Source organism: Myzus persicae, unplaced genomic scaffold (assembly GCF_001856785.1).
Source record: "Myzus persicae strain clone G006 unplaced genomic scaffold, MPER_G0061.0, whole genome shotgun sequence".
Classification (NCBI taxonomy): Eukaryota; Metazoa; Arthropoda; class Insecta; order Hemiptera; family Aphididae; genus Myzus; species Myzus persicae.
In genome coordinates, this window is record NW_019103557.1 from 36,807 (window position 1) to 103,234 (window position 66,428).

General features: G+C 29.1%; 2 protein-coding genes across 5 annotated transcripts; one reads left to right on the forward strand and one right to left on the reverse strand.

Moving 5' to 3' along the window:
* Nucleotides 1-3,778: 3,778 nt before the first annotated feature.
* Nucleotides 3,779-14,556, forward strand: LOC111034771 (alanine--glyoxylate aminotransferase 2, mitochondrial). Of its 2 annotated transcripts, none has more exons than XM_022316132.1 (8): nucleotides 3,779-3,915; nucleotides 7,473-7,549; nucleotides 8,650-8,831; nucleotides 8,928-9,051; nucleotides 10,657-11,046; nucleotides 11,960-12,274; nucleotides 13,300-13,566; nucleotides 14,356-14,556. In XM_022316132.1, the coding sequence occupies exons 1-8, from the start codon at nucleotides 3,888-3,890 to the stop codon at nucleotides 14,470-14,472; spliced, it is 1,500 nt and encodes a 499-aa protein (XP_022171824.1). In that variant the 5' UTR covers nucleotides 3,779-3,887; the 3' UTR covers nucleotides 14,473-14,556. The 2 variants fall into 2 exon arrangements, with proteins under 2 accessions (XP_022171824.1, XP_022171825.1); XM_022316133.1 differs by lacking the exon at nucleotides 3,779-3,915 and adding an exon at nucleotides 6,961-7,058.
* A 600-nt stretch (nucleotides 14,557-15,156) lies between these two features.
* LOC111034762 (chitooligosaccharidolytic beta-N-acetylglucosaminidase-like) lies at nucleotides 15,157-53,670 on the reverse strand. 3 transcript variants are annotated; one of them, XM_022316118.1, is made up of 9 exons: nucleotides 53,450-53,670; nucleotides 23,075-23,199; nucleotides 18,576-18,734; nucleotides 18,250-18,494; nucleotides 17,858-18,182; nucleotides 16,796-17,123; nucleotides 16,319-16,741; nucleotides 16,126-16,250; nucleotides 15,158-15,508 (listed from the first exon to the last, which is right to left on the reverse strand). In XM_022316118.1, exons 2-9 carry the CDS (start codon nucleotides 23,185-23,187, stop codon nucleotides 15,406-15,408), a joined length of 1,821 nt encoding a protein of 606 aa, XP_022171810.1. In that variant the 5' UTR covers nucleotides 23,188-23,199; nucleotides 53,450-53,670; the 3' UTR covers nucleotides 15,158-15,405. The 3 variants fall into 3 exon arrangements, with proteins under 3 accessions (XP_022171808.1, XP_022171810.1, XP_022171809.1); XM_022316117.1 differs by lacking the exon at nucleotides 53,450-53,670 and adding an exon at nucleotides 26,704-26,817; XM_022316116.1 differs by lacking the exon at nucleotides 53,450-53,670 and having other exon boundaries at nucleotides 15,157-15,508; nucleotides 23,075-23,919.
* Between the last annotated feature and the right edge of the window lie 12,758 nt (nucleotides 53,671-66,428).

Sequence of the window (66,428 nt, forward strand, 5' to 3'; positions counted from 1 at the left end):
AAATGTTTACAATTTTCTTACAAAATCCTTTGAATCGTATGATAAAATTTGTTTTTCTTAATCATGTAAAAACACAAAATCTAACATGTACTATAGACACGAATCAATGGGAGGAATCCTGACCACAGTTTTTTCAAAAAGTATTTAAAACAGTATTTGAATACCTACTTGGCTACTTCACAACTTTACAAGACTAATTGTAAGTATACGATGTATAATTTATCATTGAATAATGAATTTAAATTTAACACATGCATTACTGCGACTTATCTTATCAACGATGCCTCTAACGAGTTACATTAGAAACCTATTATGCAGTAGATTTCAGAGCAAATTCATTTCTTTTTTTTGTACATATTATATTATATTTTTGAATACAAAGGAAGTGGCAAAATAAAATCACCATCGTGCTTATGGATGAAAATATTATAAATGTACAACTATAATAATTATAATATCGTTTATTACTGAAATTTAAGTTATAGGTAATTTATTTTTTATATTATATATTTATATTCATAATACATCTAAATATGTGAGTTTAATTTATTCGGTGCGCCGTAACTCCGCACGGATCGTCGCCATTTTATAATATATCACCTTAACTCCGCATACAAGGTTTTTTTTCGACACCTTAACTCCGCATACGAAGTTTTTTTTAAACACCCTAACTCCGCATAAAAGATTTTTTTTGACACTGTAACTCCGCACATATTTTTTTTAATGTTTAAAATATACAAAATACAATACATATTATTAAAGTTAAATAAAAATAATATTAGACTGCAGGTAATACTAGGTAATTATAAAATATAAAATTAATAATAATTAATGCATACAAAAAAAATCGTCATTGTCGGTATAAAATGTATCTAACAAAAATTATAATAATTAATGCATACAACGAAAAATCGTTAAAATTATAATGTAAGTTAAAATAAGTAAAAATAAAATATTATTAAACGAAGCCAAACTTTTTACAAAACTATATCTATCTATTTGGTTGTTATTATATAATTCGATTTTTTTTATTTATAAATTGTATATTATTGTTTGTAGTTCTCTCCAACGTCGCTTCTTTTTTGGCCCAAATACTGGGTGGAAATGTTGCATCGTTTGTTATGTATGTTTTTTCTAAGTATGTAATAATTTTTTTAATTCGTGCATCTTTGGGTTAAAATATTTTTAGAATGCGGAGTTACGGTGCGTTTGTATTTTCGACCGTGCGGAGATACGGTGCATGCGGAGTTACGGATTCACAAAATATTTTTATTCATGCGGAGCTATGGTGCGTCCAATTTATTAAATGGTGAACGAATATAGGTTTCTATTTATTATATTAATTTAGGGGTATAATCACACTAATTTCTAATTTAATTTTCACAAAAACATGAAAATATTAAATTATTATTAAAATGTGGTGCTCATCGCCAATATTAAAATTGTTACAACAGTCAGCTGTGAAATTGGTGTACTTGACTATACCTACTTGTACAACTGTACAAGTGTTCAAGTATTATAGTGTTCTTTTCAAGTACCCCAGTAGTGAGAACTAACTTATTGTGCACTGGTTGAATATTCGATACATAATAAATATTATGTCAAATTATTTGCGTATTTGGCAAGTATAGGTCCAGTTATAACCAGTCTTCGGAATGCGGATTTATACAATGGCTTATATACCTTTATAAATTATAATTTATAGTAATTACTTTATCTTAGTATGTATACGTAGCATATACAAATAGTGTTATTAAAAAAAGAATTAAGAGTTTATATTTAGTTGAAAGAATCTCTGCAAGTAGATAAAGTTGATTATTAATAGTTGGGCACCTTTATATTATGCGAGGGTCATAAAACTTCATTTTTTAATGGCAGTACACTTTTCTTTTAAAAGTTTACTAAATTTGTATGGAAGTCGTCAAAATTGTACTGCCATTTTTATTTAGTAAATATTTTGATAGAGGATATTGCGTTTGTATAACATAATATGAACATTATATGAATAGTTATCATCGCGGAGGGTGTATTTGATTGATTAGAAATCAACACATTATTATTGATGCCGAGACTAAAGTTTACACAACACTTTTAAGGACACATGTAATAATATATATAGATAAAATAATGGGGCCATAGTTCAATCAATAGTCTATATTTGTTTTATTGTGGCATGGGAGTATTGGAAAAAAAAATCAAATTAAATTGAATACAGTTCATGCAGATATATTTGTATAATAAGTTTTGATAAGTAGATATGAGGTTATTGTAATCAGCTACTTCTTTACTTCAAACAAAAATTGATCAATATAAACTTAAACTAGGCAATCAATAATTAGGAGGAGACAGGGCCAAATTCGCTAATTTAAGGGCCCGGTGTAAAGAAGATTTTGCCCCTGGGTGCAGGGTGGTCCATAGCAAAAATTGTACACTTACCGTGTATAAAATATATTTTTAGTTTCAATTATAAATAAATGTTTGTATTTTATAATTGTATGAATTCAAAGTGCATACAGTATAGTATCGCCTATAAATTTAGTTATATGTATAGTTATACAGAATAATGTTAGGCTAAAAAGTGTTTGATTAAAAACAAATATAAATATATTGAAACAACACTTACAAATTGGATACATTTCTTGATTTATTTCTCGGCAATGTCATATATTTATAATAATTTATTGACAAATTGTCCAATATAATACCTAATGCTCATAAGTCGTAACTGATAAAAAATGTAAACAATCATTATGCATTGTAGTTCTCAGTCTATTATTTTTATAATTTAGAATGGAAATGTGCGTTTAACTTAACGTCTCTGAGATAATAATATATTAATATATACAATTTGAATTTCTTAAAATAAATATAAATAAATAAATATAATTCTTATAAATATTTCCTAAATATTTTTAAAACCTATATTTTTTTCTCCATATAGAGGAACCCATATTAAATTTTTATATTTTGGCCAATATAAATATACCTGGTATAGGGGCACTCAAAAAATTTGGTGCCCTGAGATTTGGGAATATGCGTTTAAGAGTGAATGTTTGAGAGTTTTTAACGATTTATATATTAGGTGAAAATTGATTCTATAGTACTATTACTTATGATTACAAATATCAGTGTGAAATATATTTTGCATCTAGAAGTCTATATCCATGAGCTCTTGATTAACCTGGTTAAAAGTTAATTTAACTATTCAGCCTTTTTTTGTTATTTACAACAAATAGTTGCAATATACATATAAAATAGTACGGATAGTATAATATTCAAATAAATGTTTAATCTTTAAGATTACAGGAATGATAATGGGGAAAGCACTTTGCAGTTGTGCGTCTAGATTCAACTGTTCAGTCTATAATATTTTAATGTTAAAATTATTTTTTGAATTTTTGTGCTACAGTGGCTATAATAGTACAATTGCCTGCGTGAGATAGAATTTGAAAATGAAGGTTCATTGGTATTCATGTAAATGATACACAATTAATAATAAAGAATACTTGTTGCGTTTTCATTAAACGTCTTTAATATATTTTATTATTGACGAGTGATGTCTGGTCGAATTAATTGTAATGAGTAATGACTAATGATGTAGTGTCATTATGAATATGTATTGTTTATTCATTAGCATACTAGGTATAAGTGCTAAATGCTAATAATAACATTTTTGTTAGATTATGTAAAATATGCAGCCCTCCGGTATCCCGCCTGTCCAGTCTGACCCTGCAGTACATAAATTATAAATGTATAAAGTGTATTGGTATATCTATGATGGATTCACTGTAACTGTTGTTGCGCTCGTTCGCTTATGAGTTATATTGTTTTCGAGTTCTGTTGTAGTCTTATTCTGAACGACTAACGATAAACCTACAACCGTTATAATGAAAAACATCCGGAATAAATTTAAAGGTAAAAATTATGAAAATAATAATAATAATAATAATAATAATTAATAACAATAACATATAAAAGGTATCAGGTGGGTACCTATATTATAAATATAAGCATGTGTGAGAATTTTTAACAGGCTTTTTTTACAGTTAACCTTTACAACAATTATTGTAGTCATTTTATTACAGAAAATTTTCGTGACTCAAATAAATAAAATTATATTAAATGTTTCTCCTTTAAAATAATAGTCCAATAAGCCATAAACCTAGGTAGCTGTCAAGGCTTATAATATAAGTATATATAGGTATAGAGAGAGAATAATAATAATGAAAAAACCAAGAAACTGACACGGCTATATAAATTAGTTATAGGTTTCAACTGTATTTTTTCATTGAGCAGGACTGTATAATAATCATGTGTAATGTGATGAATAGTAATTCAATGATAAATCATTGTCTCAATGCGAAAAAAACGATTTTGAGTGAAAAAAACCACCAGTTAATTTTTGTTTTTAAGGATCGTCATGCTATATTATATTTATATTATTATTTAGGTTTTTATTATTAGTAAGTTGATTATGTAGATGGAAATAATTTCAGCAAAAAATTTCACCAATTCATTGTAAATTAATACCAACGAATCTACCTCAAAATGTGTATTTGTCATTTGTGTGCAGGTTTATGAGATAAATAATAACTTAAAATATGAGGCAAAATATTTTGAAAATCTCATTGGGACATGTATGAGTAGAAAATGATATTCATATTATAATTTATAAGTTATAACTAGATTTAAAAGTAACAGTCAAGTGTTTCAAGTTTCTATGATTCATATTTTTAATTACAGTATAAGGAACTAAAATCGTTTTGGGTAAAATTGTTATTTTAAGTTTAAATATACAATTTCATAAACATTTAAATTTATACAAGGGCGGAGTGGCCCGCCGGGCAACCGGGACAATGCCCGGTGGTTTGGCTTGCTTATATAAGAAGTGGCCTGGTCCTGGTGTGATGAAAATAATTAATATTTAAAATATTTAGCTATTTTTGATGACTGTAAAAACAACGAAAACAAATTAATAATGTGAAATGTGAACAACCAATAAATTTATGTGGCCTGAAAATATCTGTTTGCCCGGTAAGAATTGTTGAGCCACTCCGCCCCTGAATTTATATAATTATAAAAAATAACTGTGAGCGTATTTTTGATTTTTCAAACAGCTGTTGAACAGCAAAAGTAACTTATGACTCATAAGTACACAAATCGTTTCAATGCAGATATTTTGACATCACACACTTTACAAAATAAAACTTTACCTTCTATAGAAAATTTGTTTTTCAAATCGTTGCCGAATTCACTGTCATAACTATCTAAGCGGGTACTTACGCACGATTTTGCTTTCGGAATTTTAAAAGTTATCGGTGTAAATGAATGCTGAATAATAAATTACTGTTATTAGTTTTTTTTACAATTTATTATAATACGTTGATTAATTCATCTATGTCATATAAATCTTGTTAATCGGATTTATTCCATACAATTGAATATTGATGATGTTAGGCTCGATAAGCGTGTATATGATCGGCATATGTGTATAAATATAGGTACCTATACTAATAACTAGAGATAGAATGTCAATTATTAGTAATACAACTAATTACATTTGTATAATAAATTATAATTTATAACACGTTTACGGTAAACCTGTATCGGTATGGAATAAAATATTTAGTTACAACAAAAACCCACCTATAATAATATAAAATTAATTTTTGAACAAATTTCGTTAGTGATTTTTGTTGGAAAATTCGAAAGAAATGCCCCACTTTATACAAAAACTACAAAAAATGACGTATTAAAATATGAAAAATGACCTGAAAACATAAAAACTATCATTAATTTATAACTATAAAATGCCTAAAAGTTCAAAATAAAATTAGAATATTCTGAATCAAGGGAGTATAAAACTAATTTTTAGATAAGAAGGCATTTTATAGGATCAAAGGAAAAAAATGTAAAAGTCATCAACATATCCTATCTCTACTTATGAAGAACCTTGTATTCAATTTTAGTTAGAAATAAAATTTTCATCCACATAAATCGAAAAAACTTAAGTACAGTAGAATATTTCAAATGTTTGCAAACAGCTAAAAACATGCAAAAATATTTTGTTGATTATACAGGTATAATATTTAGAAAATGTTAATAAATATTTGTTGAACATTTCAAGTCTCCTATTTACAAACAATATTTTTTGAATTAAATTCAGTCTCAAAAGAGGGTTGGTTAAACATGTAACAGTGTTTTTCAAAAATGTCAAATATCTACTGAATTTTTGTATTCGTAAAACCTTTTTTGGTTTTTCGACATTCGACGGGAGTTGCGAGCCTCTTGCAGGGAACCAACGAACAATAGATGTTTTCCGTTTGGGTTGCACTGGGGGTATTTGGGTAAGAAGTCCACAGAAAATCTTAATATCATATTTATTTGTATATATTATTTGCTGCAGATTGTATACAAAAACATACACATTAATTTTGTATTCCACACTTCCTACCTATATAAAAAAAAAACTTTTGACTCCCATGATTTGTGAACACAGGTCAATATATATGCCCTCACTACCTATAGAGGTATCTATGGGTCTTAATACATTATAAAACTGTGTCATTTATTTGTAACGACTAACGAGTAACGACTAACAAACAACACTATAAATTCAGTTTAATTTTAAAAAGAAAAATGTAAAATTATTCAAACACCACTGTAACAATAATAATTAAAAAAATTATCATATTATGTACATTGTACATAACACATATACATAGTACGTTTGTATAGCCATATTCTACATGTCAAATTGTCGATATTATACAATATTTTGACTTACTGCTTAATGTTGTATTTTATATTTTATTATATTTTTATAATTTATAACTTATAAGGGTATTGAAGTATATTTATTATTTTGTGAATTATAATACTTATCAAATCTATAAGCATTAGGAGTACCGACATAGTGCCCGCATAATAGTATTTTGTTTCTATCCCACTAACGTATAATATACCAAAATTTACTTTCAGCAGTTCCAATTTTGTGTTTTTAGATTAAAATATATTGGAGCGAATTTACTGAATTTTGTCAAACTTAAAGCCTAAAGGTAATAAATAATAATATTATCTGTGTTCTTTCGTTATTTTTTACGACATTTAAATTTTTTACAGACTTATTTAGAGTATTAATAGCTATTTAAAAATGCCAATAACTCGCTTAAAAATTAAAATATTGCATAAAATCAATGAGCAGTTAGAGAACATAGATAATGTTCTTACCTATGATTGTGATAATAGGTAAATTCACTCTAATATTTAATCTCTTCTGCTGAACGCTAATGTGCTATTTCGTCCGTTAGTGAGACGGAGACTGCAGCACATGCGCGTTAACGCCACGTCATCATCTTAATTAACTAATATTTTTGTATCCAGAAATATAGTAAATGCTTATTGCTTATTCATGTTACAACATTTAAAATAAAATTGTGTAACCAATCATTTAATTTGTGTTTGTTTTGTAGGCCTCAATAAACATTATACAACCTCGAGGCTGTCTCCCGAATTACCTCCGATTGATTTCAAACCTTTACCGTACAAAGTAAAGTATCTTTATTTTTGAAAATATTTACGTACATATTGAAAGTTATATAAAATGCTTTATGCATGCACCTAAATTGAATTTAATACATTGACTCAAAAAATATATTAAATATATTTGTTAACCGTAATACCATAATGTCTGTAAGCCAGCGTTTCCCAAAGTGTGTTCCGCGGAACCTTAGGGTTCCGTGGGACAATGTCAAGGGTTCCGTTAGATGTATGAGTTTATTGAGAAAATTATGTTTATTTAATGTTTGTTGTTTAAAAAATGTTTGATTGAAAATTTTGTTGAAACTAAGTTTAATAATGAAAAGTCATCAACAGTATCATTAAAATATTATTTAGACTTGAGAGTTTAAGGAATTGATTTTCCTTTTTTAATTCACAAAAATTGTAGTTGAGTTGGATTAGACATTAGGGTTCCGTGAAACACAAACAATTTTTTAAGGGTGCCGTGGTCGTAAAAATTTGGGAACCGCTGCTGTAAGCAACTATATTGTCTTTTATCTCGATAGGGTGAATCATTTTTAATTCATTCAAATTGATGTTTTTGAGTTAATTAATTATTTTTAAAGTGTTCAAAGACCACGAAATTCATGAATGCATTAGCTTTTAGCTTGTAGTTATATTACCGAATCCATACACAGTATGTTTTTAATTTCTGTTTGACGTAACTATATTAAATAGAACGACTAATGAAAACGGTTAAAAGGCTTCCCGATAAGGACTGTTATTAAAAAGTCAGGACATAAGGAAATTGATAAAATTACGTACTTTGAGTCAAACATGTAAACTTTGAAAATGAAATATATTATTTTTTTAAATAAAAAATTGTTCATTAGTCAAAAGTAATAAACTTATAATCTATTTACTAATACACCTAGGCATAATAGGTATATACAATTAAAAATATTTTTAGTAAAATATATTTAATGTATACATATAATATGTATTAAATAGATAACTTTCTTCTTTTAAATTTTGAAGGAAAGTTTTTAATTTTAAGTGTACAAGTGACTGCAAGCGTTTAGAATGGTGTTTGCAACAATACGTTTATTACATATAATACGCTTGTGTATGATACATTTTTATTTTCAGGGCCTTTCTTACGAAAAAGCACAGTCTATGCAATTGGACAATGTGTTTCCTCAAGTACAGATGTACGAAGAACCTCTACTTTTACATGAAGGTAAAATGCAATGGCTATTCGATCACAAGGGCCAGCGGTACTTAGACATGTTTGGAGGCATAGCTACCGTTAGCGTAGGTCACTGTCATCCGTCAGTATAGAGTATATAATATAGGCATATAGCTGTCCAAACAAAGAATTGAACGTAAAAGTCAAACATTAAAAAAATTTATAAAATAAATTCCAGACGAATTACTGAAGCAATCGCCGAGCAGTCAAGTATATTGGGTCACGTGTCTGGAGCGTACGAGCATCCGAAAATGTATGAGTACGTAGAAGCGCTTGTGTCAAAAATGCCGGGAGACCTAAAGGTGGGTTACGTAAAGTAAATTGATAATATATGACTCCTGTTCAATGATGATGGGTTGTGAGATATTTAACAGTCCACAAAGCTCATCACAAGGGCCAAGGTTCCATCATTATCTCGATGCACTTTTTGACCAATTATATCATTTCAAGCCATCGAATCTCGCACGAACGGAGAAAAGTTTATGTATTTCAAAATTCAAAACACTTCAAAATTGAACTGTATGGTACCAACTACCCGGTTTTATATGCTGTATTGCTGAATTGACTTTGACTGTTTTTTTTTTTACTGCGGAGTTTTGCCAGACTCAGTAGATGATTGGTACAGTATGTGAATGGTAATTGAGGATAAATAAATACTTATGGAATATAATATGTATAATACATTCTAATAACCTGACAGCCCTATATCGGTTTACTTGGTTATAGTATACTATACATAATATTAAAAATAAACTACATATTATTCGTTGTCAATGTGTATCTTCAAAATATTGTATGTTTTTCATATTCATGCATCAGTTGACATAAATTGGTCGATACAAAAAAAAAATTGATGACTATTTTTTTCGAGACCTGTGCGCGTTGCGGATTATATAATATATAATAATATAATATATAATATAATATAATATAATATATAATTTATATAATAATATTATTATGGTATGTATATATCTTTTTTATTGCCTATACTATGTTGGACGAAACTGAAGTCAGCACAGTGCAGGTCATGCTCACATAATATTAATTATGTACATTATTATATTAACATACAGTTTATTTAATAAATAATCTTTATTACTTAAAAGCTCCATTTACAAATAATAATATTTAGGCATATATAGTTACCTACAATAACAATATAAAATATAAAATATTTTTTACATAAGATACAGCATATATCACATTAGGTTCTATTACGGCCTCCCTCCTCAGTCCTCATATCATTCACAATAATTATACATAAATTATCATATTTTCTTATTATGTCATTTTAACACAGATTGTAAATATTCTTAATAAATAAAAAAACTTAAAGATTGCAACAAATTAAAAATAATGTTTTGAATTATTAATTTTTCATATTAAGATGACATCATTTGAATTTATCAATATTATTATAACTGAAAAAATCAATATTTTCCTTATTACCTGCCGCCAATAGTACGTTTAAAAAAGAAGATTCCACTATTCTTTATTCATATTATTTTTTGTGTAAGATAAATCTTTTATTGGTGTATCGACTATAGGCACTTTAAAATTTAAATAGTCAACGATCAATAAGAAATGTAGAATCTGTGTTACATTTAATGCATTTGAATAAAAATGCTAAATATTGGTCATACCTTCCATATTGTTGAGTATCTGAGTGACTGCAGAGTATCAATATTGGAAAAATCTGAGAGTCTACTTTAACCCAAATGAACATTTATTAACGGTATATTTATTCAGAAAGGGCGTTTTTTAGAGAAAATAATAGGATTAAACATTTGCAATTATATTGAGAGTCATTCCGTTTTTCTAAATGTATATTTAAGTAAAATTTACATAATATATTAAAAATTCTTGTTATTAAATCTATATAATATATCGTTCGAATGTTACAGACCGTGTACCTGGTAAACAGCGGGTCCGAAGCCAATGAACTGGCAATGCAGCTGGTTCGCCTGCACAGCGGCAATCATGATGTGATATCCATTCAGAACTGCTACCACGGCGTGTCCGGAAATCTACATGGACTGACGGCATTGGCGTCGGCCAAGTTCACCAACACGTCTGCCGGTAACTTCATTCACCACGCGATGTGCCCTGACGTGTTCAAAGGTATCTGGGGTGGGAAGAAGTGCAGGGACTCTCCTGTGCAGACCCAGCGATCTTGCGAATGTGACCGGGTTCATTGCCGAGCAGCCGACAAGTACTACGAACAGCTGGAAGACATTTTCTCGTATTCGATACCTCGTGGAAAGGTGGCCGGGTTTTTTGCCGAGTCCATTCAGGTTTGACCTGTGATATATTATAATCGCAAACTATATTTGACATCGATAGCGATCGGTCTCAAATTGAAAACGATAAAAGCACGATCATCTCGCTCCGGGCTGTGTCGTTACATTATTGAATTTAGTCTACCGACAACTACGACCGATGCGTTGTCAATCGCCAAATTCCAGAAGTGCGACAAATGTGACCAAAATATAAAATAAATAAAACATAAAATAAAAAGGCAAAAAACCACCAGGTTTTAGTGTTTCAAAAAAAATTAAAAATAATTGTATTCAAATTTCCGTACGTTTGATTAAAATTTATTCAACAACCACCGTACGGCCCGAACACTATTATTACTGAAACTCTGATTTTAAATTCGCCTAATAAATTACTTAGTTTTCAAAAGTTTCAATTCCCCCCACCTTACAACCCTGCACAAACATGACTAAGTTACGCAGCTTGCATGCGTATAATATTGCTATAGCCTATAAGTCGTATACTCTTATCTATGATTTATAGCGAGGAGAGTGGTTCAATGCAGCCCACGAGCCTGTTTTTTGATCCTCCTTAGAAAACATATATTTAATAATTTTAGTGTTTGAACTTTTGAAGTGTGATAAATTTTAAAAAAAAACTAAGGCTGCGGCCTGCGGGAGATGGCGCTGTGGTAATACCAATCTATACGTATTCTATAATAATATGATAACTTATTTGTGTATTATATTATATTATTATAATTATATGTTTGTCATAAAATACGAATAAAAATATTCTTTCTTTTGTTGGCTCGACCAGTGTTTATAAATGTGTGAATTGGCCCGCCATTTACAAATTTACAAATCTACTTGGACTTATATAGTTACAAGTTATAAGTCTATAACAATTATAGTAGTTTGACCAGTTGGCTTAAAATGTTGTATTCCACAGGGCGTCGGTGGGATCGTTCAATTCCCGAGGGGTTATTTAAAAAGAGTCTACGAGCTGATCAGGAGCAACGGTGGCCTGTGCGTGGCCGATGAAGTGCAAACTGGCTTCGGTAGAACTGGCGAACATTTTTGGAACTTCCAATCGCACGGTGTCACACCAGACATTGTGACAATGGCCAAAGGCATCGGGAACGGTTTTCCAATGGCCGCTGTAGTCACGACGCCCGAGATTGCACGGTCGTTGAATTCGGCTTTTCATTTCAACACTTTCGGTGGCAATCCTGTTTCGTGTGCCGTAGGTGTTTCGGTGTTAAAGGTTAGCAAACCATCTATGCATCAATATATTTTGACTGGAGAGCGTTCAATTACCAAATAAAGTATGAACTTACGGGACGGTATGAATGTATAATCTCACATCGCCTGATCACCATATATATGACGTGTGGTATGCTCCATGCCAAATATGATCGCTATAATTTATTTACAACTATACAGTTACTTAACGTATACACCAAAATGTAGATAACTGATTGAATGGTTTCAATAATAACCAATTTTTTTTTTTAAGAAAACATTCATTTTCGACGTTTTACTCGTTTGGGGATTTAACTTTTTTAATTACCAATTTTTCCAAAATTCGTATTTTGATTTTGATTACTAGCAAACAGCAGCAAAAATAATGTGAATGTTATTAGAAATATTTCGAGATATGAATTTTAGTACTGCTTCTTGTAATTCCACGATTTAATGATGTGATCACAGAAATTAATTTTTTTTTTAAATATCAGTAAGTAGGTATGATTTATATGCAAATACGTATCGTCAGGGACGCAAGCAAAACTTATTTTGTAACAAACTATTTTTGTACAGTAATAATTGTATTGATTGAAACGTATAAAAATAAAATACATCAATCGGCAATCACATATAAAATATAATAATATAATAATAAAATAAAAAAAACAATGGTATAATATTTATGTTCACTGTTCAGTATTTAATAATTAGTATGCACGCGTGTAATATGTCTCGTGTTTGTAAGATAGACAAATTACTTTTAAATTTTTGATAAAACAACTGAATCAATAAAAATTTAAAGTGTTTTACAAGAGTTAAATGTTCATTCACAAATATTATTTTTCATTAGTTTCTATGTAAATCAATCAGAAGTTAATTATTATAATACGGCACACCACATAACATTATTTATTATACATACGTATAATATGTAATATGTATATTACGCATTTATACGAGGGTTCAATAGAAGGTATTGATTTTGGTAGGGTATAGTAGTGTCGTACAAAATAATATGTATATTGCAATAAATTGGTGTTCCAGGTGATTGACGAAGAAGGTTTGCAGAAAAACTGTTTGGAAGTGGGTACATATTTCCTAGAAAAGTTGTGTGGCATGAGACGCGAATGGAAAATAATCGGTGACGTGCGAGGCAAAGGACTGATGATTGGCGTGGAGTTAATAGACGGCGATCAAGACGATAGCGATAAGGGCATAATTAATCCACTTAACTGCAGAGCCATTTCCCGTATTAAAAACGATTGCTTAAAAATGGGACTTTTGTTTGGGGTCGGAGGAGTTCGATCAAATGTAAGTACCTATATAATATTAATTATTATGTTATACAAGCATAGTAATTAATAAAAACTGCCTAAAATACATTTTAAAAGTAATTAATTATTTTCTCTTTCTTTGTCATTACTCATTTACAACCATATACTTATAGAAATAGACGGAACATTATAATACCTATTTCAATACCTATATTATAAGTATATTGATGATGGAGCTTGTTACGAGGTTCCTAATATCTAATCAATGTGTCAATCACTCTAATTGGCTGTCCTCAAAACAGTACTCATCTAATTTTCTCTTACTCTTATAATACAACTCAACTACTCAAGCCATCTCTCTTAATCTATTTCACACGACCACCCTTATTCCTGGAGCCTCGGGGCAAATGTTCTGTCGATTGCTATATACTATGTCTATGATGGATTTAACATTTAAGACAAGAAATTAGTTGTGCACGAATTAGCACGATACAGTATAAACTATAAACTATTAAAAATGTCAATAGGTTGTTATCATTTACATATTTCATTTATTTATATAATTTTCATGTTTTAATGTTTCAAAAGCTAGGATATGGTTATATCATGTTAAATAAAGTCAAAATACACTGTAGTTTTCAAAAAGAAAACTTAAAATAATAATTTTCAATTATTCATGTATCATTATATGATATATATGTACAAAAATAATTAATAAATTAAAAGATAACAATTTATAACCTGTATATTAATTATAATTAAATACGTTACAAATGTTTCAGTCTTCTAATCACTTTATAATATTATTATGACAACGTTCTTGCAGGTACTGCGCTTTATGCCTCCCATGTGTGTAACGAAAGATGACGTGGATTTCACAATTGCAGTTTTGAGACGAGCTATGCAAAATTATTACGAAGCTAAATACCGTAATAATTTTTAAGAATATTTTGATTTATATAAAACTGAAATGCATTTGAATACATTGCGCTTAAAATGTTTTTCTTTAATATATATTATAGAGTAACTTATTGCTTTTTAATATGTTGACAACAATTGATTAGGTACCTATTTATTAAAATATATTGCTTTATAATAACAATTGTAATGATTTATAAATATATTATACTTGGTGACAATCATGAACCTCATTTTATTTTAAAAACAATTAACGTTGTAGAAAATATGTATTTCTTTTACATAATTTTAAGTCATTAAAAAAAACAACATTTTTAATTAAATATATTTTTACTATATATTTATATTATATTAAATAATTTTTTAAAGTCTTAAAATTTTTAATGACTAAGTACTTGCATTTTTAATGGATTATTCTAGAATATTTTTCATAGAAAATACTTCAATGAATATAAATCAAAATTTAACGATTAGTTTATAAGTAATGGATATTATAACTTTAAAGTTTAGATAAGTGTTGTGGAGTGTCATAGGGACATCCTGCAAAATAATGGTTATTCCGCTAGTAAATACTAATAATTACCTACTCATAATAAATTTGGTTTTTACATATTGAAATATTCCTAATATTATTCTGCTTCAGAATATGAAAATAAAAATGTATGTTATCGTACAAAAAAATAAAAACTTAAAACATATAACGATACAAATAGTAAAAAATATAATTTTTAGTTTTTTAATATTTGTAATAATACAAGAAAAATGTTCAAAATCATTAATAATTAATGAAATAATGAGTGATTCAAGATAAATATATCATCTTTTGGCCTTTACATAAAGGTAATTAAATAATTGTTGTATGTACATTGATAAAGAACAATAAAATATTCATATTACAATATGGCATAATTTAAACCAATTCAAAATTTAAATTTATAAAAGAACCATAAATGTATTATTAATCTATAATACACTTCCCTTCATGGAGGTAACACCATTCTGGCGTCACTGTATCTGCTTTAATACCAAGTGTTACCAGTCTTTCCCGATGTTGTAAAAATCTACAAACATGTAAATAAAATAAATATTAATTAAATACATATTAACTTTATAAGATTGGTGGAACTTTCATAGCATAAAACAATGTGTTAAAATAAAAATCTAATTGTTGAGTTTATGAGAAAGACACCCAAGATTAATAAATGCAGAATGTATTTTGTAGGTTATTAGGTATAAGTTTTTTTCTCTTCAATTTTCAAACTATTTATAGTTCTAAGTAATTTACAAATGTTTTTTAATATACGATAATTTGTTACGTGGATTTCAAAAATTTGAAAAATAATTCCGTGTTGAATCTAGGAGGTTAGGTTAATCAAAGTTAGGTTACTCATGAAACATATGTTCAGCTTCACACAGAAGTGTACCGTCAAGAATCAAGATGTACGTATCACGACACGATTGAATTTAACATTAAGAGATTTGTACCAATCGTACCTATACGAATATGACAAATCGTACCTATACCTAACCTAACCTAACCTAACCGAAGATGGTGCGTTTCGTTGGCAGTATTGACACGTATGGACTTGAGCAGTTTAAAAAAAAATGCATTGCTAGAGGAATGTGTCTATGTGAGGAGAGTAAATTTTACAGAATTTAATAATTGTCTTATGTGTACCTGTATTCAGCAGACAGAGAATTTGTAGTTGGGTTTGACCACAGACGTTCAGCTAAAGCTGCAGCTCTTGGCCATACTTTGGAATCAACAGCCTTATCATCGACATATTCAGACCACATGCATGTCTAAATAAATTTTAAAATTTTAAATTCAAATGATGCATTCTAAATATGACATTCATAAAGTCTTATACTTCTGCGCCTAATACAAGATTTGGATTGTCAACTTTCGGCATTTTGTTGTTGTAAATCTGTTTCCAATTATGATAGATAGTCGAAGACCAAAAACCGTGATCCAGATAATAAACATCCTTTAAGGCAATTATAACTTTATAGCCTAATTTAACAAGTTCAACTGGAATATTTGATCCTTCCCAAGCTTCAACTGTATATCTTTTTTTGTCAAGATACTTCTCTATGATTTCGGGTTCAGTCAGACCACTAGACCAAACTATCATATCGGAATTAACATCACCAGCTTCTTTATCGTATTCGCTTAACGAATTAGAGTGGAATTGAGACCACAAGTCCAAGTAACCTTCTTCGTCTAAGCTTCGATTGTTGGATTTCATCCAATTAGTGATCTCAGTGGTAGTATTCCAGCAGTTTAGAGCGACCTATATACAGCAAATGATATTAAAATATTTAAGAACAGTTTATGTACAACTAACCTCATCACCACCCATGTGGAATGCTTCTCCTTTTGGTAGTACATTGATCAAGTCCTTATAAATTTTTCCCAACCATTTATACGTATTAGTATTGATTGGATTGAGCTGTCCACATGGCGGCTGTACACAGTATTTTCTCCAAGGTCCTTTGTCCACACAAACTGCCATGTCACCATAACCTGATGCTTTACCCCATTGCCAACCGTTACCCGCATGTGCAGGAGAATCGATCTCAATAATAATTCTTACTCCTCTGACTAATGCATATCTGAGAAGATCCTTAATTTCCTTGAATGAATAGATTTCGTCAGGGCTATAGGCACCATATCTAAAAATTAAAGACAAAACAGAGGGTAAGTGGGTGACACTCTGCAGTACAGTATGTTATAAGTGGGCCACTGTAATGGATGGTGTTGAAATTGAATTAAATAATATAATATCATTGTATACTAAAACGATTCTGAGCGAAGAATCCTGCTGTCAGCCTAGCATATTTTATATTATATTTATATTGTTATTATTAATACGGTATTACGGTTAGGTTAAGTTGAAGTAATATTATTTGCATATTATTCTATTTGTATATAATAATATACTATAGAAGTTTCATGTACCCACGAACAATATTTTTAAATTACACCAAAAACCAATTTTACTTAAAAATTTCGGTTTTTCCTCAATTTTTTTGTTTTTGAATACTACTAGGAATCTTTGACCTTCGAGTGCACCAACTAGATTCACTTTTCCCTCGGAAAAGATACTGAAGTTGAATATCAAAGCTTTATTTCAACAACTTATCGAGTACACACACAAAAAAAAAAAACATTATTGTAGAATCAATACATTCATCGCTCGACTTTGAATCTAAAATATGAAACACGAAATAACTTGTGTGATATATAAATAATACAATTATTTATGATAAATATGAACAATACACTAATAGCGTAGGTACGTAAAATATTTTACTAATGTGTATATACAGTTATATATGTTATTTTACTTATTGATATAATATCATTGCTCATTAGATCGTTCTTGTTAAATGTTAAGTAAACTTACTTCGACATTAATGGTGCGCTAGGTAAATCCAAAGGGAAACTGTGAGAATCGGTGGCGTGCCAATGAAATACATTTAATTTGGAATGAGCCATAGCGTCAATATGTCTCTTAATAGTTTCCATTGGGAAATAATGTCTAGCGGTATCCAGCATGAAACCACGATAAGCATACATAGGTTGATCACTTATTTGAACATCGCCGGCCATTACCAATTTTTTTCCAGACACACTTGAACCGTAAGTAGCAACAAGTTGTCGTAAGGTTTCTAATCCATTTCTCGCCCCATAAACGGTCTTTGCTTCAATATTAATTACTATCCGATCTCCTAAAAATTAAACGCCGGTATAAAGTTTCAATCAGCTTCAATATATCTGAAGTAAATAATTAAATACCTTCGGTGTTTGTTTTCAAACTATAACTTTCGTTGGTTGTCAATTTGATATAATCAAATGCAGTACTTGTAGTTATAGATATAATTGGAGTAATTGCGTAGTAAACACAATTTGGGACGCAAAGTTTTTTTAAGGACGATACAAAAACTTGAGTCACTTCAGACATGTATTCTTTGCTCATTTGGTCAGCGATCAACGATGTATCAAATTTAATATTATCGAGACCAAATTCAATCACAGATTTCCTATTATATTATAATAACAAATCAAACAATTACATACATGATTAGTTTGAATCTAAAAAATATTGTGAAGTTTATGTTTACCCTATAGTTGTATTGACTGTTGGCTTTGGCCAAAGTGATCCATAGCGTCCACAAGTTAAACGACAAACGTCTATAGACCCATCAAGTCCAATGTTTTCTTTTTCCACTGATGGTAGTTTGCTGACAATACATGTATTGTTGATACATTTATATGACTTGCTACAAACAATTTAATAAGTAACTTTATTAAAATATTATTGTTGTAGTCAGTATAGAGTACGCTGGATTTTAGTTCATTTAGGAATTTTCCTAAGATTAATCATAAACCTATGAAGGGGGGGATTTTATCCCTATACCCATGTAGAGGCTTATAAAAATAGAATTGTAAACAATATTATCACAAAATAATAAACTAAACATATATTGTAGTTATCGGTTAACTATTTTCACTTGTCAACTTAAACAAAAACATTATCTGTGTACGTAAGTTGGTTTTTACGATATTTAAATTTGTATACAAGCGGTGAGTATCGATCTAAAATATTACAATTTAAAAATAATCATTAAATTATACAGGTATATATTGGTACTTATTGGCATTGGCCAACTCGTAAAGGTTTTTATTCCTCTCATATGGCCGTTTTTTTAGTATTGGAAGTTGTTAATGATAAAAAGGTTCACCTAGGTAATCAAATTATAAGAACTTTAAGTACATCATAAATATTTAGATGTTGACATATTATTTTAAATTAAAATTTTAGTAATTTTTATACTTAGGCTCTTAGCTACTAAATAACAACATATTTTCAAAACATAATATAAAGATAATTTCAGTTATTAAACTGAATCGTGAAATATAATACATACAGTACTATATTATAATTTATAGTGATAATAATAATGATGTGTTACTTAAACTAAATTTGTAATTTTTTTACAATACTGCTGCCCGTGACTGTATCCACAGTATCTACACATTTTACTGTTTAAAAAAAAATGATCTACAGCTCAAACATTAAAATGTATTTATAATTATAATGTAATTTCTAACGATTATATAAGTAACGGTATAAAATAATTAAGAATTTAGGAGTTTTCACATGAATTATCAAATTAGTAAAGATTTGAGTAGTGTTTTAAATTTATTAGATTTAAAAAAAAACCAATAATTTATCAAGCATAATTTATAAATTTTTTTTTTTTCTAAGTTTCATAGTAAAACTAACACCTGTTTAGTAGGGACATTATTTCAATGCGATAAAACAAAGTAGAGGAGACCAGGGCTAGTGGTAACAATGTTACCTAATATAACTCTGAAACTATATGGTATTTATGTTCGCTATATGAACATTAATTATCACAATAAAAAAATAACTTTTTATGTCAGCTATGAGCTGATTGTAGTCGTATGACAAATTTCAAAACAAAAAATGTGACCATTAAGACATTAAGTCCGTGAGTAATTTTTTTCTCCTTAAATACGTTTGATATTTGGTATTTATATATAGGCACTATAATAACTGTGTATTAATACTATTAAATATTAATATATATTTTGTTGTGTAATTTTCGTCTGTATTGAAAAGTGATAATATCACTTATAAAGTTGATTTTGTTATCAAATAGTTTCATTGGGGGTTGTTGTCACTAATTACTAGAGGCTGGTTTCACTGTGTTTAAAAGGGCCAAACTAAATATGTATAAATTTAAATTCTTAGATGGATAATTGATTAATAATTCTTAGTGGTCACCCATCCTGGAACTAATGGACTGGCCGGTGCTGGCAGTCAGAGCACATTTGTGACCGAAGCCAGACTCCTCGCCACAGCGCGTTACATATAATATATTATATAAAATTATATAGGTAGTTACCTAACTTATAAATTATAACAGTTGAAGACGTTCAAGTAATTTTATATTGTTAATGCACGCCATGCATCTTATGTCAATAATAATAATAAATTGTTATACTTATTACTTATTAGCTTATATTTGAAACATACTTTATTTTTATGTACGAGGACTGTGTTTTAATGTAGAACAAAATGTACGTAATTAGTCAATTAGATTAAATTACGCATAGTATCTACTACGACATAGACTAGTGACCACACGTTTGGCGAACATAATGTAAACAAATTATGGCTAAAATTATATTTTTGCTCATTTAGTTATTTAAGTTGTTTTGTATATTGTGTGTATATGTTTACATAACATTAAAAATATAAAACAAAAAATTATCAAATTGTGAACGGAAATCGGATATCTATTTAACCCAGGAAGGAATATCTATAACACTATAATAGTACTCGACACTCGTATGCAGTTATCGGCCATCGAAATATTAGTATGTATTGAAATGGAACTAGGTTGTGACCTTCAGAAGTCGAAAATGACGTTCGTATATAATTTAAATACTTATGTCTTAATGAGTGTGGAAGACACTGAAATCAGTCTTGAAAAAATACTTATGATATTGTAATCAAAAACTGATTCAATTATACAAATACATCCATTCAAAAAGTATTGAAAAACAAATACCAATACTATTTGTAATTTTTCTTCTTTAATTTTGTAATGAGTAATTACTAATTTGAAATTATAATGTCTCATTTAATTGTAATTATAATTTAGAACTTTGACTACCAGACTTCCTACTTGGCTACCTAATTTTATAATTTATACTGAACAATTTAATGATATATTACTTCAACTCTGAAATACTTTAATAAATTAAAAAATAAACGGTTGTAAATGAAATGTAAAATAAATAAATGTTTGATAATTTGATTTTGATTACAAAAAAACAATGAACCTTATGAAGATTATCAAAAATAATAATTTGAAATGTGATAAATAATAATAATAATAGTAATTCTTTTGAATTTTGAAAAGTACCTACTTGATTTTCAAATACAAATATGTCCATGTATTAAAAATGTATTCATAATAGTTACCTATTGCTTAACACAAAATTCCAACCATTTAAAACTATTATTAACTTATATACAAATACAATGAACATCTACTTAAATAATCATCCTGTAGTCTGTACAATTTCGAATCGGAAACTAAAATATTGCAAAATCAGATACCATGACAACGAAAGAGCTATGAACGAACACTTAGAATAATAACAAATGCTTCAAGCACAAGGTTTTCAGAAAAAAAATCGAACTTTTAAAGCTTTATTTCATCAGTATGTGAATTTTAAATTTCTAGTGGATATTTACATGATATTTTTTTGTTAGAAATATATTAGTTTTTATGCGGAGGTATAATAAAAAACATTTAACATGTAAATATTAGAGATAAATTAATGAACTTAAAATACATAAAAATAAGAAATACAGTCCAAGTCACTTTTTACAAAATGTATAATGTCTATGTTGGATGTACTTCATTGTTAAACAATCTAAATCGTTTAACTATAACATTTAACGTTATATTTATACGAATTATACTTCATTTATTTTAACATTACTTAGGTAGGTTTAGGGTTATCCTAACCAAACGTATAGGTGTATTATTTTTATCATTATTTTGGTACGTAGGTAGTATTTACCTATAATAGGTACCTATTATTCTATATTGTACATTCCTACATACCAATTAGATTAGTATAAAAAAATACATCGGTACTAGGTATTCAACAAAATATTTGGTGATATATTTTATTTTATTTTATCACACACTTCGACGATATTGTTAGAATATATTTTTAAGAATATAGTGGGTGGGAAAATTTAATGTTCTGAGGGTAATGTTGTCCTAGATTCATTGTCCACGGAAAAAGGAAAAATATATTATCTAATGGTATCTCTTTGGATTTTGGCGCCAAGTAGGTATGGGACGAAGGAAGTGCTTCGACTTATTACAATGTGTTATAATATTATTATAATTAAAGGGACAAATAACAGGGCATGGACTGCGACAGCGGAGATGTCGGCACGTCGCGTCAACTAAGTCGGCGGCGGCTGCTCGCAGCGGCCAGCGGATAAACAGTGTGGCCAACCCGAGTCGCGGCTGCAGTCCGGAAGGGGACGACTGTGTTATCATTTATCACTTTATCAGTACCCGAGTCTCGGTCATAAATGGACATTGGACAACGATTCGCGATCAGCCGGGACGTTATAGTCGGACTCGGACAGTAAGTTGGACTGTTAGACAGCAGTGAGCAGGCTGATAAGGTCGTAGTCCGCTACTCGGTATAGTGTAAAACCAAATATTGTGAAATAACGGTTTACTGTATTTGTCCGAACCGTCAAGAGTGCATGAGATCTGAAGCCATCTGCAGTAGCAATAGTGCGCCGGATAGGGTATATGATTATTTATTATTATTAAGGGGGAATGAGAAGGTCTGGCGGTAAAATTTGTATCGCGCGTGCGCGCATCTACTATCACGAGATCTGCGACCTACGCATTTCCCGCTGATATTCTAATTCTATCCCGAGACGCGAGATGATTGACGTAAATACACAATCAACAACAACAAAATATGTCGTCGACGGCAAATTATTGCAGTAGTAACTTTTAACGATAACACCATTAATACTCACACGAAGTACGGCATCTGTTCGGCGGTTCTGTAATCATCGCTGGCGGCGTTTCGTCGCACGACCACGGTCAGGTACAGCAGCATCACGCCAGCCATCAGCGTGCATCCCGCCATCGTTTTGCGTCTCTTGAACACAAAATAGACATAATGATACAACGAATAGACCTTCATTGCATGGGTATTATTTTAGTACAGCTGCGTTGAAATTACGTTATTGTGTGCTGCACGTAGACCACCACCACACTGCGTTCGTGCGGCGCTTCGTAGGCGGGCGGCGCGGTGGTCGGCGGCGTCAGCATCGCGACGTCCGGGCCGCCCGGCAACGATAACGAATACAAAACAAACAGTACTGCAGTGAATAAAAACTAAATAATCCAACTTGTGCCTTGTGGTATTTCTCATGACATGAGCCATGGACGGCTGTCGAGTATTTGCACTCCATAATCGTAACGCATTGGTTAAAGTGCCGACTCCGAGGGACTGGGGTATCAAGGTTTTCTGAATCGCCTGAGAATTGAATTTGTCGAAAACTGGTTTTGTTCAAGATAACTATTTTATTTTTTTCCCCTTAATTTTAGGTTCTGAGCGGGGTGATAACATGTACCTATTGTTTTTATTTCATTGTCTTTCATCGTCTTATGAAGCTGTTAAAATACTTAGAATTTCAACTTTGGTCTTTGAGTGTTGTTTCTGGTAGCAATAGTTGCATTTAGTTAGTATTTTGAGAAAAGTATAAAACCCTAGTAGGTACTTTTCTCATATTTGGGAATAACAACAAACAAATCAGCAGTGCACCCATTTGAGGAGGGAGGAAGTGCCCCGCTTCCGTCATAGCTACCAATTATATTAAACTTAAATTGTGGTGAAAATTAAAAAAAAATCCTTGGTTGCCCCCCCCCCCCCCAAGAGAGGAGGCCCTCTGATGAAATTTCTAGTTATGCTATACCCATTTGGTCTCTTTTTTAGGTACTAGTACATTTTTTGAGCTAAGTCTGTAAATGGTCACTTGTTTGGTAGTCTCTTTACTCTACAGTATCTTTTTCAAGTATTATTACAGTTAATACCTACTTATAAAAAAGGAGTGTTTTTTCGTTTAACCTGGTGAAAGACGTGTTTATATGAATTACAAAATTTCTCTGATGTTGGTCAAAAGCTCGGGAAAACCATAAACCAGAAAATAGTATTATATTAATAGGTCTATAGTGAACATTTTTTTTTCAGAAATACGAAATATATAACCGGCAAAAATCATGCCAAGACACGTTATATTTCACATATTATCAATAACCTAACATTGTTACATTACAAGTTACTACCAAAGCCACCAAATCGTGTTCGGAGTCTGTTGTTTAATAAAATGTTTATAAATGTAACCCCATTACGCTCATATTAATAGGCCTATTCTGATTGTCAAAATAACATATAAAGTATGATATAATTTTGGGGAAAAATCTGGACATTTACAATTTTTTTCTTATACTCTTCAGAAGTGACAATTTATTTCTTCAATCATCAATTTTCTTAATTATAATCAGGTATAAAGCACAAGATATATGTGACATAATGTATTATAATCTGTGAAACTAGGTTAATGATTCCTAATATTTTGTTAAATTTGGTTAACTTATAATTTTTTTTTTTCATGGTTTAAAAAATTAAAAAATGTTAATTGCGAAAAGTTGTATGTATAATTATTTGTTTTACTGTTAATTGTCATAAGTTCAGTGCAACTATTTTATCTTTATAATATACATAATTGTTCTGTACGTGTGTACCTATTTGAACTCCTCCTAAACGGCCCGGCCGTTTTAAAGCATTTTCATGCTGAGAGCACTGAATTAGGGGAAAATGGGAATTCTCTACCCAAAACAATAGTATAGGTAAATACAAAAATGTTGATTGTTATTTTGCATTATAATTTAAAAACGAATAACCGTATAAATACTTGATATTTTTACCAAATGTTTTTATAATCTATATGTATAATATATATTAGTATATGACCTATGCATTGTATATTTGTATATTTTTAGAAATATTTTGAATGTTTTTGAGTTATTTATAGAATTTATTAATTTTTTTTGAATTTTTTTCTAGAGGTTGATGAAAACAATTTTGTTTTGTCATATAGCGATATAAGTTCTTTTAACGATTTAAAAATATTTAAAATACATATGCAAATGCCACCTGTCCAAACAAACAATAACATGTAACAACAAGTAATGACTAAAAATTAATAAAAATTCGTAATTATAATATACCCTTCTTATTCATTTTTTATACTCGTACCCATCATGGACACGACATTAAAAATATTTCATGTACCTTCGTATTTTACACGTTAAGAAAGTATACATCGCTTTTTTAAATATAAAATATCCATACATAATTAATAGAAAATATAGTTAAATTTTTAAAACAATACAAAATGTTTCATTTTTATTATTTTTCTGACTTGAAATATTCATTTAACTAAATGTGAAGGCGGATAGTGAAATTGCTTAAAAATTTAATTCTTCGACTATTTGCCTAGGTATTAGTAAAATGTATGATTTGACTATGCCTACGACATATATGTATGTATATACGATTTTAGTTAATGAATACGTATTCAAACACTTTCACCTGGAAAATAATATTTCTTAAATATAAATGTCAAATGAAATTTAATAAAGCAATCGTTTAAACATTATACAAATATATTTGAGATTATATATTCTGCTGAAATTTACAGCTAAATTATCCAAGTAATTGATATTCATAATGATATATTATAAATCATTCGTATTTCCTGTTACCTATTTATAATACAAACAGTACACCAGCATGTTAAGTGTCTATATTTGCTAAATGTCCTTTATGCGTACTTTTGTAGATAACGACGACTCATGTATATCATGTATATCCAATGTAAATAATTAAATTATACTTACCTACCTACAAAGTATCGAAAACGAATATTACATATATAATTTCACAGATGTAGGTACCTATGTTTTATGGTTTAAGTAATAGAAAATGCACCACCTTCGTGGCTAAAATTTTTTTTTAACTATACTGTTAGCAAACACTACTGCGGTAAAATGCATCCGGGCACAATTTTATTTACCGTTACTACGGCGGAACTATCAAGACAATAGAAATTTACATCCACAGAAGCATTGTATGAGGTATCGAGGTGTGAGGATCATACAAATCGCAAAAAGAGACTATAGACAGACTTGTTATATTGTAGACTGTAGTGTTTAATGTAAGTACCTATATGTAGATACGACTACATTTTAAAACAAATTATATGCAGAAATACGATAATATATTTTAGTTTAACGCATTGACATTATGCTTCATATCTGTGATTTGTATTAAATTATAATATAGTAGGTAAGATCATACATTTAACATTACTGCGTATCAACCTTAAACACTAAAAAATAATAATTGTCTCATCAGTTATCGACTATCATTATAAATTTCATAATTTAATATTTAAAAATATGGTTTAATATAATTAGTAAATAATTATATGAAAGAAATTTTAAAAGGACCAATGTTTAAATATAAAATATATATGAGTAATTTTGTTAGTTTTTTAAGGTTAGTTATTAATGAAAGCGTTTAAAAATTACTTACTGCGAGAATAACTCGTATTATTTCTTGTAAATATACTGTACCGGTATAGCTGCAGGTATAGGTACTAATAACCTCTTTCAGTCATTGGCTCCGGAATACGATTGACGATTGTAAAAGAATTCGTACCGGTTTTATTTGTCATTAGAACTATTTTAGATTTAAGGAAGGGGTTAAAATCTTATAGGACACTAACGATCTCATATACCTTTATACTACGTTGCAACACGTTTAGATAAATGACTGCTTTATATGCTATGTGCATGATATATAGTTATACTTATACGATTATAATATAGGTACCGAGTTTTGTAGTTCGTAATTTTTGCTAAAAGTACCGTACCTACAACAAATTATTTTCAATTGGCTACACAAATATTTTTTTTTTTTAATATTTTCAACAAAAACATTTTCTTATTACATGTAAGAGTGGTTAGACCTATTGGTTATAACTTATAACAATAATAAAGTAAAAAAAAAAATAATAATAATGTTATAACAACCTCTGAGTTGCGGTAGCCACGGGCGTAATTTTATTCTCAACAGAGGCGATTTGACAGAGGGTTTGACTTTGAATCGGGAGGGGGCATAAACATCACATAATTTTTTTTTTTACATTTAATGATAATTACTACAGTTTGGACGTCGATGACCTAAAATACACACGAAAATGCTCTAAAAAAAAAAATGCAAAAATGAGCTAAAAACTTCAAATGATGAACTTAAAAATGATCTAAAAAATCTAACTAAATAAGTAAAAAAAATGTATTTATAAATAATAATTTTTATTTGAGATATGGTTGTGATAATTGGTGTAATAGTAATTTAAAATTTGAATTATTATATTAATTAACAATAGTATACATTTACATTTTAAGCATTATATAAACTTATTAAAAATAAATTAAAAAGTAAAATATAAATAAAAAAAATTATATTCAAAATAGCCGCATGTCTGAAAGATCACTTGTTTTATCAATGTATCACACTCAAACAGTAAATCTTATCGGTAGGCGATAAATTTAATCACAACAAATACCCACAATAATGATATTAAAACGATTTTTTCGATTGTTATACAAATTTTCTTTAAAATCTAAAGTTTGAGAAAAATGCCCCCCGCATTGTACAAAAACTACAAAAAATATGCAAAAGGACTTAAAAATGTAGATAAATGACGTTAAAAAACAAAAAAATGCATTTATAGTTAAAAATACCTAAAAATGCAAAAAAAAAAATGCAAAAAAAAAAATGCAAAATATAATTAGAATATTCTGCATTAAGGGAGCATGAAAATTTTTTTTAGCTAATAGCATTGTATAGAATCAAAAAAAAAAAATAATACAAAATTCATCAACATCCTAACTCTAATAATTACTATTCATGTCGAAAAAAATGTGAGTACAATTCTTGCAAGACCGAGAATTTTGAGGGGCAAGACCCTCGCGGCCCGGCCCAATTATGGATACCACTAAATGAAAAAAGTGAAAATGATAGTGATGATACTGAAGAAGATATAGTTATAAGTAATACAATAGGGACAAATTATGAAACACGTGTATCTATCTCATGGGTTTTTAGACTTTGTTACAAAAAATGATATTTTGAACGACATTTATTTATCATAGGAAAACGTGACAAAGCAACCTTATTACAATATCTATAGTTAAAAACAAAGTAGAACTGGGAAATGATTAATGATTATATTAATAAGTAATAACAGTATTAAAAATGTATACCTAATATAACCTTTCAACATTCAATATTTAAATTTGTATGTCTATATTGAAGTTACAATTATAATTTTTTTTTTTTTTTTTATTGATCTTAAGCTTCGGCAACTGAGGCCATTAGCTGTAAAAGGATTTGTATTGTAGGTTTGTATTGTATATTTTGGGACGATAGGGGGGAACACGTGTGTGTTTGTTTTTGGCAGAATTTCGAATGGGGCACCCGTAGGTTTCTGCCATGCCCCGGGGGTGCGGGATGACAGCACTTGTTCTCCGGTCACCGCGACTTGTCCGGAGAAAAATGCCGCCAGGTAGCCGAGGATCGAACCGCGACCGGCTGCGTCGCAGCGGACGCGTCAGACCACTCGGTCACCTCATCCCCCACAATTATAATTATAATTATAATTGATTATTATTTCTACATTATTTATATTTTTTATTTGATCTCAATTAAAGTCGTCTTCTTCTTTCTGCTGAATCTGTGTTAAAGTGATCAATAATTGTTTATTATAGTAAACAGTAGACAGACATACCTAACTAACCATGAATGTAAGATATCATATTATAGTATTATACCATACATATGAAATGAATCATTTCAAATGATTAATATATTTACCTAAATTTACCGCAATACTATACATAATTACATCATAGGTACTTGTTTTTTTAAAATGAGTGCACAGAGTAATTTATTAATCTTTATAAACACAACCTCATTATATTGTTTGATAATAATTAATGTTATGTAAATTATTTAAGAATAAAATAACTATTAAGCAAAGCTTTAAACCCTATAGTCACTGGAATATTTTTAAATATTTTGTATACTATGTAATTTAAGTATCTATTTAATATGGTCTTTACAAATATTGAAATATACTAGGTACTGTACCTAACAATTAGTTTGATAATTATTTATGAATAGGTAACTTTAATTAACATAGTCATAAATTCATAGCTTATACTGCTTATAGAGGTAAGTAGGTAACACACTAACACTAAGATTATTATTACCAAAAACTAAAATAAACATTTATTTTATGTATCTATTTGAGTACTATACCATAAGCATTAAAATAGGTTTGGTCGGGTAGACGAATGTTTGACAAAAAAAAAAGTCATATGCAATACTACTCCTAGTTAGAAAAATAGAAAGGTTTTCATGAACTATAGTAACAGAAATAAGCTTAAACATTTAATAATTAGGCACCTATTGTTTATTTTAATTATAATTTATAATTATTAATAGCTCGTAGAATACATAGAATAATACTAAACACTTTATAGTTAAACAATGACAATGCAATCATTTATCACTCATTATTTTTATTTGAATTTGACTCTATAGTGACAGAAGATGAGTAGATACTTATTTCTCACCCCCCTCCCCCTCCTCTGCTAAAATTCACCACTAGTGAGTCAACTCGAAATAAAAATAAAGAGCGACGAATTATATGGTATTGGTGTTGCCTATCTTTGGTGTTTTTTAATCTATGCCTGTAGTCACTAAAAATACCATAACATGAAAGAAATGTATAGGTGGTACTAAAAATAAATAACTATTAGAGCCGTTCTTAAGAAGTAAAAATGTGCAGTCTAAGATGGTCCCAAAATTTAGTTTCTTAGCCGAGAGACAAATGTATTGGTTTTACAAAAATATGTACTTATGTTTTTTTTGTGTCTGACGGCACATTTACTTCGGTCTGAAACAGAATATTTGATCTATTTGATAAATTCCGGGTAAAAGTAAAAATCACCTAGTCATTTTCTTAATTGTTGAGAAAAACAAACTAAGAATAGCGGAGGAAACGAAAATATTTAAGCAGCACCAGTTTTTGATAAAATCGATTTTGATTTTGTTGGAATTCAGAAAAAAGTGACCAGAAATATTTAATAAATAAAGTTGAACAAAAATGAAGGAAAAAAGGAGAGTTTTACTCGAAACCAGTTTTTGACATATTATATTCCATTTTTATTTTTGTTATAATTCTAAAAAAATAAACGTGAGCACATTAACTTTTCAGTTTTCACCGAATGATTATTGCATTATTTATGTCACTTAACTGCTGTCTATCTAAAAACGTATTCAAGGTTCCTCATAATAAGTTGTGAGTGGAAATTAAAAAAAAATTGAGTTTAAATCAACAAAAAATTTTTGCGTTTACTAGGATCCCCTTAAGTTAATACAATGACAGTTAAAAAACGTTAATGATGTAAGATTTTATATTTTTTCCTGAATTTTTTCAAAATGTACCAGGAATTGTTTACCTACTTTACTTGGATCCAATTTTCTACCAGACACTATCTTGAATTAAAGTATTTATACTACCCGAAAAATGACCGACCAAGAAAACACATATAAGTGTCATTGTAAAATAATAATTTCATTGTTTGGCTTAGAATCTAAAACAAACAATATTATTAATAGACTATTTTTCGGCATTACAAGTTAAATCTATTATTTTTAAGTAATAAATATTGAATATAATATTGAGACGTAAAAACATGAGCCTAAAATTCTAAAGAAATTACAATCCTTCTAAATTCATCATCCAATTTTATTATTGAAGAGAACTATAACTATAAAAATCAGCATATTGCAAAAAATATAAAAATTCAGCATAGGAATTAAGAATATAAACATTTTAAAAATATAATAGTTCAGGTAGGTATATAATTTTTTGACATAGGAGATTTGTTTCTACTTGAGTTTTTATAGGACAAAATAATATTGCAAAGTAGATATAAGAACAACTATCAGTAATCTAAATGTAATGAAACACGTTTAGTAACTAATGTATGTGCAGTATGTATATAGTTAACATAGCTTTATGTTTGATGTACAATAATTTAAATTTTTAAAATATTTACAAATATCACTTGTGTACCAGGCACCAGCTGAGGTAACAATTTTTATAATATTTTCATTATGGGTGTCTGTTATTTACAACTCCGCGTGTTATTACTTTTTTATAAAAAACTTCAATAATTTACTCAAATGTTCATGTCATCAAAAATAACCTAAAGCGTAATACTCGTATATTATTGAAGTTTTGTAAAAATATTCTTTTAGTTTACTGTCTAGAATTTACTAGTTGCAGTTCAAGACGTACGATTTTTTAACCAACAAAATGTGTTTTATTTCATTTATCATCGTTTTAAATGTTTCTATCATTTTAATGATGATGATTGCTATTTCTAATATAACTTTTGTGATTCAAATACAATCTTTACAAGTATATCGTAAGTATTTTAATAAAACATAGTATTGGACAAATATTAAATGTACCTATGGTACATATAGATTTTATACAGTTCAATACTAATTAGATCTGTTATCTGTAAATGTTACTTAATACTGTGTTGGTATACATAATGCAGTCAGGGGCTTTACATGAAAAAATTATATAATAACACATAGTTTATATTATGTATTCATATATAATATTAATATATTACCTATAACTCATATGGTCATTGATCAGTGATCAGTCTGTTACATTGTTAATACTTTATAACAAACATAAGTACCTTATACATTGTGTAACCATATACATTAATAATTCATTTTTAAAATTATTATAAATCATAAGAATTAAAAAATAAATTTCATAGGTATCCATCATCAATTTTTTTTTGATCAATCAAAGGTTCGAAGGTTTAAGATAACACCTACACTTTGTTTTTTAATTTTAAATGACAACATAATTAAAAATCTCTGTGTTTACTTTATCCTTATACTATACTAGATAAGCAATGAATGAGCGAAAAGAGTAATATTAGTAACAACATAGTGGGAGCTTTTTGATTCCACGATTACTCGTACGCATAGTAATGCGGAGCAGCAGCGTAAGATATTATATAGGTTATTTTTTCATAAAGACAGCCAACGGATAATATACTAAATTTATGCAGAGTTGCATAAAAAATGTATTAATTTGACGGTCCAATAAAATTTAATGAACCATTCATAGGCCACTATATCATGTTCAAAGGACCATTAGCTCAATATTGATTCGTTTAATGCTTAGTGGTTGTTCATACAACCCGGCATGGGCGGCATTAGTATATTATATTAGTAAAGAGTGAAGACATCCTAGAAGCCTACATCACTGTGATATGTTCTTACCAGCTCGCATGCTGTTGTTATACACAGTTCTTGCCTAGTATTCGGCAGAAGGAATCATTTACGATTGTGTTCCACCTATTGTTTTCTGCTGTCAAATCTCGAATCCCTACTATTACTTTAACTTACTTTAAGTTCTGCTTATTACAATGTACCTATAAACTTCCGCCTGGAGTTACTAAATAAAATAAAATGAAATAAAATAAAATAAAATGTAATTCAACTGTCTTGAACATTTTCCAGAACTTGCAGATTTCAATAATCTAGATTATGATGAATATTTGGAAAGAGAAATGATATCAAGCTGTAAGATAACTTATACAAATTATAAGCATAAAATATAAGTACAATACAGTTTTAAATCTGCACATTGTATCCGTCCATTATATTTTCACTCGTTAGATCATTTCTTGAATTCATCGTGGTTGTTTGGCACCAATTAGTGCGATTGCCAATTTTGTCTAACTTAAAACTGTTGGCTCATGCTGCTTTTATTTCCAACATTTCGATCACACACCCCGACTACTCCCACATCCGTGAAGTCGGAAATCTCCACATCCAATCCCTGTCCTCACGTCACCTCAAAGTTTAAGCCTGTAATATTTTAATATTTCCCAACCAAATTAATACAGTTTTCCCAACCAAATTAATACAGTTGGATCTTATAAATATTGATTTAACTATATTGTTTGGTAATGTGAAAGAAATAAATAGTTATACTTCAAAGCAGCTTTATATTAAGTTAACTCAACTATTTTATAAACAATTAAAATCATTTGATACATATGTGTTACTAATGGTTTTGGTAACGACAATTAACTACAAATCTGGATTAATATTATTATTAAGCTGACACAACTAAACCATGATCAATTATTAACAGTTACAGTGAAACCTGTCTTATCCGAACCCTTTATAAGACGGAATCCTTTTCTGTGCGGAAATTTATTATGGTCCCAGCAGATTTCTATAATTTAACATAGGATTAAACCCTTGATAAAACGGAAGCTGTCTAACGTAAAACGGAAAGCTATATATTGGTCCTGCAAATCATATACACCTCATATACACGAGAAAACACACCTACACACCATAAAATGAACAAAAATATTTTTGATACCCACATTTATTTTGCTATAAAAAAATTATTAAGGTCAGCGATTAAAACGTATCGATAAGTAATAATGTACGATAAGTACATTTTATCTTGAATCTACACATCAGTGCTTACTATTGTCATCGCGCGTAGTCGTAGTTTACCTGTCGTTTCGTATCGTTGTATTTGCTCTCATAATGTCTTCAAAGATTTGTTGAAGTTTAGGCCTATGATATGTAGACCATGATATTTTTTATTATTGGCCCGAAAATGTTACAACCTTAATCGTGCGGAATATTATAACTCTATATTACGGAATTTTCTTTTTTATTCAGTTGTATGGAAACATGCCTAAAACGGACATTTTTATTGGTCCCGTGCAATTCCGCACAAGACAGCTAGGTTTTGCTGTATTTAATTATTTTTTTCCGTGTATAAGACATTATATATTCAATGAATTTAAAATGTGTCGTATAACCTTGCATTTAACTAAAATATGTTTTTTGTGTTGTAGAGGTTTGTAGTCTATTTATAAACATAATACACAAAAATAAAAGGAATCATATTTATCATAGTTTATAGTTGCCTATTAAAAAACAAGTTTTCAGAATGTTATGATAGCGATTTTTACGTGAAATGGTTAAAATGTGATCACCGACCACCTTAACGTTTTGTATACTGTATCAAAATATATAATACAAAATTGTGAATCGAATATAGTTAATAGTTAAATAAATTAAAAGAATAGAATAATCAAATTTGAATACTGTGCTGTGATGTATGTAATGGTTATATTTGTAGATGAAAAGAAATTGAATGTTCAACAATATTTTGAAGCAATGCACAGTAAGTCCAAAAACATTTTTTAAGGTTGCCAAAAAGGTTTATACCTATCACCAGGAGCGTGCCGAATCACTGACAATTATTTCTCAGGGGGCGGGGGAGGTCAAATTGGTAGTAGTTGGTAGTATGGCTAACTCAAAAAATTGTCCAGGGTTTTGTTATCTTGTTAGAGCCATTTCCTCATTAGTCGGTTAAAGTATTATTATTTTATTAGTAAATAATAAAGTCAATTTGTTCTACTAACTATGAAAAAAATTACCATTACATTCATAACGATTAATCAGGCAGAAAAAATGAAGTTTACTATCAGCTTCAAAACTGAAAAATATTTGGATTCGACACTCTGGTTGACATAAATTCCACGTTTCTACCTAAACGGAAAGTACCTTATACCTGGCTCCACATCCAGCGCTCAGACTCGCGTTTTTAAATTATAATACTCAGTTTCTTTAGGACTTTAATTGATCCATTTTAACATCTTATTACTTATCATATACAACTAGAATTAAGAGAGTTAAAATTATTGTAAAATGTTAGTCCGTGTTTTTGGTAATCTAACTATGTTTACTTTATTGATTAACCGCTAAGTAATAGTAATCAGGAAAATACATTGTAATTTTATTACCACTAACGATTACGACTGTAGTACTTTCGTCATTTACACAAATTAATACTCTATGTCGCTAGGTTACCAATATGAAAACAACAACTTTTTTTAATTCACTTAACTTGAGCTAAAAAGTTGTTACTAACTTTTGATTAACTTTTAACTTAGATAAATTGATAGACAGTTTTGAATAAACTTTTAATTATTAACCAACCTTGATGTTTATACACTACACAACATTTTATATTGGACTGTTTCGTAAATAGAGTTTTTATCAGCCAATAAATAAATAATAATAAAGTTAATGTATTACATAAAAGTTAATTATTTTCTTTGTTCATACCCATTTTTGTAGATTTAACATTCATGAGTAAGTAACCTATAGTCACCAAGTCATCATAAGTCTAAAATGTAATTTAATATACCAATAATATTTAATCATTTATTGGTGACCAGTGACCGCCTATAATTTTCTGGTTATAAAGTCTTTTTTTTCGTGTATTTATTAACTACACATTCGTTGTTCGTACTATTACATTTTAGTTCATCTCATAAACAAGTGGGGATTTTTTTAGTTAAAAATGTATTTATTTCAATTTATATATATAGATATTGTGTACCTACCTACCATTATTAACATTAAATCTGAACAGCCTATGCGTTTGATTTAAAGATAAAGATTTCTATTTGTTTTAAGAGAAATTATTATGTAATTATTATTTATATTAAAATAGCGAAAACTTATAATTTATTCCAAATAAATAAAACTATAAAAATTGACAATACTATTATTCAGAGAAAAATTATTAATATTATTCATTTTTTTATTTACATAGCTGTCAGTACTAAACTTTTACTACTACAAAATATTATTAAACGAATTGAAGAATTAAATTTCAACTGTTTCATATAACATCTTACAGCTATATTATCATTAATCTTATATCTTCACTCGTGAACTTGAACGAGTTTCATCAGGCAAAATATGTGTGTTTTTAGGTAGATAAAAATTATTTTCTATGTAAATATATTGTTTTATGTTTACTTACATACTACATGGGTACGATAATCATCCTGATTAAATAAAGATTGTATTAATGTATAAAGTAAATCCTGTATTTATTTTTTCAGAATTTAATTTGTCAGATGACATAGATACTTCAGGATTAAAATCGTCAGATGATATTAATTTTAAAAAATATTTTTCTACAATAAACATATATTGTAAGTTTATAAGTTAAACGGCGTATTAAACAAAAACTAGTAATAATTCATACAAACATATTATGTACAAAAAGGACTAAACCTAAGTTTATGTAATCTATATGAAACGGTTAGGAAGACGTCTTTGACGAGTTGGTCTAAACTCCATCTCGGGTGGGTTACCTCCTCGCCGAACTCCACTTCTTAGTTCTTCGTAACCTGGTTAACTGCGAGGATCTTCCAAGATTTAAGCTGCGAACGTGGGTGGTGGTCGATTGTAGCTCTCGGCCATCAGTGACAATCTCAACTACCTGATAAGTGTCGGACTGCCAAACTTCAATAACTTGTATTGGCTGTATTGGTCGTTTGCGATATTTCTCTTGGAGCTTTATCGGTTGGTAAAGTGTCGGTTGTCGTAACATCATTAGTCATTACAACTTCTCGGATATCGAGCGAGATACGTCTGATCCTTTTAGGTCATAGGCGTCCTTCATTCATTGTTGTCCGTCGATAACCTTCTGCCGTACTAAATGCTGCATCTCGTCTGGTTTGCCCCTCTGGTTTCTGGCCAAGCTGAGGCAGGAAAATGAACCACCGCGTAGAATCGAGACTGGTAGCAGTGTAATGCCTCAAATGGAGTTTTAGTCGTCGTTTCGTTTGGTGAAGAAATTCAAGTACCGTTTAATCTCTCCTGCAATTTTCCTCGGCGACGTTGACTCATTCCCGATCCCAGCTGGCCTCCACTCCTGTAATATTTCCGCTATTCGTTTTCAATCGGTCATTGATATACGGTTTGAAGTTATCGCCACACTTCCGGGTGTTTCAATTAGATCCATCTGTACCAACTTCTCCCAGCTAAGCTAGAAGATCTTCTTTGGGATCACGTTGAACAACTATCTCCCACTATGTAAAACAAAATGGATTTCGATTCGACGAGCGGGTGGTTTATTTGGCTAAACAGACATTCGACGATCTTGGACGTCCCTTCAACCTCAGATCTACAACAGCTGCTCCTGTGTTGAATTGATCTACAATTCGAACACGGCGCTTAATTTTAGAACAGTCTCGAGTGTATATAGCCACTAAAATGTCCACCGTCTTCTATTTCTGTTTTTTCATCCTACAGCGTATTTAATAATTTATCTTTCATATAAACATATTAAATTTTATTCTTATGTTTTTATTTCATATCAGTACATATTTATCTTTTCTGTATTATTTTTTATTTTATATTCATAATTATCTTTTAAAAGACACTATATTTTTATTATAGTTGTGTATAAAACGTATTCCCGTATTTATTAAAAATTCGATAAACATAAAAAAAATTATTCGTAAAAAAAGTTTACTAAACGTGATGTTATTACTAATTATTTCAACTAAAATAGATGCACGTAAATTAATTACCTATTTAACAAATTGATAAAATAAATAATTTTATTAAATTTAGGTAATTATCATTATACATATCCGAGATACGCAGGTAAATATTTAATTTTGTTTGAAGTTAAATTTCGTATTGTGTTAATAATAATTCATAGAAATTAATTAAGATTTTATATACATAATTTATATTATATTATAGATTTTCCTTGTTGTTTTTTTGAACACTTATTTAAATGGTTATTAGATATTTGTTTTAAGAGCTTAGATGACTCTTTCTTTGTCGAATTAAAAAAAAACTTACATAAAAAAGAACATCAAATTAAGATATCTTAAAAATATGAAATCTGAATCCTCGTTGTCGTTTGACATTCATAGACTTAGGGATTCGTTGTTAAATAATTAGTGGTGGTATGTATCCCGTAAAGCGTTGAGCGCTAAGGCACCTTTGCACAAATTAAAGATAAAATTGTAGGACATTCTACTTTGCCATTCAACTAGCCTTCTATGAACGTAATACCAACAATTCATTTAAAAAATATAACCCTAATACATTAGGTAAAGGAGTACAAACATTTGGAGGACAGGACATTTTTAACTTGTAATATGCGAAACGCTGCAAACACTTACATTGGACTCGCTCCAGCTGCCATGAGTCGTTAGCTCAGCCTTGCTCAACCTTTTTTTATTTGAGCCACATAAAATATTTTAAAATATTACGCGGGCCGCAAGTCGAAATAAATGGCAGGTTGAGTATCGCTGGGTTAGCTGAATAGGATGAACGAGTGGGCAATGGTTGTGCTAATAACATATAATATATGTTTAAATACATGTCACATGTGCATTATTTAAAGTTAGAACAACACTCAACAATATTGTGTATACTCATAATATATTACAATCCCATTAGTCTACTGTATGCATTAAATGATTACTAATAATGACCTAATATGTATTTTAGCTCAACAATATATTGTGACCAAATTTCATAGATCGATTACAGAATTAGTAAGATGCGCAAGTAAGTGTCTAATTTATAGCAATTATATTTTTATGAAAATATTTTTTTGTTTTTAAGTATTATGTTAATCAAAACCAAAAACAAAAAGATTTCAATCTTAATATATAAAGAATGAGTATCTACATAAACTTCATACACAATTTAAATCAAACAGGATCATCAGAAAGTGTTTATTCCTTTTCAATATTTTAATTTCTTTTTTCTATTTGTCCAAATAATGATATTTGTAAATGTAAGTTATTCCTAATAGATAGTGCCAATGTTGTATCCATACATACCCTTTAGGTTTTCCCCTATCGGTGTTGAATTAAAAAAAAATATAAATATAAAAAGAACATCAAATTAAGATATCTAAAGAATATGAAATTTGAATCCTCGTTGGAGTTTGACATTCATTGACTGAGGGACTTGTTTCGAAAGAATTAGTAGTGGCACATGGCACATAAAACCTTATCACAAATTCAAGATAAAATTGTAGGATATTCTACTCTGCCATTCTGCATTCAATAAGACTTCAATGAACATATTACCAACAGTTCAGATAAAAAATATAGGTCGAGTACAAACACGTGGACGACAAAACATTTTTAATATGTTATATGAGAAACATAAGCACTTACAACATTGGACTTGCTCTAGCTGCCCTGTGTCGTTAACTGAATCGGATGAACGAGTAGGTAACAATTATGCCTATAACACATACGAGTAATACATGTTTAAACACACATCGAATGTGCATTATTTAAAGTTAGAACAATAAACAACAATAGTGTGTATACCAGGTATACCGGGTAATAAAAATATATCCATCAGATACTATTCATACCTACTTAATAACATACTTATTAATATAAACATTAATTACTTATTATATCCTTATTAATATTCACAATTTAGAATTTATTCTTCAATGACAATATTTTTATAAAATAAACGAAAAAATTCAACCGACATTTTTTTTTAAAAATAAATTTATAAAATTTAAATATAATAAGCTCAAGGGGGGGGGGGTATTTACCCTTTTACCCCTCCCTTGGATCCGCCACTGGTATACCTATAATGTATTACAATCCCATTAGTCTACTATAATATGCTTTAAATAGTAACTAATAATGACTAAATTTGTATTTTAGCTCAAAAATATATTGCTGTTCCCAAATTTCATAAAAAGATTACAGGATTATTAAAATAGTCAAGTAAGTGAATTATTTAAAAAAATTTAAATTTGTATTCAAATATTTTTTGTTTTTAAGTATATTAATCAAAAACAAAAGTGTTTTAATCTTAATATTTAAAGAATGAGTAGTTCAATTAAACTTCTTATACAATTTAAACCAAACAGGGTCACTTGAAAGTGTTTATTTATTTTTAATTTTATAATTCCTTTTTCCTCTTAGTCTAAATAATTATATTTGCTAACGTAAATTATTCCGAAATTTTAAACGCAGTAAAATTATAAAATAAAAAAACTTTTTTATAAAAATTTAAATCTATGCATTTTTAATATCCAGTAATAAATATTCATATACTTGTCTCTAAGTTATAAAATAAACTGTATCAATATTATTTTCCAGCTAATGAAAATTCCGACAACACCTCAACAGTAAAACTTGATGGTGCGTCAACTTATTATTTGAAATAAATTACCTATACGCACTATATTATAATACTCTTATTGCTTAAAAAGCCATTACATATCATTATTATCGTATTTCTTAGTATTAAGTTATTAAACAGCTATCTAAAAAAGGTTATTTTATATGCGTAAGTGGGCTATCGTTTTGCAGGGCAACAAACATAACTACCATCCTAGAAGCAGCTGTGTTATTTTCTTCAAAAAATATGCAATGTACAAACGCAACAAGCTATTGTTAAGTGTGGAAAGAAACCATTATCTATAATCAGAAGGGCAAATATTCTAACCTCACATGTATTTTTAATTAATGAAGTTAATTATTCCACATGTTATGTATGTACAGGGCTGAATTTAGGGATGTAATGGTATCGTGTTGCTCATATATACTCTATCCAGCAAGAGAACGTACCCCGAGAAGACTAAAGTCGGTTTTTCTGCGTATCCCAACACCACACCCAGCCATAGGGAACCGGTTTCAATAGTATGGCGATTTGGGGGGTGCGCAGTATCCCTGACCGGACAGTGTATAGTGGCAATTTTTCGGTAGAAATTTAAATTTTATCTAATATTTTTATCTAAATAATAAAGGCAAAAACCGTGAATTAGCTATTAGTCTACACAAAAAAAAAAAAAATAAGTTCAATAATATAATATGTTTAATAGAAAACAATAAAAAACTCACCAGGAATGGTACCTACTCTCCTATATAAATAACTACTTATACAATATACATTAATATCATTATTCATTTCATTTCAGATTCACCTGAGAACATTTTTTCACTTATAAAAAACGATTTGAGTAAGCTATTAATAATTTTTTATCAGAAATAAATAATAATAAATCAATAAGGAATAAAAAAATTTCCCCACCCATGACATATGTATAGCTATTGTGGTGCAGATTGGTGACGCTAAAAAATTGAAGACTAAAAAAAAAAATATGGCTGAATACTGAACACTTATTATATCACCGAGTTATGCACGCGTTGTGTGTGTGTGACAGTCGATCGATGAAGTGGTGAAGAGAACGTAGGGCAATGAAAATGCTACTTTTCGTCGACACTTTGAATTTTGTTAATCTTAACAATTTTTATCAGCTTAATGGTTATAATTTTTATATTGCTACATCTCAACATTCTTTTTATTTTCATTATTTATATTCATTATTTATTTTCATATTTATTATAAAATTAAATAACATCAGCATCTATCCGACTATTCATCATCCATTAGTTTACATTCAACATTTTACAATCTTACAATTTACATTTTATTTACAATGTTCATTTGGCTTAAATCAAGTTGTAAACATTAATGTCATTCAAATGAGTTACTCATCATAGCCCATAGTTACCTAATTAATAATACAGTGAAACCTCTGAATAGCGGACACTCTTGGTCACCGAAATTTTGTCCGCTATTTAGAGGAAAACATTTTTTTCAATAAATAAATAAATTCAATAATTTTATTTTATATTATTTTTACATTAATTAAATACACTATAAAAATAAAAACTATCTAACATTTCTGAAAAAAAATCTATTACTTTAGTTTGTTTACTAATTGCAGGCGTAATTATTTCGTGTGTTAAGGCATTTTTTAATTGGACTGTGTTTGAGTACAATGAACTATTCTGTATCTCGAGAGAAGAAATATATTTACGTATGCCTTTTACTGTTAGCAATGCCAAAGCGTTCGTATATTGGCATCATAAACACAACTAAACGCACATAGGACAATGCATTAGTTACAATATTTCATTGACACGATAAAGTGACTGGACGGAAAAGATAAGATTTTCATATACAATTTAATAATGTACACATAAGATAACTTAATAATATTGAGGTTTTAATTCAGGTATTCCAAAATAATTCTTAATTTAAGATAAAAATTATTAATATCAGTGTCATAAAAGTGTCCGTTATTTAGAGTGTCCTGTATTATTTAGAAGTTTTCTTATACATAAATAGTGAAAATGTCCCCGTCCCCGAAAAAAACGTCCGCTATTTGGAGGTATCCGCTATTTAGAGGTGTCCGTTAAGGGAGGTTTCACTGTACTAATATTGGATAGAAAATTGACCCATAGGTACTTAATTAATAATATTAATATTGGATAGAAAATTGGCATTCCCTCATTGTTTGCAACTGCATATTTTTTGTTTAGAAGTCTATTTCATTTTAATATAAGCTTAGGCGTGCTCAGACTTCTGTTTTTTTAACCCCCCCCCCTTACAAGCACCCCTTAAGGAAAAAAATTGATATACAAAAAATATTTATAGCACCAGTTATGACGATTTTTTAGATCAAATTGATAAACAATTTTTCTGATTTTCCCAAAAAGTGGGTTATTGGCTCTTTTTACCTTAGTACCTGGTAGTGGCTGGTAGCTACCTAAAAAATGCACAGCCTTAGGTGTGGATATAGCTCTATAAGCCACACCTGTGTGCACGCCTATAAACATAAGTTACATAGTTATTTAAAACTTTATATTTATTAAGCAAATTATTATTTAAATTAAATACTTTTTTTTTTAGAAAACTCTAACTAATTACTTCGCAGTGTCTTTTAATTTGTATTTAAGTTATTCATTTTTTATTAGGAACCGCAGAGAAAGATTTTTATTTAGGTTGTATGACGAGTAAGTTAGTTTTTGTACCTTTAAATCAATTAAAAAAACGTTTGAGTCATAAAGACATAAAATATTCATCTTGGTTGTAATTTAGTTATAATATAAAACTGAAAATATAAAGTTATAAATACATCCTTACATATATATACATAAATTAATACGTACAAACACTACAAATGTACATACATACATACATACATACATACATACATACATACATACATACATACATACATACATACATACATACATACATACATACATACATACATCCATACATACATACATACATACATACATACATACATACATACATACATACATATATACATACAATGTAACAGTAACACTATGTTTGAAGTGAATTATAAAAGATATTTGGAAACATATTAATTAATACTATAGTACCTTGTTTAAGTTCATGCAAGAATAGTGAAAAAGTGTCCATGTCTCTGTTCAATTAAAAATATATTTATTTTTCGATATGGAATAAAATGAATTGTGCTCTCTGATTCAAAATAATTACATTCTGAATAATAAATATGGTACTATAGTATTGGATTATTGACGTAATTGATGAATTAAGTGACTCAATAATTTTAACTTACTAAAAATAAAAACGATACAGCCCTCAAACATTCATCCAATATCATTTCCTGTAAATATGCCATTGTTACTATGATGAAAATAACTATTATTATGTAAAAAAATATATACATATGAATACTGTATAGGTGTTTCACAAGTATATAATAACACAACTATAATAAGGAATATTCAATGTACTGATTGTAGTGTTGTTGTATGAATATTCAATATAAATAATTATAAACTTAAATATTTTAGTATATAATTAATACACTAAGAATAATTTAGGTATCAAAATATACCTAAAATAAAATAGTTTCTTATTTACAATCAAATATAAATTCCACGACACTTAGTTACTGAACACCAAAAATGTTTTAAAATTTATTTTCGTTGATTTTTTTAGTCAAACAGAAGCAAATTGTAGCAATAGGTACAGAAATTATTTTTATTATTTAATTAGTACACAATATGGTTTTTAAATTATTATCATTATTAAATCCGAAATGAAAGTAAATTAAACGTATATAATGAAGTAAGTCAAGCAACCTAGCCACCTAGGTAGTATGAAAAGCATGTTATACCTACCCCTGCAGCAGTCCACACGATATTACAATATTAAGTCACAGTCACACAGTATATACCATCTATGAGTTATTGAAAAATTGGACATGGGTCAGTTGCAACTAAAACCAAATTTGAATATCAATATATTTTAATGTTGAATTGGGTTTACTTAATGTTTAATCGTTCCGTATGGCTTATATTTTGCGGTTAGTGCCTGTACCAATATCGAGCTCCCTTTATTTTACGGTTAATATATCTGAAATTTGTGCTTACCTTTTAGTTTTATTCAAGTCTTTATACTTTAAAGTTTAAATAGTTTATGTATAAAAGCAATTAATACATTTAAAATTAGGACTTATATATTAATCAACTTCGTTGTGACTGGTTAGATATTTAAATTTTAATTATGTAGTTTTATATATATTAGATGAGAACAACAAGAGCTATTTATGTGTTAAAAATGAATATTTTTATTAATACACATTTTTATAATAATGTACTGTATATAGTCTCTAATATAGAATAATATAATAGTGAATTATTTAATTTTTAATTTATATTTATGTAAATACTATATAATATACTCTAAATATTCAGAATAAAAATGGTACCAGGCTGCCGAATTGTGCGTATGATGACGCCGACTTAGTTCCGAATTTCTGCCTCGATCCCCAATGTTGCTGTGAAAAGCATCTGACCACAGTCAAAGAAATCTGATCGCCGCCCGGTACCTTTCTCTGAATAGACTGAATAGAGTATAATAATAAATTAGATTAGTATTAGATTATGAAATAAGTATTATTGAAGTTTATGCTCGTTGTATTCCAACAAAAATGTAATTGTTCGTGTTATTGGATAAAAAAACCTGCAATTCAGCGAGTATGGTCTCTAAACCCTGAAAATAACCTAGCACAATATTGATCATTGATTATATTACGAAAACGTAATTTTAATTCCTATTGGAATAATCCCAAGAAATTAATACATTTTATTTTAACGGAACGAGTATTGTTTGCACTAGCAAATAAATCGAAACTACCATCAAATCAATATTACAAACAACAATTTTATAGATGTTTTCGTAAGTGTTTTTAAAAACTGTACTTGTATAAATAAGAAGTGTTTTCATACAAATAACAGTATTAAACTGCTAATAAACAGAAATATTATTTATAAGCCTAAAGGTTAACATATTTAAATGGTTAAGGCAATATTAATTATAATAAACTAGGAACTGAGGATTTGTAACATTCACATATTTATTTTACACAATCACAAAAATAGCTGAATAAGAAACAAACACGTTTTATGCTAAGACAAGACAAGTTTTACATTTTTAATCTGCATATACATAATGCACACCTATTTTGAGATTTTGTTGCTTTTTGTTGCTTATTTCGTTTTAAACCTTTTGATACGTCATATTTTAGTTAACTGGGTAATAGTATAACCAAAGTATACGAAAATCAGTAATTTCTATATACTTTAATAATATTACAATCAATAATTTCATATTATTTTTGGTTTAGTTGACTTTATTCTTCATTTTTATTGTAATATTATATATTGTTTTCAAGAAGTGCTTATGGTTGGCCTGTTAGATTCATTTTCTGTTTATTCATTCTCTTTATAGATAAATAATTGTCACGGTAGAAAATATTACCGAAAAGCAGCCATACATGTTTCAGTCACAAATAACTAATATATCACATTCGGTTTCTAAACGGTCAATTACGCTTTCAGTTTGCAATTTATTTTATTTTTATAGTGATTCAATAAGTAAAAGTTTCATTAAGTCTAAAACATTTTGTTATTTATATGACCATGATACGATATATAACTCAATTATAAAGTGATTTGTTATTCTTATTTTAGGTATTTTTTTAACTATTAATATTTTTTAATTAATCGCTAAAAATATTTTTCAACGCATATTGCATATCATAGGGTTCTTAAGTGTGCAAACGTTCTTGCATTTATTGTACTTTTTAGAGCTGCTACTATTCCTGTTCCCCGGTTGTAACATACCATAAGCATTCGTTAGTTCTTCGATTATAAACATATTATTAATTATGAATCATAAATTATTAATTATACCTACATATGCACCTAATCTAATACAATATGTAATGTTTTGTTATTTCCAGAAAAGTTTAAAAACGAAGTGTTTAATATTAATTTTGAAAATGGTAAACTTAAAATCTAATCAATGTTTTGTAAATGTATTATAAGATAGACTTTTTTTAATCTAAAACAGAAATAATGAAACCGTATATTTTTAATGTAGGTAAATTTTAAACACTGATTAGGTTACATATAATGGATTTTCATATAGTCCTGAGGAACGAAATGTGTGTTTGTTCTCTGAAAAGACCTTATATTGCTAGACAAGCATTATTGTACAATAAGATAGATGGCACTTTTTGTGAACTCGTACTCACAGTAGTACCGTATTGCATGCATTAGGCTATTTATTCTCCATACCAAATGTACAGGTTAGGTGTCCGTGCCCATACCATATATGTTCAGTCTAAAAATAAACTCCACAATGGTTATTGTAAATATAAGGTTTGTGCTATAAGTTGTGCACAAATAACAAAGAGCTGAGAGATTGGCTCCAATCAAATGTTACAAACGAACAATGACTATTTAATATTCATGAATTATGAATAAACAGCTGTTCGTTAATGTTTTATAGTGTAATTAGCACTTTATTGTTAAACATTTCAACTCTATATGAATCAAACATTGTTCACTTCGTTATTTAATATTCGGTGTAATAGTGTTTAAATATTCAATATTTAAAAATTTTCATTACCCATCTTGAGTCGTAAAATACTTACACCATTTTAAAATGCAAATTTTTTAAAATGTTTATGCGCACAATTACATGGTCGTCCGGTGTCGTGAAAATCACATGTCTCAAACCATTTTTGTTTAGGCTCTATGTTGATCAGATAGTGGTAATCAGTCAATCGGGACACGTTCGAGAATATTATAGTACCTATATTCATTATTCATCCCATCCAATGTTGCCCAATGTGAGACTAGCTGTGATTATGATAACAGTAAATTATTAGTTATGCGAAAATAGAACACGAGGCGCTTACGAAAATGTATAATTTCTAAGTCTAAAGTTTCAAACTTATATTAAGCTTGTCGTATTTATTTAATTCCAACTTACGGTGGATTGAATACGATGTGCGATTCAGTGGTTTTTGCTAAATTTGTACATCACTGTAATAACCTGAGTTCGGCCGGAAAAAAAATTATCAATTAATAAAAATTGTTGTATCTTGGTTTTGGTGTAACTCAGTTAGATTTTAATAAGCCAGAAACCTTCTCTGAAGTGTACTCAACTTTTTCCTAAAGTTTCATCGTGATCAGACATGCATTTACGTTTATATATTATATTATATTAGAGTGTGGAGCATAATAATTATTATGTTACTTTTTCAGCAAAATACCCAACACAGACCACTGATATTAATATAGGTAATTTAGTATTTATATAATTAGAATTATTTTATTAGTTGCTCATATAACAGCACACATATGAAATTCATATTATTATACATTAATAAATGTAAACAATGAGTCGAAAAAATAAAGATTATAAATCTGTTGATTTTGTTAAATGTTAGAATTTCAAGTGTACACTAGTGTTGACATTTTGAATTTGTTTAGGATTCAATCCAAATTTTTCGATCACGACTTTTCTTGTAATCACAACCCGTAATCATTGTAACATTTGATACTTGTCTAAAACAATTGGCTTTTTATATTTTTTAACAACATATTTTTTTGACTCAAACCGGGGTATCGACTGTGTTATTAATAATACTTTTTAAGTATTTCAATATTATCTTGAATTGTCTTGATTTGTTATTTATATTTCCAAAATATTTACAATGTTCGAAAAATTTCTCATGACAATAAATAGCTCAAAAGAGTTAATCCATTTTGAAAATGTTATGTTGTATTATTGTAGTATTAATAAAAATACTTATTGAAAATGTCAAGTATCTACGGTCATTAGTTTTTAGAAAAGAAAAGAAAAAACTTTTTTTGTGTACAAATTCCCATAACTTTTTCAAAACAAAAAATAATAAAACAAATATCTACATTCATCGCAACGCTTGAAATCTAAATAAGAAATCATAATATCATAAATCACTTATTAGCAATAAATATGAATTATACGAAATAAAAAGAAGCTAGTTTTGGTTTAGTGGTCCCTGGGGCTGTATTCCGTTGATTTTCAAAACATTTATATAATATTACAATTATAAAACTTAATTTATATTAGGGCAATGTTGATACCTAATTGCTGTAGCCTGTAAGCAATATTTGTGGCGAGATTATATAATAATTAATAAATTAATAGTCACAAAAGTTTTCAGAGTGCTAACACCGACCGGAATCACTAGTTCTCGGATGCTGGATCTCGCAGGTTCCTAGTGACAAATCCTTGCCACACAAACACGTGTTCTGTTCCAAGTTTCCAACCATACCCTCCCCCACAGTAAAAACTAGCTAATAGTGCAGTAGTTGACGCCATAAAATAAAATAAATAAGCACTAAAAAAAATTGTTTTTTTCTTCTAAGACAGATGAACATTATTAATATTGTATTAAATTCTTAGATGCTGATAAAATATTAACTAGAAAAGAAGAAAGTAAGTAACATAAATGTTGACTTTAAATTTTCAAACAGGAATGTTCAAAATTTATTATGTCCTAAACGTTTTGAACGTGTTAATCCAGATATTTATTGATTGGGATTAGGCGTATGGTAGAGTCACGAATGTCCACTGAAAAGCACGCGTTCGCACTCGACTTATTATTTTCTTTTTGAGCATCAGTAACGAGAGTATTGCTGAACCAGCTTTTTGGATATCGTTAAAAACAATTGAATATATTATCAATCGAGTGTTAAGGCATGGACATTAGAAGAAGGACACCGAGGATGGAGCATAAAAATATGGTACTAAATTATCGCATAACTCACAGTGTGAGTTAGCATTTAATGATGTCGTATTTACATGTAAAGCATAATGAATTCATTAATTTCTACTATAACATAAATGCTGAAAGTTATGAATAATTACTATAAAACGTTTTTCAAATACCAAATTGTCCTCAATTGAATAAAGTTTCTGAGTGAAGACCAATTTGGATCTTCGGGCTGTGTAATATTGTTCACCCTCCCCCCACCATCCTTGTCATTAGTAATTGGGAGCCTGGTCATATGTAAAAACTGTTTTCAACCCGGTGAGTATGGTCTTTGATCGTTGACGATAATTGTAAATGATACGTTGCAGAAATGACGTTCACTAAATATGATCTGCTTAAAATATCGCCGTCCTGAGAGGATCTTGAAATCTCAACAGGTCAAATAACTGCGATCTTGATGAATCGACATTGATAAGGGTAATAAATTGGTCCTTTTCCAAATCATCTTATAGAACTTTGCTGAGATTTGGGTCATCTTCGGAATTAGTAAAAAATAACTTGTTACGTGAATATTTTTAATGGGGATGTTTTCGAATTGGCTATCAATAAATTATGCTCGCACATTAAACGAGGTTTATATGAAATTCATCAATAGGAATTTACAATAGTCCTATATTCAATTATTATTCTATAGGTAATTCAAATGAATTAGGTAGAAATAAAGAAATTTTTTTTATAAAAATATATAGATTCTATAAAGAACATATTACACATATTTTTCAGGCCAAATACTACAAAGAAATGACATCGCTTTTTTAAAAGATAATATAAGTGAGCAATTTTGAGTGATTGTTAATTAGGTAGGAACATGAAATTCATATTTTTCATTTGATAATTCCAATTAAAGTGTCGGTTAGGTTTATTAGTTTTTTGTATAAGTACTATATTTGTGTATAATTTTTGTCAAATACAAAATATTCTAGTATTTTTCATACCAACATTATTATAAATCGAATAAACTTTCTAATATTGTTTTGCTAAAATCAATTTGATTTTTAAATACCTGATAATAAAAGGTTAAAAAAATTAAACCTAGCTTTTTATAACCTAAATATTTTAATTAAAAATTATTAAATTAGACATACTTTTTTTCATCATCCATTTTATGCAGTTCATGAAGCCGGTAAGAATTTAGATTAATTTATGTTGAATGTAAATTAACTCTATGCAAATACCTTATTCGTATATATTTTATGTTAAATATTTTTATTTATTTAATATTATCAGTTGTGGCCAAAATAACATGGAAATATAATCATAAATACTAATTTTATATTTTATATTAGATACTATACATAATAATAAATTTAATGTGGAATATAAATATGATGCATCACTATTTGCCATACTCATCATTTTAATTATTAGTTGTTTCTCTAAATAAATGGAGTTGCATATAGGTGTAGAAAATTGGCATGTGTGAAAAACGTAAGTGGATGGAACTTTAAAGTTGATTATAATATGCAACACTAGATACATGCGAATACATCTGTTCATCTATTATAAATGTCAATATTTAAAATAAACCCTACGCAGTTAAGGAATGTACCCTTTCGATTTAATTTCTAACTCAATATGTAAAAATATGAAATATCAAACAACATAATATGGCAACGGGCATGGAAACAAGGTACCTCAAAATTAAACGAAATTAAAAATACCATCCACACATGGCCCTCTCTACCAGACTTCTCAAGGGAAATGGAAACCTCAATCAACAGAATTCGTATAGGACATACATTGAGAACCCACCAGTATCTGATGAAGAAGGAAAATCCACCCCTAAGTGCCAGCTGCGGTACTCCTCTCTCAATCAAACATATCATAACTGAATGCCTTTCATATGAAACGAATGGACGAGAAGCAGGCATTTCTAACATTCTGTCAGAAGCCCTCCACCCAGACCACATAAGACGCATGATAACCTTAATTACTAAGTCCAATCTTATCAATAGTATTTAATATGTAACTTATATAACATGTAAATAATTTAGAGTTAAACTCTTTGTTGAAAATGGCCATAGTTGCCGAGGCTTAATTCAAAAAAAAAAAAAAAAAGAACAAGTATATTAGCTCCATATTCTATTAGACCTGAAAAAGATAAGAATTATTGGTGTTATTCATATAAACTCATAAAATAGTTTTTCTTGCAAAACCTATCATTTTTAGTAACGTATAATTAATATGTATACTATATAGTTTATATTGTATGCAAGGGGGAGTATAAGCTCAAGTCCAAAATCCATGACATTTTATAAACTCGTAATAAAGGATTTGGATTGACTAAATCGTTTTCTTTCTTTAAAAAGTGATATTATAATTTATAAGAAATTAAGATCCAATCCATAAATGTTTGCACTAACAGTTACTGCCAACAAATTCATATCTTGTTGTAATAAATAATAGTCCATAAGAGAAGTAGTACTTAAAAATAATTTTACATCACGAGAAAATAGAAGAAAACGACTGTTAAATTTCTAATGACCTTAATTTCTTCGATAAAAAATGCAAAAGAAATACAAAAGAGATATGCACTTGAATCTGGTGAGGAACACCAAAAGTATCATCAATTAACAAAATTAAAATCAAAAATATTTGTATGACCATGAAGATATGACCGAAACCTCGACACCAAAACCAGGGTTCAACAATACTTTCATCAAGAAAGTATAATCGACGCAATCAAACGCTTTGTTGCTTTGGTAAAATCATTATGTTGTATTCAATAACCTATATGTTATTTTATATGCATCAAATACTTGATTATTGGTAAAAAATAAAAGGCTACAAGTGTTTGTTTAACGGTCGAGGCGGAAACCAAGCTTCTCGTCAATTAACATTGAATTTACATAATAATATACCCTAACGAAATGCAAGACGAATGTATCAAATAATTTGACTACATGACTCAATACTTACATTGGTTGATAGTTGACAATGTTAGAACTATTCTCAGATTAAAAGATCAGTGCTAAGCTTTAATATTTTTAAGGATGTACAGTGTATACTTTCATTCACGGATTACGAAATATAAATCTCATTGGTTCATTGGAATACAGCGATCAAATTTAAAAACAGAGTATCTATATAGAATGGATCCACAAGAATAGAAATGAGTATTGGCTTGAATAGAAGTAGAAAAGTATTGAACAACATTTGTATAGGTATTTATTTCGCAAGCTATATCGGTTTACTGTAGTATTTAGGTATACCTATTACATTTTTCATAGTATTTTTACCTGTGAGTGTGTATACGTGTTAGGTATACACTTAAAGCTAATATAAAAAAGCAGCTCAGCTCAGATAATATGATAACATGACTTGGCAATTAAGTTTCTGTATCATACATAAATTCTAAATAATTACTATTAACAAATATATAAAAATAATCACAAGATATGTTTGCAATGATAATGAGCGGCACTTATGGGGTCTACTTACTACTAGATTCTGAGGAAAATTGAGTAGGCAACTTCTTATACATTCAGCAATTAGCCTCGTCGTTCTATTATTCGTAAATGATCGTTAGTAGTAGTAAACTAGTAACCCTCATAGTAGTAACAAGGAGGATTGTCGAACACACTCACATGCACGGGTCAGATAATAATTTTTTGATCCAGAAAAATATTTATTTTTCACTCGAACAGACAACCCTAATATTCAAATCTTACGTCTCAAGGATTACATCGATTTTTTCGTTATGAAAACATACTATAATTTTCCACAACATGTACGAGGGATTTATGATTTTTGTTCGTTGTTTAAATGTATTATAAGTTTGAAATTTCGCCAATTTTTGAAATTTATAAGTAACAAAATTTATTGTTATCTAAATTACAACTCTTAAAAATATGGCTCGATCGTTCCCTTGTACTTATAACGAAGAATCCGAAAATTGTCGATACGTATAGTTGAAATTAGAAACAGACGCTTTTGATAAAAAAAACAGCGAGGTTACGAGGACTCCGAAGGTAGAGCAGAATTGAGTAATATTGCATTATATGATCCTTAAGACTCAACAGATTAATAATGTATGCTTCATATAAATACTTGAGAGCTGCCTGGTTGGCACAGCCAGGCTTCATCAACAATATAATAATAAATTATATGGTAAACTATATGAGCTGCTATAAAATACGATAAATCTGACCCTTATGATCCAACAGACGTAAAATTATGTTTTATAAATTAACTAGGTAACTAAATCTCAAGCTATGTTTACTACTGTGCATGGCCGTTATGAATACAATTATAGTAAAAATAATAAAGTTATAAGATAGTGTATAAAAAACTCACAAGATTTTCGGTGCACAACAGGCTAGCTGCTACCCGTGCCTGTATAATTTGATTCACACACACAGTATATAATAACTATCGATTCACGACAAAAGTCTTACAAAATTAATAATAAGCACATAAACCTTGGGGCTTACTAGTTACAAAAAACACTTCGGCGACTAGCGTCTACAATACAATAAATAATTTTGATTAGAATAACAATTATTGTTTGCGTGTTGACATTGACAAGTGACAACTGTTCATCGGCGAGTAATGTCAGCCGATGCCGCGTCGCTGCGTAATCTACATTTTAATATAATGTTATATAACATTTTACTGATGACATAATTAACATATAATACAATAATATAAATATGACAAGAATGATTGTGTGCGTGGGTATGCGTGTGTCGGCCGGTGGGACGGATACTGTTATTCTTACCAATACAATAAATTGATCACGGCGAACACTCATATTATACCTAGTTGCATCTCTAGATGATCTGCCTTCGAAGTTCTGTGTCGGTTTCTTCTCTGTGTAAATGTGTACCATAATGTTCAATTCCACCTTTGAACCAGAAATCGTATCAATGATATGCTGGACTTTTTGTTCTACACCATACGAGCAGAAGGGATATTTTTTAATTGCCTGTTTGGCCAGGAGAATTTTATTTCTGCTTGGGCATTATTTAGGGCCATCCATATCATAGTCTATACAAGCTTATAACCAGGAACTTTAAACTTTTTGTGTCCCTTTTCAATATTTTACCAGACCTTTACCTAAACCGTTTTGGTCTGAATTTCTGGGTTTATAATCTAAGTATTTTATATATTTAATAAAACGTATAACGACAATCAATACGTTTTTACCACTGTATAGCAGGATTTCCTATTTTTGCCCACTGAGTATGACAGAAAATAAATTACCTACTTAAGAGGTTAACAGATGGCTACAGCCTACATAATAAAATAAAATAAATTACCACACAAAGACCTAACGTTATCTCTACGATAATTACGAAAACGTGTAGTGCAATATAATAAGTAATTATTTAAAGTTAAGTTGCGTGGACAAACCATTTGAAAAATTATTCCTCTTCAGAATATGAAACTAAAACTATTTAGTTATGTATTGACAATCAAAAAATGTAAATAACTTAAATAGTGATCACAATAAAAATAGGCCTCGAGTTATATAAAAATACTTAGACGTTTTAAGATTCTAGAAACATTTAAGCTTTTAGTGAAAAGCAGCTTAGAAAGAATCACATGGAAAATATTTAGTTTTTAACTGATGTTTTCAATTTCTGAAATGAATGCCTACAGAACGTTTCACGGAACAAGCGACTCCGCAGTGACGCTTCCGGTGGCAGATTTTCGTAAGGGTTTCCAAACGTGTGACTAAAAAAGCGCGGTAATTTAAAAATGACGTGGCAATCAACCATCGAACAGCTGTCCCTGTTGATATGAATTTTTTTTAAATAATATTACCACAGAACAATAAAGAATAGACACTTGATCAGCTGATCGGGTTACTGTATCCCTACGATTGAAGTATTGGAAATTGTACCGTATCCGTAATCTGATAGAACGTTAGCAACGTGTATCCCTCTAAGTTACGGAATTATAAAAACGGAAACAACCAAACCACGCAATGACCAATGTTATTCTTATTATTTTTGTGTGATAATAATGATATGATTTATATAAGTGATAACGCATGCCACGCCCTCCTAAAGACCGTGTTCAAGGCCACAGTCACCAGATTTTGCCATTACACACAGTGTCTATGCCCTGATATTACCTACCACTTACAAACATTTTCTTTATTAACATTTTACTCCATTATAAACACACAATCGCATAGTGATTGGAGAACGTATTATTGTTGACAACGATAAAAACCACATTATTTTATTGGTATGTTTACTTCGTTCGAGTTATCTAGTTATCTATTGTAGATAAATAATAAAAATAATATGATAATAATAATAAATAATATAATTTATAATAAAATAATTATTTTTATTCATATTTTTCAAAAATCGTGCAGTATTTATAATTGCCGCGTATTGTGTGCGAGTTTGAGAAACCGCGGAACACAGACATTTCGCCACTGGGTGCGCCACTGCGGAGTTCCGTGAAACGTACTGTAAAATGTTCATAAAATGAATATTATGGAACATAAAAATCAAACTGTAAAAATAATTATTACGAGTAACCGTGTAAGGTATTAAACAGTGAGTTTTAAAGGAAAATTGAAATTAATATAATTATCTTTTTTATATCTATTTACGTATATAATTTGTAATGGAAAAGTTTCTATTGACTTGATACTTAGAATACACCGGTAAGTAGTTTAAATTATGTATTTAAAATTAATTTAATTTAATTTAAAGCACCTACAGCTGGTTACACATGGAGTGGTTTGACTGTAATTTGAATATATTATTTGTGGGTACTTGGAACTTTTAAAAATTGGATTTAATGTATTTTAACTTATAAGAGCACACTGGCACGTATAATACAAATGTATTATGGAAGGTTTGGACTTTTTCCCAAAAAAATATTCACCATTCCAACCAAGATGAAGCCCCGGATACATGCCTGCAATATGCTAGTAATGTCTAAGGATCTCATACTTTCCAAAATATTGGAAAACGACAACTATAATTATGAACTCCAAACTATTTAAACTTCACTCAGCTCCAGAAAATCATCTTCCAATGTTATTACTCAATACTATGTAAAAAATGCTTGAAAAATTAATCCGATTCCGGCTGAAGAAATATATCGAGCCCTGCCCAGAACAACATGCATTCAGAACACGATATAATCGATCGAAGGATCATTCCTGCTCTGCGTAGCACCTGCATGGGGACACGGGGGCCTTGAATAAGCAAGTTGAACTGGAAAAAAAGTAGGAGCTGTACACAACATAGAGCTAAGAACAATAACTTGAATTCCAAAATACCAATTAAACACATCTCTACTCTAAAAAACAAAAGTTTCATTAATCGAAGAAGACTCCAAAAAACTACCTAGTAATGTTCAACAAAAACTCACAATTCCTTTTCTCACCTTGGACTTACTAGACCCGGGAACCCAGTTTGTCATTAAAGATCCATATATTTGTATCCCAAAGTTAAAACAATAGTTCGAAAACTACAGAAATACCTAAGACGGAAAATGACACGAAAAGTCTATCGTCATCTGTTCAGTTAAATAATATAAAATATAATAATGTACAATTTGGAATTGTGGTTCCTCTAATGCTCTAGATTTGCGAGGAAGCGGTCGCAGGCAATTATTGGCGCAGAATGAGATTAGGTTTAGCCCGTTCAAATAGTATATTTGAAAAAACCATGTTTAACTTCAGACGGTTATGTACTTATGCACAACGGATAAAAAACCACGACCGCTCGGTGTGTAACCAGTTTTAAAAGATGTAATTGAGAACTAATGTTCATTTTTCAGTTATAACCCAAATAATTTTTGTCCACGGGAGATTTTTTTGTAATATTCTGAATTCATTCTGTATTGTTTACTATTTGATTATTATTTATTCAGGAAAGTGTATTTACTAGATAACATTCGATATGATCAATGCACAATGTGCATGAACAATATTTTCTACATTACAAAAACAAAATATAATTAATAGATTAACCTTCAAATCAAATGTAATATAAATTATAATTACAAATATTCTTAATAGCTATTATTTATATTTATAATTAAAAACTGCATTATGATTATTGTCTCGCCGGACTAATCATATTTTCAGTTGTTAGGTTATTCGATATTATAATTAACAAAATCCAACGACCCGGCAGGGTCCGGGCTAAGTATAAAAAAAAAAATGCCTTAAAATGAACGCATCGGCAATCACAACGCGCGACAACTGCCGGGTAAATTACAGGAAACATCGGAAATCACGAAAAAAATAGTTGTCCATGCATACCTAATTTCTTGTAGAATAATTTAGTTTGACAATGCACCAATCTTATAGGAAATGTTCCGTAGAAGAGAATGCTGCACTTTTTAATCCGATCTGAACATTATAAATGGAGTTATAGCCAAATATATTATAAATTTTTATGGTAAAAAAAAAAATGTTATTCGATAATATTCCCTGCGGCCCGCATGAAGTTCCCCGCCTACTGAGGAGATACACACACGCACTGACCGTACGTGCGTGCTTTGTTACAGTGCTTGGGGCGGCGGTGTTTTCAGTTAATACGTAACGGCTCGCGTATATATCTTTCACTAATATGTACTCTTGATCCCTTGAATTCAATTTTTCCGAGGTCCCTAATAAATTCTTCTCTTTTTATCTTTTGAAGAAAATTCTACGACTATTTGAATTAGTTTCAAGTTACGATTTGATTATTTCGGTATGCATCTTACTGAAAAATAAGAAACTCAACCTGGATTTGAACATGGACGAGATAAGTTATTTGATGAATATAATCATGTAGTTCATGTGATACAAATATTTTTACTCTCTACAGTTTTGTGCATATTTGTGAATGTACATGGAAGGATTTTTCTTCTGAGGGGGGGGGGGGGTTAGACGTTTCATATGTCCCATTTTTTTATTTTCTTAATATAGTCACCCACTATAGGGTAGATGCGAATCAGACAGGGTATTCTAAATGCAATGACCAAGGTAAAGCGGATCATTATACCATACACTTATACCTACGATTCTCAAAAGAACAATAAGCTAGAAAACTATTAAACAAAATATTAAGAGCCATCATGTTCCTCGTAAGTTGTTATATCCAAAATACTTTGTCATTATTTTTCTTTATTAGCATGTGGTTTTCAATTTTTTAAGAAATACGTCAACATTTTGTGGTCAAAAATTCATAAAAATTTTAATTTTAACACATAAGGTTTGGTAATTAAATACATAATTCTTCATATGGGTTTTTACTTTACACCAAATTGTACTAAATTTTTAGTAACCGCATTGAATGAAATATTTTGAACCTTGTGTTTGAGATCATCCTGTGATTTATGATTTGACAGGAAATCATAAGTTATTCTTAAAGCAATAAAAATATATTAAAAATACATTATTGGTACAACATTTAAATAGTGTTAAAGTTAATTGTGTTTTAAGTTGTAAAATATACCATGTTCCTCATAAATCATAATTTTTTTTTTTCTAGAATCCTAAAAATCTTAAAAATACAAATTATTATTGTTAAAAGAAACAAAATGTAATTAAATATAGGTAATTTTATAGTTGTCAGATTTTTTTCCTCGGAAGTCTGCAAAATGTACTCCAAATTACCTTAAAAATAAATGCATATATTGCCCTAGCTCAGTGGGTAGGTAATTACTTTATTATACATTTATACATCTATATATTTATAGTAAATTAAGTGGTATTTTATTTTTACTGACAATTAATAAAACTGGAACATTCAATTAATATATTACGAGATGTACCTCAAAGTCATAACCAATATTTGAATCTCAATAAATTATACTAAATGTTGTAATCATGTTCATATTTTTTTTTTTTTGAAACTCTTGCAGAAAACTTTGGTAAGTACGTTTTTTTAATCTTAATAATAATAATCGAACAATGATTATTGTATTTTATACCATATTTATAAAAATTAAAAAATAACAATTTTTACCTGTTCTTATAGACAAACGCTTTCACAACGATGTTACGAAGAAAAATATATACACATTTTTAGAAGATGCATATAACAACGGTATATAGTACACAGTATTCATTATGTGCATCATATTATATACTTATTTAAATGTAAAGGGTAAACTGCAACATAATATAATCACATAGTACCTACTTATAGTTAAAGTGATTCGTAATCAAGGAAAATACAATAAATTATAAACATTAAATTGAATTTACAAAAATAAAAACCTGTATTGATATTATTAATTTTAATAATGTAGTTTATAATAAGTTTAATAGGTGATAATGTGATATCATGTAATTCATTTTATAATTAATTTTGATCTATGGTATTTATAAGTACACATTTAAGGACATATATTTTTATATACCTGTAATGTAAAATAAAATAGTATAAATAATTTTGTTTCAGTGGACGAAACATATTTGCAAATGATGAAAAAATGTGAGTCTTTTAAATATTATTTTTCTCTTATTTAATAAGTACCTACCTACTGAAAATACATATCTAAACAATTGTTTTAGCATAAAATGTTTTAATTCTACTAATCGATTAAATTAAGTCATTTTGTGAAATATACTCAAAGTTTGCACAACTCGATAAGCTAAAAACAGTATGTGTGCAATTTGCCAATTATTTTTTTGGATTCTCTAATGTCATGAATTCAAACAAAAGTATTCATAATAATTAAAATGAGAAAGTTTGTTATGTAGATAATATGTCCGATGTTAGGCAAAACACACAAACTGGTGATTCAGATTCAAGTGTTAGAATTGACTACAATATTGAAAATATAACTTTACAAAATTTATTAAAATTATGCTATACGTCATTATACACCAACAGGTTTAAACATGTTGTGCAGTCGTTTTAACATTCTTTACTGGTTTACTAAGGAACCTAAATCTCTGGTTTGGAAAAAAATAAAACTATATCAAATTATGTTATCTTTTCACAACTCAGGCCACAATATAAATTACAATCAAAATTAGTATTTAATGATTTCATACATCATTCAAAACGTAATATTAAAGCCCGTAATAAGTATTTATGGAAGTAGGTATTTAAGTATTTTACAATAGTCGTTCCCATACTATTCCTCAGTCTCCACATTTAAATTGTGAAATAGCTAGCAATGGTGAGGATATGTAAAACTTTTTCTCGAATATATTTTTCGTCAGTTCATAAAAGTAACAAATAGACACAAACGACAAAATTGCAATTGTATCATCAGCTTATCTTCTAATTTATTATAAAATGTACATTATACATAAATTGTTTTTTTTTAAATTTATAAGTTTGTATATTCTGTTAATTTATTCGGAATCTAAAAACAGTTACAACAGTTATAAATAGAAAACAGTTATAAAAAAACATGATTTTTTAAATTTTAAATGGTATAAACATATATAACTTTTCTTAGAAAAAAAAAAAATTTCTCGATGGGTTTTAATTTGGGAAGTGTGAGTGTGTCAATCAAATTATTTGAACTGCTGGTATCAATTTTATTCGGCGCCACTGTACATGAACATTTGCACTAATACAATGAAATTTGTATACATCTATAACTTATAAGGCTATAGGTACTATTGTACAATTATAAGTTATTATTTATAACTGACATTTGAAATAATGAAAAGTGTATTTTTATTAAATTCGTAATATATTTATCATTCAAAGAATCGATCACAATTAATGACCTATAACAATTCGTTAAGAAACGCAGTTGGCTGCCGAATCATGCACAGAGGCGTAACCAGTGGAGTTTTTGAGAGTACGTCACAAATTGCATGTGTTGTGTCCGTCAATACGTAACAAGACCACATTTACTGTGCAACATAGTTTTGATTTTTTTGATATCACAAATACTTGGAAAGTTCTCATTGTTTAAAAATTCATTATTTCAAACTTAAATAACTTTTTTCATTCGTGATAACAAAAAATAAAAACCGCGTTGCGCTCTAAATGTTCTCCTCTTGATAGTATGAAAATGTGGTTCCTTAGTTTGGGCTACAGCTTGAGTGGTTCTCTTTATTAACACAAAACAGATTTTGCAATGTTGTACGTTTGTAAAATGGTGATAACATATTATGCGGGTGTTAGTGGGGTCCTGGTAATAAATTTTACAATTCAAGAATAAAAAATATCGTTGACTAATAAAACCACACACTTGTGATAAGATACATGTCAAAACCACACGCTATTGGTGGGTAGGTTAAAACAGAACACATTTAATACTTTAATAGGTTAAACGCACACGTTTTGAAATTGCTGTATCCACAAACCGCACACTTGTGATGTCGACCACAATAAGGTCGATAGACAAAAACAGCATTCTTTATAATAATTAATAATATAATTATATAATAAATAGAAAATTATAGCATTTTAAAATTCTATAATTTTTTATTTATTATTTATTCAAAAAAAAAAAAATGTATGTACGAATATTCAAATTTAAAAAAAAAATTAAAAAATGTATAGTGAAACATTTTTAGTTTGATTCACCGAAATCATACTTATTAATGTATAATATGGTTTTATAATATATACAAGACCGACTAATAACGACTGGTGCCTAAACACGTGAAACGTGTTAGCATGATTAAATAGTGTAGTATATTTTTATATTGTGGCAGTATTGTGCTAAACAGTTCCCACCCGTTCTCGGTTTCAAAAAGAGAAAAAAAAAATTATATTTTTATATTATCTTTTCTGATCCGTCATTTAGCACTAAAAGTAGTGTGCGGTTTTAACCCACTATATACGTTTGCAGTGTTTTACTAAAAGTGGTCGAAGTGTGGAGAGATACGAAGGGATGGCATCCTTCCACTTTTTATAACTCACGGTTTTCACTTATTTTGTACGGCTTCTAAAGGAATATATGAGAACTATATAAATGTTGAAAGGCATTCCCCCCACTTATTTTGGGCCACTTTGACCACTGTTTGCCACACAATGAGTTGTAAAGTGTGCGGTTTTTGTCGATCGACCTTTTTGTGATCGAAATCAAAAGCATGCGTTTTTTGGATATTACCAAAAATATTTAATATCTACATAAACTACATAAGTATGTTACAATCTCAATGTATACAAGTAGGCACTAGGCACGGTTCCAGAGCAAAGTTTTCTCACAACACAAACGCAATTACAATACACACTTTATTATTAATTTAAATAATCTTAATGTAATAAAAAAATTATTGATTATTTGGAAGATAGATTAACACTGGAAGCACTGTCGTACTGATGGTTCAGCGGTTTCCTCCCAGCGCGGCGTGGGACTATCATTAGCCGGGATACAGTTATAACTTATAAGATTGGATGTGTCTGTCAGACATTTCCTATAAGTTTTACTTTAGGTGAAGTATATTTGAATGTATTTGATAATATTATTCAAAATTGTACTTAACAGGGTAAACAGTTAGCTATACCGGCGTATAAAGTTTCAATAACGAAATTAATTTATTAGAAAAAGTAAAATAACCAATATAAAACTGTATGTATATCCCGAATCGGAAGGTAGACATTTTTTTCACCAAAGCGCGTTTTGCTAATCTGTTTTCCCAACATTTTAAAAATCAAAAAGCTGGTACACCCTCACTCTCGCCCATCTGTGAATAACTATTATTATGTTCTGTATAAATATTTATTTACTATTTTGTAACCAAAAAAGATATAATACATAATTTAAAATTAAATTTTATCAAGTATAGATATTAAATTATTCATCTTGGGGAACGGCTCATATACGTAACATAATTATTTGTGGCTTGGTGGGGCGTGGTAGTATGCTCAATCTGGCGCAACGATCTGAGCGTACGTACCAGCCGTCGTAGCTAACATTCGGATGGGTGACCACCCGGGTTTTTAGCAACACATCCCTGTCACACATACAAATACGTGTTTCAAATCAACCGTTTCCCCTTACAAACAGCTAATGGCCATAGTTGCCGGGCTTTAGATCAATAAAAAAAAAAAAAACTTAATTGTTTCCCATCTATCCAGTAAAGATAAAAGATAAAAAAATATAGATAAAACACATCACTGCAAAACGGGTGCTGCGTGACTGCTTCCAACAACCTACTTTTCTTAACTTGAACAGAGTAAATATTTATAGATCCAATACGGCAATACTTATAATGATTAATGATTATTATTGTCTACACGGCAACCTCATATAATACATACATTGGTAAAACAATATTATTGAATGACATTCGCTTTTGTATATTTATTAATTACCGTGTAGGTAGCTATTAAATAACTAAATCATGTATTATTATAATTATAATTATCAGGTCGGGCTCTTAGCGAAGAAAGAATCTATGACGTATACGTAATGAGACTAATTAATAACGGTAAAGTATTTGCATATTAGTATATTTTATTTATGTAAATAAGTCTACAAAGATATAATCCAATTTCACAATTCACATCAATTCCTAAAAATGTTGACGTTTGATTAATAATTACATCAAAGATTAAAGGTACATACCTAGTATATATATATTATATATATATATTATATATATATAACATTATGTAATATAAATAACAATATTAATTGGAGATTCAGAATAAAGAATTCACTGCAAATAGAATCTTAAATCAAACCCAAGGAATACTTTTGAAAATATTGGAAAACTTAATAATATCATGTAAATTAAATTGAAACTGTAAATTTTTTTTTTTTATTTTATAAGTTAATAGGATTATAGTTGTTTTAACTTAAAGTATCTATACGTGGGTGAAAATTAGAAATGCATTGTTTATGATGTGATACTTGTGATTTTAATTCAATTAATGTAACTACCTATTCTAACAATTTTTTTAAAAATCCTAAACATTTGAATATCCAAATTCTTAGATATTTAATCATTCAATAGTTCAATACCATCAACTCATTTAATTCATTATAATTTTTAGGATGCAGGCCATTAGCCAAAACAGAGTGGAATGAAGAACTAAATAAAGATGCAAAACGTTAGATTTTAAAATGTTAAAATTATACTATTTTACGAATTACCAACATTTTATACTTAAATAACAGTTATGATATTTTACAATTTAAATGTATTCAAGCAATTTGTATTCCGACTATTACTATTAATGAAATTCAATGTTGGCAAGACTTATCGTGGCGCGAGCCTGTTCCAATATGCAGAGTAAATTATTCACTATACTCTATAGTTATACCTACTAGTATGCTGCCTATACGCATACATTTTTTTTCAGTAGTAACTATGTGACCTTCTTATATTAAGTTTGTGCTCCAGGAATAAAGATTTTCAGTTTATTTCCTTAGCGAAACAGACACATTACTGCAATATAAACTTCCAGTTTCTATTAAATTTTTTAATTTTTTGCGTATCGATAGATTTCATATGTATTTACATTACATTATGTAAACATAAAAAATGATAACGAATACATCCATATATTACATTCATCTTCATGTAAATATTTGTTTTACCAAAGGACCAGTTTGTACATACGCTATATTTCCTTATTCTTTGAGTTATTAGTTTATTACATCAAAACCTATCTAATCTATCCATACGAGAGAACAAAACGAACAAACTAAAAATAATTTAGTCAATTCAGTACTACAAATTAACACTCCATATGTAAAATGTTTCAGTTACTAATATTGTCGCCAAAGAAGAGTTAAGATTCAGACCATAAGATGCCATAAACACCATCTTTGTTGATAATACAGAAATTACCAATGGCAATTTTTTTATAATTGAATAAAAATAAAATGTATTTCATGTAAGAAATAAAAAAATTGATTTTGTTCTTATAATCATTTAACATACTTGTCATATAACAATTGCGCTCTTAATATTATCTAATAAATCACATGAAATATTTTCAAAAGCTGTTCAGAAAATAATTTGTAATTATACTTTTTACTTAATTAGTATCAAAATTACTTCCTCATTTAAACATTTAAAAAAAAAACCTCTAAATTTAAGTAGGTACAGAACATTTGAGACAGTAAGACCTGTTAATTGTCCATAAGCTCACACTCCCCAATACAGTTTTATGTAAATGAAATGATTACCATACATTTGTTTTGAGTATCATTTAAATACTTGTGAGACAACAATCAATTAATATCAGGAAATAGTGTATTTTACTAGTTTTTTTAATCATCATAATAATATTATGTTTTTTTTTTAACAAAATTATATACTATGCCATCTATTACAATATTGAACAATAAGCTTAAGTGATATCATAAAACAAAACAGGCAGAAGATACAGAGGGAAGGGCCTTCCATTGGAGGTACTTCAACTTAAATATAAATTTAAGGTTTTATCCTAAACATAATTATAATAGTACAATAATATATAAAAGTTATGGTTAGAACATTGTAAGCAATAAGGATCATAGCTGAAGTAATACATAATTATATTTATTATTATTAGATAAGCAGGTCACGATACCATTGCCTTTCAAGCCTTTTGTGGGGACTTCCTGTAATAGTTTCATATGATACTTGGGCAATTTAGAAGGTTGGAATGATGAGTTAGCTTGTCATTGAATCGCTTATAGTGGATTTTGGATAATTCAGTAACAGTGGATAGATTGAAGTCAGAGTGAAGGGTATTATTGGAGGCATAGTATGGAGCTTTAAAAATGACGTAAAGAACTTTGGATTGAAATCTTTATATACGGTTAGTGTTTGATACTTTGGCTGAACCCCACAGCTGCAGATCGTAGGACCAGATGGGTCTGAGTAATAGTTTATACATAATTTAGTAGGTATTTTAATATTTTGAGAAGTAAAGAACCGCCAGAGGAGACGAAAATGATAATTGAGTGTTTGGGTTTTACCTTTTATGTGAGCTGCCTAGGTAAGTCGGTGAATAAGAATGACTCCGAGATAGCGGGGGATAGCGATTGGGCAGTAGGAATGGATTGGTTGTTGAGGAGGAGGGCCTGGCATACTACTTGACAAAGAGTAAAAGTACAATGGATCGATCTGGATAAGTATCGGTAAGTACCAATAAATTATAGGACCAGCTCTTAGGATACAAGAACCATCATCCGATTATGAGGCAGAGTTATTTAGAACCATAAAGTTTCAGTTGATGGTGTACCCTGTGAAATTGATTCAGATGCTATTGATAGTAAGTAGTTTAAATATTTGTTAGTTAAACTATTATTTTATTAATTATTTTTTAACTCAAAATAGCAGACATTTCAAATACCATATTGGTAAATGAAGATCATGATCCACTCTTATCCCAATTACAAGAGTTTGAATATAATGGTATGACTGATGAGGATGATGTTGAAG

What these genes read in the sequence shown, in the direction of transcription:
- LOC111034762 (XM_022316116.1), bottom strand. Translation starts at nt 23,244, where the DNA reads ATGAAGGTCTATTCGTTGTATCATTATGTCTATTTTGTGTTCAAGAGA. An exon ending in ACAGTCAATACAACTATAGG is followed by an intron (nt 18,495 to 18,575) that starts GTAAACATAAAC and finishes ATAATATAATAG; the next exon opens with GAAATCTGTGATTGAATTTG. An exon ending in AGCGCACCATTAATGTCGAA is followed by an intron (nt 17,124 to 17,857) that starts GTAAGTTTACTT and finishes TTTAATTTTTAG; the next exon opens with ATATGGTGCCTATAGCCCTG.
- LOC111034771 (XM_022316132.1), top strand. Translation starts at nt 3,888, where the DNA reads ATGAAAAACATCCGGAATAAATTTAAAG. An exon ending in TCAAACCTTTACCGTACAAA is followed by an intron (nt 7,550 to 8,649) that starts GTAAAGTATCTT and finishes TTTTATTTTCAG; the next exon opens with GGCCTTTCTTACGAAAAAGC. An exon ending in AGCGTAGGTCACTGTCATCC is followed by an intron (nt 8,832 to 8,927) that starts GTCAGTATAGAG and finishes AATAAATTCCAG; the next exon opens with ACGAATTACTGAAGCAATCG.